Source organism: Magnolia sinica, chromosome 2 (genome assembly GCF_029962835.1).
Source record: "Magnolia sinica isolate HGM2019 chromosome 2, MsV1, whole genome shotgun sequence".
In the NCBI taxonomy this organism is placed as follows: Eukaryota; Viridiplantae; Streptophyta; class Magnoliopsida; order Magnoliales; family Magnoliaceae; genus Magnolia; species Magnolia sinica.
Genome location: NC_080574.1, coordinates 32,374,838 through 32,446,926, shown reverse-complemented (window position 1 = coordinate 32,446,926; position 72,089 = coordinate 32,374,838). Strand labels below are relative to the sequence as shown.

Below are 72,089 nucleotides of genomic sequence, written 5' to 3'. Positions count from 1 at the left end.
GGAGTAAATAGAATATCATTAAATATAAAGAATTGTGTAGAAGGGACTCTGAGGGCCTATATATACATGTAGGGGTATTCATTTGCTCAATCACATCGTTTTGCTCGGGCGTATGGCATACTGTGTTCTGCCTGATGATCCTTTCATTCTTACAATACTCATTAAACTCAGTGGAAGTAAATTATCCACCATTGTCAGTCCTTAAAACCTTTATTTTCCGCCCTGACTGTTTTCCATCATTGTCTTTCATTGTTTGAATATAGTGAAAACTTCGGATTTACGTTTCATGAAGTAAACTCAAACTTTTCCGGAGTAGTCGTTAATGAATGAAACAAACCATGACGATCCCCCAATTAAAACTTCTGGCGATGGCCCCCATACACCAGAGTGCACATAATCAAGCACTTCCTTACAAACATGTTTTCCAGATTTAAAAGACAATCTAAATCATTTACCATATATACAATGCTCGCATATATCTAAATCAGAAATTAAAAAAGCTGGAATCAAACATCGATCAGAACGTACCTTCATGCCTCGCTCGCTCATGTGGCCTAGACGAGCATGCCACATACGTAGAGACATGGAGTCTGCAACAGCTACTGCCGCTCTACCTGCTGAAGTGCTCCTAATCAATTTGTAAAGGTTTCCGTGCCTCTGCGCTCTCATAACCATGAGTGCCTCTTTTGAAACTTTAAGGACACCATTAATACCGGTAAACTTGTATCCTATAGCCTTAAGTGCACCGAGAGAAATCAAACTTTTCTTCATATCAGGAATGTGCCTGACGTCAGTCAAGGTACGCTCTATCCCATCAAGCATCTTGATGCCCACCATACCAATAGCTACAACATTGCAGGCATTGTCATTGCCCATAAAAACCTATCCACCATCGCATTCCTTGCAACTGGTAAACCAACTCCGATGAGGAGTCATGTGATAAGATGCTCTTGTGTCAAGTATCCACTCGTCTTTATGATTGTCGTGTAAATGACCAATCATGGAAATAGACAGAACATCACCACCACTTAATTCTTCATCAGATGTGACCACATTAGCCTCCTTGGAAGAAGCCGCTGAATTTTCTTTCTTAGTTTTAGGATTTCTACAATCCTTCCTCATGTGTCCAGACAACCCACAATTCCAATACTTTAATTTTCCTTGAAGATCCTGTACCTCGCTCAGAATTTTTGCACATCGTAATTAGTGCATCGGAAGATGCCCCGATGTCGCTATTTAGCTCTCTCATAACCTTCCCTTAAAGGGCTGAGATAACGGTGTTAACACTTAAGGTTTTATTTGCGGTGCACATCGTGTCCCTGAAAGACTTATATGATACAGGAAGAGAATTCAAAAATATACATGCATGTTCCTCATCTTTGACCACTTCCTCCATATTCAGCAATTTGCACATCAATTTATTAAAGTTGTTTATATGGGCTTCTAGATCTCCACCCTCTGCCATCTTAAAGGTATAACACTGTAGCTTCAAGTGTAGGCGATTTTTAGAGGACTTCTTTGCATAGATGTTCTCCAACTTCGCCCACAAAACTAGCCGCAGTTTTCTTTCTCAAAATATTATAGAGAATTTCGTCCGTGAGACATAAACGGATAAAGGCTAAAGCATTACTATCAAGGTTTTTCCATTTATCATCTTTCATGGTAGATTTCCGCTCATCAAGAGCCTTAATCTCACCTTGCTTGGTTAACAGGCTAATTATCTTAACCTTCCATAACTCAAAATTATTTTTGCCTGAGTACTTCTCAATATCAAACTTGTCGTTTCCCATTATTACTAATCCTACAGATTCAGATCTGTGCCCCAACGATTGCTTTGATACTACTTGTTGGGGATTTGTGCTACGGAATCACACAGATCTAGATCTAGGATAGCAATCCAATAACGTTAAGCAATCACAAGAGAACACAAAGATTTAATGTGGAAAACCTTTGTGGGAAAAAACCACGGCACAAAGCGACAGAAATCCACTATAAAATAGAAATTAAAAGAGAGAGGACTTACCCAATCGAACAACCTCGAATCTCACTCTTGCTACACCCTTTGATAACTCAAAAACCCTTTTAGGAACTCTTGGAAAACTTTTAGAAAGTCATAGAATAGAATAGAATAGCCCTAGGGACCCCTATTTATAGTTTAGAAAACTCCACTTACGAACTTCCTTTGGAAAAGTCCAGAAACCGTCTCAAATTTACACATTTCGCGTAGGATCTGCGTAACCTCGACTAGTCGAAGAAGGGTCTCAACTGGTCGAGCAACCCGCTCGACCAGTCGAGCCTCCCAGCAGATAGAAGACATCTTCTGACAACAGCTCCGTCATTAGATGGTGTCTTTTTCTAATGGGCTATCTTTTTTTTTTTAAAAAAAAAAGAAGAAAAAAGAATGGCTCAAGTGTCATGGATCACTTAAGTGTTGGATCTGCTTACAAAACTGATGGATAAAGTGGATGTACACGCATATTTCATATTTCATTTGGGAGGCTTACAAGGAGTTCGCATCCTGGTGGTGTATGCATGGCCGGCAGATGCAACGGTAGAGCTGGCTCAATGCGGTAGAGCCATGAGGGGGATTCCCTGGGAAGGGCTTTCACATGAACTTCCTGCGGTAGTAAGTTAGGTAGGACGTTTGTGAGAAATCCACCCCTTCCATCTGCTTTTTTCAGATGAAATTAAAAGACGGGTTCGAGTGAGCCACACAGCTATTAGATTGTACTGTTGTAAATCTCTTATTGTAGGATTTTCCCTTATTAAATTGTACAGTTGTAAATCTCCTATTATAGGTTTTTCCTTGTAAATACAGCTAGCAATAGGTCGTACTATGCCTATAAGAAAGGCATACTCCCTCCTTCTTTAAGAGAAAAAACAACGTGAGATCTGCACTCCCATTAAGTCATTTGATGATGCAACAGCACTAGTTGCTCCATACATAGGCCTCTCCCTCAACTTTGGACAATGCTCTTTTAAGGACACTCGTAGTCGGCGCGGATCTCCCCTCACTTGTGCCCATTGCGGATGGGTTAGTTATATAAAAGATAGATGTCATGCATTCTATGGTTATCTTCTAGGTCATCGTCTCCATAACACTACTCTGATAAGACCCCCCAAAACATCTGCTCCTGACAATTTAGGCTCTTCCAATCACGTCGTGTTTCCCCCCACTTTTACTCCAGATCAGTACCGCCAAATCTTGAATCTACTCGATAAAGGTACTACACAGCCTATGGCTAACTTGTAAATATTTCTTCTTCCTGTACTATTTCTTCTCCTTCTTCACGGGTCATTGACACCGGGGCAACCACTTATATGTCTCATTCATCCTCTCTGTTTCCTATCACTTCCCACTCTCCCAAAGTCTCTTCAGTCACCTTACCCACCGACCAACTTGCACCGGTTTCCCATATGGGCACCGTCCATCTCACACCATCTATCTCTCTTAAAAATGTTTTGTTTGTTCCTTTATTTCGTTTCAACCTTTTATCTGTTAGCCAATTAACTAACTCTTTAAACTGCTCTGTTACATTTTATCCTGACTTTTGCATATTTCAGGACCTACTTATGAAGACGACGATTGGACTGGGTCAAGAGCAAGATGGCCTTTATCACTTTCTGCCATAAGCCTCAACCACCTTCACTGCTTTACGTTCTTCTTCGGCCTCTTCATCCCCTTGGCATCAACATCTAAGACATCCCTCACATGCTCGTCTTCGCCATCTATTAAATACTTTTTGTAGTAATTTATGTTCTAATAAATTTCATTGTGATGTTTGTCCTTTAGCCAAACAAACTCGTTTACCATTTCCTTTAAGTTCTATTACTACGAATGATCTTTTTGATTTAATCCATGTTGACATTTGGGGACCCTATTCAGTCCCTGCTCATTCTAGTGCACGTTATTTTTTAACCATTGTCGATGATTTTTCATGTGCAACTTAGACCTATCTTATGCATCACAAATCTTCCATCAATTCCCTTCTTCACTCCTTTTTTGATATGGTTGTCACACAATTTCACAAGAAAGTTAAACAAATTTGTATGGACAATGGTATAGAATTCTTTTCATATAACTTTCAATCACTCCTTAAGGAACTTGGTATTATTCATCAACATTCGTGCATCACCACCCCACAACAGAATGTGGTCGTTGAAAGAAAACACCGACATACCCTTGAGGTTGCACATGCCTTGCGATTTCATGCACATCTTCCTCTCGAATTTTGGGGCGATTGTATTTCTACAGCTACATATCTCATTAATCGCCTTCCCACCCCCCTTCTTTCAGGCACCACCCCAATCCAAAAACTGACCTGTACACCTCCACACTACTCTCATCTTCGTGTTTTTGGTTGCTTATGCTACGCTTCCACCTTATCTCAACATCATGATAAATTCCAACCCCATTCCCGTAAGTGCATCTTTGTGGGCTACCCATATGCGCAAAAAGGTTACTGCGTTTTTTATATTTCCTCTCGTGAAACCTTCATATCAAGGGATGTTATATTTCAGGAGATATTTTTCCTTTTGCTAATCTTTCCACTCTTGACATGCTTGTTTTCCCTCTTCCTTCTGCAGAAGCAGATGAACCCAACGCCCCTGCACCTAGCCCTTCTACCGAATCCCCTACTATTCCTCCTCCGCCATCCTCCCCACCTCCGTCTCCCCCCCCCCCGAAACATTCATCCGTCGTACTACTTGTTCTCGCCATCCACCAGTTTGGCTACGTGACTTTGTGTGTTTAAATGTCGCTATGCCTTTTCCCCAACATCATCCACTTCAGGTAAGGGTTCTTCCTTTCCCAATTTTTCGATTTCTTTCATATTCTCATTTCTCACCACCTCATCAAGCTTTTCTCGCCAATATATCTTCTCTTGCCAAACCTACTAGTTACTCTTAGGCTGTGAAAGATTAATGTTGGCATAATGCAATGGCTAAAGAAATCAAGGCCCTTGAACAAAACAATACATGGACGCTCACTCCTCTACCTCCCAGTAAAACTCCGATTGGTTGTAAATGGGTCTACAAGCTTAAATTCCGTTCTGATGGCACTCTTGAACGGCACGAAGCTCGTCTTGTTGCTAAGGATACACCCAGCAAGAAGGTCTTGATTACCACAAGACATTCTCCCCTGTTGCCAAGATGGTCACAATCCGCTGCTTACTCGTGATTGTTGCCATCCACAAATGAGCGTTATATCAACTTGATATCAACAATGCCTTCTTACATGGTGATTTGGATGAAGAAGTTTACATTTCTCTTCCACCAGGCTTTTCCAGCAAGGGGGAGACTCGAGTCTGTCGTCTTCTCAAATCTCTCTACGGCCTCAAACAAGCTTCCCGCCAATGGTTTGCCAATTTTTCCACCGCCTTACTCTCTGCAGGCTATACTCAATCCGAAGCTAACTATTCTATTTTCACCAAACTTCATGGTGACTCGTTCACTGCTCTATTGGTCTACGTTGACAACATTATCATTACTGGCAATGATACCTCCGCCATTAACTCCTTAAAGAACATTCCTTCATCGTCATTTTGAAATTAAAGACATAGGCCTACTCAAATACTTCTTGAGAATTGAGGTAGCCCGTTCTAAACATGGCATTTACATCAGTCAACAAAAATATACTCTTGGCATTCTCTCTGATGTTAGCTTACTTGGCTCCCGGCTCACTAATTTACCAATGGATGTCAACACCAAGCTCTCCAATGAAAACGACGATATTCTTTTTGATCCAACTCCATACCCCCGTTTAGTTGGACGCGTTATCTATCTCACCATTACTAGGCCTGATATTGTGTACTCGGTTCAGACACTCAGCCAATTCATGAGTCAACCACGTCAGCCCCACTGGGATGTTGCCCTTCGCATCCTTCACTATATAAATGGCACACCAGGACAAGGTTTGCTCATTCTTCTTCCATCTTATTCACCTTGAAAGGGTATTGTGACTTTAATTGGGCCAGTTGTCCTATGACACGTTCTTCCTTAACAGGCTACTGTACCTTTCTTGGTGACTCTCCATTATCCTGAAAATCAAAGAAACAGTCTACTGTATCTCGTTCGTCAGCCGAAGCCGAATATCGCTCTATGGCCACTGTAACTTGTGAGCTCACTTGGCTCTTTTATCTTCTGCACGATCTTAATGTCCGTGACATCGGACCCGCTTTGCTATTTTGTGACAATCAAGCTGCCCTCCACATCGCAGCTAACCCTGTCTTCCATGAACGTACCAAGCATATTGAATTGGACTGTCACTTCGTTCGTGACAAGATTCAATCAAGGACCATTAAGACTTCATATATTCCCTCTCACCTACAAATTGTGGACTTATTCACTAAAGCTTGGGCAAAGATTCTTTCCATCATTGAGAGTTTTTATTGCTCACTCTCCAACTTGAGGGGGAGTATTAAATTGTACAGTTGTAAATCTCCTATTGTAGGATTTTTCCTTGTAAATCTCCTATTATAAGTTTTTCCTTGTAAATACAGCTAGCAATAGGTTGTATTACGTCTATAAGAGAGGCTTCTCTCCTTCGTATGAGATATATAGAAATGTTGCGCAGCATGCCAACAACGCAGTGAACCAAGATTCAATCTCCGGTCTCACCCACAAACGATAAATAAGAAGAAATATAAACTAGAAAAATAATCAAAGTATTCCAAACAAACCACAAGATAAGATATACGTGGAAAAACCCCAACAAGGGTAAAAAACTAATGATGCAAACTTTCACTATGAAGAAAAACGAAGATTATAAGGCAAAATATTAACCTCTCCCTTGGAAGTACAGAGAAAACCATTTGCCCACACCTTAGAATAACTCTCATTATCTACCTAGAAAAGCCCTAGGAACCCCTATTTATAGTTTAGGCAACTCCTCTTTCGCACCTCTGCGAAAATCGACTCCAAAATTCGAGTCCGCATCAAATCTAGAAACGAATTTGCATAAGCTCAATTGGTCGTGCGGAGTCTTCGACTGGTCGAGTGGCACCCTCGACCGATCGTGCACATCCCACGACTGGTCGAGCACCTCAAAAATTCAAAATCCTAACTTGCTGGAAAACGAGTCGAGCCAATCCACGACTGGTCGAGCAGGCTACTCGACCGGTCGAGCAGGTCACTCGACTGGTCGAGCGGCCGTCCAGATGTGGATCCACATCTCAACAATCTCCTACTTGGAGACACATCGCCATAAACCATCGTCTTCTTCATCCAAAGTGCACCACCCCCCGCCTTCAAGCCTGAAAACCAATCAAAGCTGAATAGAGCTTCAGCTTTTCCCGTATGACCACCTTGGTTAGCATATCCGTAGGATTCTCACTTATATGAATATTCTCCGGAGCAATTGATCCATCTTTCGATGACGAACGTATGAAGTGATATCTGATGACAATATACTTGGTCTTAAAATGAAAGGCTGAATTCTTAGCCAAGTGTATTGCACTCTAACTGTCACTGTACAGCTTGCAATCTGCTTGCTTCTTACCCAACTCTTCCATGAAACCTTTCATCCACACCATCTCCTTGCATGCTTCTATAGCCGCAACATATTCTGCTTTCGTCATATTGATAGATACTATCTTCTGTAATTGAGAGACCCAATTGACTGCAACACTCCCCAGAGTAAAGACATAACCTATAGTGCTTCTTCTGCTGTTGATATCTCTTGCCAAATCTGAATCCACATAGACTTGTAGCTTGATTTTCGATCCACCATAGTACAGCCCTACATCCTTAGTATCTACTAGGTACTAAGGATCCACTTCACACCTTCCTAATGTTCCTTCCTGGGGTTGTTCATGAAGCTGCTAACACCTCCCACTGCCTGAGCAATGTCTGGCCTTGTGCTCACCATAGCATACACGAGACTCTCAATAGTTGACGCGTATGGGACTTTAGCCATGTAGTCCTATTCCTCCTGCGTCTTTGTACCTTGCTCCTTAGATAGCTTGAAGTGGTTGGCTAATGGAGTACTAACCGGCTTAGCACCTCTCACATTAAATCTTTCAAGTACTTTGGCTATGTACTCTGCCTGTGACAAAATTAATTTCTTGTTTTCCCTGTCACGCTTTATCCTCATGCCTATGATTTATTTTGTAGTTCTTAAATCCTTCATGAAAAATTCTCTAGATAGTTGTCTTTTGAGATCTGAGATGTCTTTCATGCTTGAACCGGCCACAAGCATATCATCAACGTACAGAAGAAGGATGATGTACGACGTATTAAACTTCTTCAAGTAACAACAATGGTCTGTTTGCCATCTCCTAAAACCGTTTCCCGACATGAAACTGTCGAACTTCTTATACCACTGCCTCGGGGCCTGCTTCAGGCCATATAGACTCTTCTTCAGTCTGCACACTTTGCTCTCTTTTTCTGGTGCCACGTATCCTGCCGGCTGATGCATATATATATATCTCTTCTTTAAGGTCCCCATGAAGAAAGACTGTCTTAACATCTAGCTGCTTTAGATGTAAGTCTTCTGTAGCCACTATACTCAAGACCATGTGAATCGTAGACATTTTCACCACAGGTGAAAATATTTCAATAAAATCGATACCTGCCTTTTGTTGAAACCCTTTCACAACCAATCTAGCCTTGTACCGTTTTGAACCATCGTACTCCTCCTTCAGTCTGTAAACTCATTTGTTATGAAGAGCTTTCTCACCCATAGGTAGAATGATTAGTTCCCATGTACGATTAGACTCAAGAGAGTCCATCTCATCATCCATGTTCTGCTCCCACTTAACCCGTGTATCTGACTGTAATGCCTCTTCAAAACGCTCTGGTTCACCATTATCTCTTAGCAGTAGATAATGTAGGGATGGTGAGTATCGGACCATGGGTCTCCTCAGTCTCCTCTCCCGAGTAGACCTCCTCACAACCAGTGTCTGTGGCTCTATCTCATAATGCTCCTGTGCATGATCATCTTGTGGCGCTGTAATACTCATGTCCAGTAACTCCTCCAACTCTACAAATTCTTTCTCTTCGGCCTTATTTTCCTGCACATTGTCCTTATGCATCACTTTTTCATTGAAGACTACGTCTTTGCTTCTAATGATTTTCCTATTTTTTACATCCCAAAACCTGTAGCCAAAATCATACTACCTGTAGCCTATAAACGTGCACCTCCTGGACTTCGCATCCAGCTTGTTTCTGTGCTCTTCATTAATGTGAACATATGAAGTGCAACCGAACACTCTGAGATGTGCAAGGTTTACTTCTTTCCTAGTCCACGTTTCTTCTGGTAGCCCACCATCCAATGATGATGAGAGACTTCTATTAATGAGATATGCGGCAGTATTCACAGCATCTACCCAAAAGGTCTTGGGCAACCCTGCATGTAACCTCATGCTCCTGGAGCACTCAAGGATCATCTTATTAATGCGCTCAGCTGTGGTGTCCTTGGAATCGTTTTCTGATGTTTGATTCCATTTGCTGCACAATACTCCTCAAATCTCTTATCACAATACTCTCCCTCATTATCTGATCTGAGACATTTTATTGTTTTACCTGTCTCGTTTTTTACCATTACTTTCCACTTTTTAAATACATCAAATACATCAGATTTGTGTTTTAAGAAATAAACCCATAGTTTTCTACTAGCATTATCAATAAAAGAAAACAAATAAACTTACCCTCTTTAGATGATACCTATGCCCGTCCCCACACATCAGTGTGTACAAGCTCTAACAGATGTGTCTTTGGAGCGCGTCCTGTCGTCTTGAAACTTACCCTCTTCTACTTGTCATACACACAGTTCTCGCGCAATTCCAAGTTAATAGATTTCAACCCTGGTAGCTTCCCTTTTGATAATAGTACTTTCATCCCCTTTTCACTCATATGTCCCAACCTCTAATGTCATAACTGCTCATTCACTCCAGTTGATGCGACTGAGAGTGAACTATACGATCCTGAAGTCATGTATAAAGTACATTCATTCTTGCCTCGAGATATCACCAAGGCACCTTTTGTGATCTTCCAGGAATCACTGGTGAATGTCGTCACATATTCGATATCAGCTAATTACCCCACTGAGATCAAGTTCCGTCTCAAACTCAGTACATGCCTGACATCCTTCAATTTCAAAACCGTTCCATCTTTCTAATTTATATGAACGTCTCCCTTTCCAACGATACTGTATGGCTCATCATCACCTAGGTAGACTCTCACAAAGCCACCTGACACATAATCACGTAGAACTTCCTTATACGAAATAGCATGAAACAAAGCATTCGAGTTTATGACCCAAGACTCATTCCTCGCATCAAGAGACAAGATTAACGCCTTTGTGTCACTCTCCTCAGATAGATTCACCGAATTCTTCCCACCTTGAGAGCTTCCTTCTTTTTTCTTGAGCGTCATGCAATCACGTTTCATGTGCCCCTTCTTCCCGTAATGCCAACACCCGTCTTTGTCTTTCGGTCCCTTGGACTTCTTCCTCGACTTAGAACGTCCGTGTTTATTGCCTCCTTTGTTCAGCGATCTTCTTGTTCCTTCAAAGTTTAGAGCATTCCCTAAATCCCCTAAAACTCCTGATGCCTTTCTTTTATATTCTTCGCTGAGAATTAGACCGGCCACATCATCAAATTTCAGTTTTGTCGACCATGAAGAATTGCTCACAGCAATTGCTGAACCATCCCAACTGTCTAGCAGACTGGACAAGATCAATAACGCCTTGACCTCATCCTAAAAAACAATGCCAACGGATTCCAACTGGCTCGTGACTGTATTGAACTCGTTTAGATGTTCAGCCACACTCCCACCATCTGACATCTTCATGTTAAATGGCTGTTTCATAAGATGAACCTTGTTGAACGCTGAGGGTTTTTCATACATGGTGGATAGGGCTTACATTAATTCTTTTGTAGTTTTTACCTTAGATATATTGAAGGGCGACGCTCTTGGACAAAGAGAGTCGGATTGTTCGTAAAGTCTTCCGATCTAATAAAAATCATTCATCATCTGTCATCTTTTCTGGTTTCTTCTCTTTTCCTCCTAGAGGAATATAGAGGTCATTTTAATACAGATAATCCTCGATCTACATCTTCTAGAAGACAAAGTTTGAACCATCAAACTTATCAATTCTAGTCTTCCCTTCTTCTGCCATCGCTCCCAATAGAAATAAACCAATAGCTCTGATACCAGTTGTTGCGCAGTATGCCAACAGCGCAGTGAACCGAGATCCAATCTCCGGTCTCACCCAGAAACGATAAACAAGAAGAAATATAAACTAGAAAAAGAATCAAAGTATTACAAACAAACCACAAGACAAGATATACGTGGAAAAACCCCAACAAGGGTAAAAAATCACGGATGCAAACTTTCACTATAAAGAAAAATGAAGATTACATGGCAAAATACTAACCTCTCCCTTGGAAGTACAGAGAAAACCCTTTGCCCACAGCTTGGAATAACTCTCATTATCTACCTAAAAAAGCCCTAAGAACCCCTATTTATAGTTTAGGCAACTCCCCTTTTGCGCCTCTGCGAAAACCGACTCCAAAATCCGAGTCCGCATCAAATCCGGAAACGAATCTGCATAAGCTCGACTAGTCATGCGGAGTCTTCGACTGGTCGAGCGGCACTCTCGACCGGTCGTGCACATCCCACGATTGGTTAAGCACCTCAAAAATACAAAATCCCAACTCGCTGAAAAATGAGTCAAGCCAGTCCACGACCGGTCGAGCAGGTCACTCGACTGGTCGAGCGGCCGTCCAGATGTGGCTCCACATCTCAACAAGAAATACAATTGATTTCTTCTCACCTTACAACGGTAGAGGATTGAACATGCACTGTTGAAACATGCGTACGGCCACAAGAATTTTAAATCAGGCTATTTTTATGCTTTTAGTTCAGAACATCACTGCGGACTCGGGAACTTTCAACAGTAAGAATTTACCTACGTAAAGCACACTTAAGTTTTGGATTTAGGTCATTTTTGGGCCCATTACCTAAAATGATCTTAAATAATCTTGCAAAACTGATGAACTTGGTGGATTTTCCACAAACATCATGGTGGCCCACAAAGCCTTTAGCAGGGAATCCTCATCCCCAAGCGGATACGGATTGGCTACTCCCCCTGCCACCGGCCAATAGCTTCTTACTCTGTGGGACCCACCATGATGTATCTTTTTAATCCGTTCGGTTAATCCATTTTTACAGATACTTTTAGTAGTTGATCCCAAAAATGAGAGGGATATAAATCCCAGGTGGACCACACCCCATGAAAACAATAGTGATTGGATATCCGCCATTAAAATCCTCCTGAGGCCCACTGTACTGTTTATTTGACATCCTGCTGATTAGGTCATACAGACCCAGATGAAGGTAAAAAACAAATATCAGCTTATTCCAAAACTTTCATGGCACAAAAAGTTTTTAATGGTCGACGTTCATTCAACACTGTTACCTGTAATGTGGTCCATTTGAGATTTCGATATACCTCATTTTTGGTATCATGCCATAAAATGATTTAGAAAAATAGATAGATGGCATGGATGAAAAACATACATCATGGTAGGGCCCACAGAGCACCGACCATCAGCCACCGGGCTGGTGGCAGGGGGAGTAGAGCCAACCCCTAGAGCCATCTCTTCACAGCACACGAGGCAGTGTGAAATATCAATGAAGACCGTCTGTAACGTTTCCTGTAGTGCGGATGGAAAACGGTTCTAAATACACAATCCATCAGAGATCATGTCCATCTGATCCGCGCCCACAAAAGCAACGGCAGTAAACAAAAATAGCTAACCACCAAAATTCATTTTCGGAGAAATCAAGAAAATGGATAAATAGTCGAATCTAATCCTGTGATTTTTGAAAAAACACGAACCGTTCCATGATACGTATCCCTAGATGGACGGATCTGATTGATGCATCACCATACCACGTGGAGGGATGGCTGTACCATATTCCGGTTCTCCTAGCTCCACTGTATCAAAATGAAGTCCAACTGATGTAACTGCCGTCCCCCAAGTCTTTCTGGTCAAAGTAAATGGCAGAGCATTTCCAAATCCAATCTTTTACAGTAAAGCGAAGTTGAGAGGAAATTTCAGGTTTGAATTCTTCAAAAACCCAAAACTCTGAAAAACAAGGATCTATTCTTCTTCTTCTTCTTCTTCTTCTTCAATCTATTTCAAAGTCGAACATGCTTCAGAGAGATTTCTGGGCGTTCTTCGTTTTCCTATGTCTTGCTTTCCAATCCCACATCTCGAATTCTCAAAGCCCAAATTGCAATTCCAACGATTGGAGAGCGCTGCAAGGCTTCCTGACAGGTTTGGACTCTACAATTGATGGGTGGGGCAATGCTTCGTCCGATTGCTGCAGCTGGGCCGGCATCAACTGCGAGATGTCTTCTACGTTAGGGGTCGAGGATTCAACAGTCCTAGGCAAAAGGGTCATCGGGTTGGATCTTGGCGGGAGAGGATTGAAAGGTTTCATTTCTGAATCCTTGTCCGGCTTGGATCAGCTAAGAGTCCTCAACCTCTCTGATAACAAGCTCACCAGCACTGTGCCAACAGAACTATTTCATTTTCAGCATTTAGAGGCTCTTGATTTGAGTCACAATGACTTCTCTGGTTCAATCATGGCTGATTCTGATTTACCAATGATCCTGTCTTTCAATGTCTCGAACAATCAGTTCACCGGCAGGCAGCCGATCCTTGCGCGGTCCACGAATTTAGTGGCATTCATTATCAATACTAATAAGTTCGATGGTCCCATCGATGCGAGTATTTGCGGCATGTCGTCCCAGGTTCAGGTTCTTGATTTTTCATCAAATGGGTTCTCTGGCAATTTCTCAACAGGTTTTGGGAATTGTAGGTCCCTTCTAGAGCTCTCTCTTCATTCGAATGAACTGATAGGAAGTTTGCCAGACAGTTTATTTGAGTTGGTGTTGTTGAATGAGTTGAAGCTTCACAAAAACAGACTATCCGGGCTGCTGAGCGATGGAATAGGTAATCTTTCTAACCTCATGCATTTGGATCTCTCAATCAATGAGTTTTCAGGGAATCTGCCTGATGTTTTCAGTAAACTTGGAAAGTTGGAGGTTTTTTCTGCTTATTCAAACAGTTTCACAGGACCTTTACCCGCATCCTTGTTGAGCTTGTCGTCACTCTGCTTTCTTAATCTAAACAATAACTCTTTTAGTGGCGGGATAGATCTTGATTGCACAGCAATGGTCCATCTCAGCCATCTTGATCTCGGCTCGAATCAGTTTCGTGGCAACATTCCCAATAGCTTATCCTCCTGCACAGAATTGAAGACCATAAACCTTGCTAAAAACAGCCTCGATGGCCAAATCCCTGATAGCTTCAAACACCTTCAGGAACTCACTTCCCTGTCGCTGTCAAATAATAGCTTCAGAAACATTTCAGCGGCACTTGGGGTCCTACAACAATGCAAGAACCTAACTACTTTGGTACTCACCAAGAGTTTCCATGGCGAAGAATTGCCCACATATGGAATTCAAGGATTCAAGAGCCTAGAGGTTCTTATCATTCCAAACTGTGGCCTTTCTGGTTCAGTTCCTCCCTGGCTGAGAAACTGTACTCAATTACGACTGTTAGACTTATCTTGGAACCACTTGAATGGAAACATCCCTTCATGGTTAGGTAGCTTAGATTCTCTCTTTTATTTGGACTTGTCAAACAATTCACTCACAGGAGAAATCCCAGAAAGCTTGACACAATTGAAGAGTCTCATTTTCCCCAACATCTCACATGAAGAGTCTACACCTCCTGGCTTTCCGCTTTTCATGAAATCCAATCAAAATGCAAGTGGGTGGCAATACAATCATGCTAGCAGCTTCAGGCCATCATTGGTTCTGAGCAGCAACGAGCTTACAGGACTGATCCGGCCGGAATTTGGGAATTTGGAATATCTTCATGCACTGGATCTCAGCAAGAACTACCTCACTGGAGCAATTCCAGGTGGTTTATCTAACATGAAGAACTTAGAGATATTGGATCTGTCCTTCAATAAGCTCGTGGGAGCCATACCCTCTTCTCTAATCAAGCTCAACTTTCTATCAAGATTCAATATAGCAAACAACGGCTTGTCTGGAGCAATCCCTTCAGGAGGGCAGTTCTCTACCTTCCCACCTTCAAGTTTTGAGGGGAACACTGGCCTCTGTGGTCAACATCTATACCCTTGCCGTATTGCATCGAAGGAAACTGAAACTGCCCCAGTGGAGAGAAGCAGAACAGTCCCTGTCGATTTGAGATTCGGAATTGAAGTAATGTTGTATCTTCAGCTTGTAATTATCCTCTACTTGGAAAGATTATTCTAAAACATCTTAAAGGGTTTGTTTAAGGGGAAATGATAAAATACAGTCTGCTGTACTGTGTTGTGCCGTGATTGAACACATTCGATATTACAGTATAGCAGGTTGAATTTTATCATTTCCCTTGTTTAAGTTACAAAAATGCATTTTCTGCACGTGTATAATCCCCTCCTTGCAAACCCCAAAATTCAAATTCCATTAACCACGTAACTAATAAGGTAGTTATTCCCTAAAATTGTGTTTTTTATTTTTTTCGCGTGTGTTTTAAATGAAAGGGGATGCCTCTCTCAAGGATCTTCTTGAATGGAGTATGCCCAAATGAACTCTCATTTTGAACATTTCAACCCATTTGATTATACAAAGATCATGTCTAAGCAAAAGTGTCAAATTACCAAAGGGTTGAAATAATCCGATTGAGAGTATTTACTGGATGTCTTTCCACCATACAAAGTGAGATTTTTGTCATATAAACGGTTTGAATCATTGGAAGATGATCCAAATTCAAAGGCTAAAGTTGCAACATATAGTATTGTAATACGTTGGGATGTATTCAAGCAAACCTCCAAAAAGAAGTGAATAATCTGAGTGCCATTTCAAGTCTAGAGAAGCTCGAAACAGAGCTATTCAGTTAGTAGGTGTACCAAAGGCAACATAACAGGAAGGATTTTAGAGACTTAGTATGTGAGAGTGAGGAGTGGTAGCTCAGGAACATCTGAACTCTTATTGTAAATACCATTTCCATTTAATCCTTCCATTCCTCAATGAAGGCATTTGGTTAGGCAATATTAATTGCAGGACAATGAGATGTGGGTTGACAGAGCAACCAGACCACCATGCCTGATGCATTTATTTTAGGGAATTTTACACAAAAAAAAAAAATAATAATAAAAATAAAAATAAAATTATAATTAATATAAAATTTACATTCCATTACCCTTTTCAAAAAGGTTTTCAATAAGCTCTCTCACTAATCTAGGTAATTACCATTAGAGTACCTTACATTAGTGCGAGGAAAGGAATCAGCAGCTTGGGTGGGCCCCACCATGATGTTTATGTGAAAACCACTCTGACCACTAGGTGCTTCACCCCCTGTTAAGCCTAGGGTCCAAAACTCAATTCCATCTGTGATTCAGATGGACCCCATGGTTGAAAACAATGTACAAGACAACACTCACTCACCAATCTCATTCCCTTAGTGTGGCCCATTTGAATCATGAATGGGCCTATTTTTGGCTTCAGTCATGAAGTTTAGTTTGGCATCTGATGGTTGGAATGAATTTAATAAAATCATAGTGGTGCCCAGTAAAAATTAAGGGTAAAGTTGGCTCACCGGAATCACATATCTGCCTGATTTCTCGGCTTTAAACCTGACACACTTGATTTTTCATGGGGCCCACCTTATATGTGCTCCCTCTTTCGCATTTTATGGTTCCTCTACACTTGCATAAAAATAAAAAATAATAAATAATAAATTAAAAAAACCACATAACTATGTTTATACCATTTTCAAGTTATTCTTGTTATTTTAAGCAACATGAGGCAGTTATTAGATTGGCAGTTCACAATACTTTGAATAATGACCTGAGACTTCGGATTTAGCAATGATTGGAATTTGGCCATTATGTTCAAGCTGAAACAACGGATGATCAGAAGGAATATAGGAAAGGAAATCAAATATTTACTCAGTTTCAACAGTCCATGTGAAGTAAGAAACAAGCTGTAGATGTTATACCAGATACCTTAGGATTGGTTTGTTAAGCCCCGTCTATATAAGATAGCCCATCTACATGCCCAGTCATCGGTGATCATGGCTTATGGATGTAAAGTTCAAGCCATTTATCAAAAGGAGCCTGACTGGATTGCTGCCTTCACAATATTTAAGCTGGTCTACTCATCAGGAGGGCCGTAATGTTAGTAACAAGCGGACAGCTTGGAAAAAAGTGGCCAGGTTTTTTTTCAACCATCCTTTTGTTTCATGAATTGTGGTCCACCTAAATAGTGGGTCATCTTGTTTTTGGGCCGGGACATCACATGGTTAGTCCAACCTGATGGACAAATTGGATCTCGGACCCATATTTCACCCCGCCATAGGTCATGCATGGTGTGTAGATGGGTTTTCTTATATGCACATGTGGGCTTCCAAAGTTCATATGATTAGTTTTGAAGCGATAATCACTTTATTACAAAAAATGCTAAAGCCAAAGAATACAAAATGGAAAATTACAATAGAAAACCATTAACAACTTTAACCACCTAACATGAAACTGATCGATGGCTAATACTTTAGCTGGTTGCCCACCATTCCATTAATTTAATTTTGCCCTATTAAAAACTTTCGAGATGCTATTCTTTAAATTTATAAAACAATGGGTTTTTTTTTTCCAACCAGATGCCTTATAGCCTTTCTAATAAACATAGATGCCAGACTCACTTCATAACTCTACTTTTGCTCCCCCGACACCAAGAAAATTAGAAAAACTGACCAATCGAACTTGAAGCAACCCATGCAATTTCAAACAAATTAAAGAAACTAATCTAAATGGTTTTAACAAAATACAATGGATAAAAAGATGAACAATCGATTCCTTATCTTAATAGCATCATAAATATATATTGGGGATGATCACGAGACGCATGCATAAATTATCAACCGTGAGAACTTTACTCCTCCCCACTGAGCATGCAAAAGTCACCCACCTTTGAACCATGGTATTAAACATGGATTGTCTAACACTCAAATTCCTTACTATACTCCTATCAATCATCCAATAAACATATTTTACATTATATTTATGCTGGTATATTGGAAAAAATAAAATAAAAGGCCTAATCTTTGATTTGTATGTGAGATCTAACACTCTGACCATTGAATGTCTAATCGTATGTTAGGCCCAGGCCCAAGAAATCAGGCTGACCCATAATTCAGGTGAGCTGCATCAAAGAAAACAGTTGAGAGAAATGTGTCTACTCTTGATTTTTGCAGGGGCCACTATAATGGTTATATGAAATCCACTCCAACCATTAGGTGCCACAATAAAATTTAGGCCTGATCTCAAAAATCAGGCCCATTTGTGATTTCGATGGGCCATACCAATGAGCCACACCAATGGAAATACTTTGGAGGTTGCCAGTTTTCAATCCTGCGGTGATGCATCTTGTTATGATACACCTTACCGTCAGGGTGGATTTCATGTAAATAATATGGTCGAGCCCACCAGCCACTGACCCCTGTGCTCACGGAAGCGTATTAGCTGGTGTTCCACACACAGCTATATAGCTGTTGTATTGACGTCAACAAGTTCTGTGGGTCCCATCATGAGGTATGTGTTATATCCAAACTGTCCATCCATTTTATGAGATCGTATTAAGGCTTGAATCGAAAAATAAGACAGATCTAAAGATCAATTGGACCACACTGTAAAAAGTGGTGGGAGATTGAAACCCTTTTGGGAGTCATAATTTTTGGATCAATATGATATTTGTTTTTTCTCTAGGTATTTGTGACCTTATGAACAGATTTGATGGAAAATAAATGTTATGGTGGGCCCTATGAATGTTTTAACAATGAAAATCATTATCCCCGCTTTTATTCGTGGTGTGGCCCATTTGACCTTTGGATATGATTAAATTTGTCTCATGCACTAAAATGACCTCGAAAACTGGAAGAACAGTGTGAATATAACAAGTACATCATTTTGGGGCCATGCAACTTTGATCTCTTTGAACCGTTCGTACAACTCGGAGCTCGAGGGGCGGCTGCGCTCGTCTTCGCACGACACGTGTATACACCAGCTATATAGCTGGTGTGTGGTGCACCAGCCAATCGGCGTACCGTGCTCACACAGTGGACCTAGCCGCTGTTAATAAATCTAAATAGGAAGGTATTCTTGTGTAGTTTATTGAAAACACTTTTGAAAGGACTGTGTAGTGATCCCGTGATCCAAGTTATGGCCCCACCACTATGTATGTATTTTATCCACTCTGTTCGTCCATTTTATCAACTAATTTCAGGGTATAAATCTAAAAACATGAGGCATATCTAAATATCAGTTGGACCACATCACAGGAAAAAGTGGTGGTTGAACCCCCACCATTAAAAACTTCCTAGGGTCACTGTAATATTTGTTTGTTATCCAACCTGTTGATTATGTCACACAGACCTAAATGAAGTGATAACACTAAGATGAGCTTGATCCAAACCTTTCGTGGCCCCCAAGAAGTTTTCAATGGTGGTCATTCAATCAACCACCGTTTCCTGTGGCGTGGTCCATCTGAGATTTCAATATGCCTTATTTTTGTTTGAATGCACTAAAATGAAATTGAAAAATGGATGGACAGTACGGATAAAACACATACATCATGGTGGGCCCTCAGAGGTTTTCCATCACCGACCAACACCAGCCTGGTAGTGGACGCGGATTTCCTGCGAAAGCGTTTCGCAGGAAGTTCCTGCGCTGAGAACCCAGGTGGGCCTACTACGCCCCGTTCATCCGTTTTTTGTGTTAATTTTAGAATATTAGGGAAAAAATTTGAACCGGATCCATTGCTTAAGTGAGCCGATGACGTTAGAATTTAACATCCACAGTTGAAATATTCATGGGGCCACAGAAGTTTTGAATCATGTTAATATTTGTGTTTTGAGTTAATCCCAGTAGGAATGAGGTTATGAACGGTATAGATGGCATGTAAACATCACTGTCGACCTTAGGAAGATTTCAACGGTAGGAATTTTCCTAACCACCTTCTCTTTTAGTGCGGCCCACTTGAGTCTTGAATCTTGATCAATTTTGGTTTATTAACGAAAATGATGTCAGAAAACGGATGGACGGAGTGGATTCATTACAAACATCACGGTGGGCTCCATCTCAGTCTCCAGCGCAGGAACTTCCTGCGAAAGGCTTTCGCAGGAAATCCTCGTCCGCTGGTAGTGGAGGGTCATCACTACTGAATCTGAATCCCTTCTCAAAGGGTACCAGATCTAAATTCTAGATTAAATAGGTAGTTTCTAATAAAATTTTCTTTATTTTAGTGAGGTTTATCGGGCCTTATTTCGACAAGCACTGAAAATCTTTAGGGAAAACTCAATAACATTGATGCAAGACAGTGCATTTTCTGCCTGAGACATGAAGGATTTATGGTGTGTTACCCATGTCTGCAACGATCTTCTCCTTTGGGTCGTGCTACTCTTTGGCAATTCATAATTCCTCGACACTTCCAATCACTGAAAAAAAAAAAAAAACGGTTATTCGTTCCAAATTATTATTGTAATTTCAAACAACATCAGACAGTTATTAGACCAGACCAGCAGTTCACACTTCTTTGAATAATGAATTGAAGCTACAGATGCCGCACTGGATCTGAAATTGGCCATAATATTTATTTATTTATTTTAATTTGTTTGTAAGTACACCCTACTATCAGTTCACACTTCAGTGTTACCCACCCCCACTAGGGAATTGATACCACGACCTCAGTGTTGAAACGAGGTATCTTCCGCTTAGTCTACCACTTGAGCTATGGATCAGGGTGTAATTGGCCATAATATGAAATAATGGATTATCATCATACATAATCTAAGAAAAAAAATCAAATATTTACTCGTTTCAATGGTCCACACAAAGTAAGCCAAAAAAATTGTAGATGTTCTAACTGACGGGGATTTCTCCTCATGGCTCGACCGGTCGAGAGCTTCACTCGACCGATCGAGGGTGCTGGTCGACCGGTCGAGGACTACCTCGACTCGAATTCCAGCGAGTTTGGTTTGAAATTTTCCGTGGTGCTCGACCAATTGAGGTTACGCAGATTCATTTCGGATTTTGTGTGGACTGCATAAATTTGAAGCGGTTTTGTAAGAGGTGCGAAAGGGAGTTGCCTAAACTATAAATAGGGGTACCTAGGGCTGTTCTAGGTAATGCAAGAGAGTTTCCTAAAGCTTTGTAAGGGTTTAAGGCCATCAAAGATGTGAGAGAGAGAGAGAGAGAAAGAAAGAGAGGAAGCTTGTGGAAGGGAGGTTCTACTCGTAGAGGTGATAGACTGTGCATTCGATATTTCAGCACTTCTATGTCCTTGTAATCGATGAGATCTCTCCGTTTTTCTATATTCTCTTATTGTTTATCCGCTCCTGCGTGAGTGAAGAAGGTTTGATCCAAGCGGTATGTACTTGTGATCGGTTGTAACGTTTTACTTCATAGTGGATTGTTGCTCTGGACGAGGTCTCGTGGTTTTTATCTCTTTGAGAGTTTTCCACGTAAAAATCTCGTGTCGTGTGGTCTGTGCTTTGATTTATTCCATTGCTTTATTATCCCATAATTCTAGTGTACTTGGGAGGCTAGGTCCTAAGGTTTTGTGCAACGCCCTCCAACAAAGTGGTGTCAAAGCTGTTGGTTTATTGAATGGAGTGGGATTGGTTTTTGAATTATGGAAGGTCGATGATTAGTCTCAATGGTTCTAACTGAACCATATGGAAGGCTAAGATGGAGGACTTGCTTTATTGCAAGGACTTGTATGATCCAATCCTTGACATATCAGCGAAGATAAAAGATATGACAGATTTTGATTGGAAGAAATTGGACCGGAAGGCGGTGGGGTTTATTAGACAATGGTTGGACGATTCCATATTCTACCATGTGTCTACAGAGACCTCAACCGCTAGCTTATGACTGAAACTGCAAGGGCTGTATGAGAGGAAGACAGCCGGCAATAAGATATTTCTGATAAGATAACTTGTGAATTTTAAGTTCAAAGATGGTGGTTCTGTGGCTGAACACACAAATGAACTCAGCAATATATTGAACCAACTCTCCGCCATGAAGATGGTTCTGGACGATAAATTACAGGCTTTTCTATTGCTTAGCTCATTGCCTGATAATTGAGAGACATTGGCGGTGTCTCTGAGTAACTCTACGCCAGACGGAAAGGTGTCCATGGAATAAGTAACTAGCTGTCTTTTCAATGAGGAGACAAGGAGGAAGTCTCAGGGGTCTACTCAGCAAGAGGTGTCTGCACGCTCCGAACTCGGAAATCGGGCTTATAAAATTCTCGATCGCTGAATCCGGCGCCGACAACCTCCGTAGAACCCCATTCTCGGCTCCCGGTACCCATTTACCAGGTTCCGATCCTGGGATCCTACAAGGAGGATTTCTAATATCATTTGATTTATAATGAGCATAACAAAAGTATAACCCACGAATAATAACCACAAGAACACCATTACAAAATCCACTATGATCAAAACTTTGAGTACAAGGCGTATGAAGGGAAATACAATATATTGAAAGTAACAAAAACTCCAGAAGCTCGACTGCACACTCCAAAGGCGGCGAAGTTACGGCTGCGTCCTGGTGTCACCTGTACGCATCAATCATGCATAAGCTTATAGAAAGCTCAGAGGGTGGTGTAAGTGTGTGCGCAATATGAGCGTGCTCAGGATGCAAGGTCAGAGAAATGTGGAATCATACTGATGAACACATGTATGCAATCAGCCGTACCAAGGTCATATGGGGTAAAACATGAATGCGATCGGCTACATCAAGGCCATGCGATGCAGAATGTAAGTCAAGCATGTCAATCCTCATCCACATATCAATGCAGCTCCTCACTAGAGCATCAAATCAATGCGGTTCTCAGTCTGGATAATCACCGGTATCAAGTACACTCTACGCCAGCTTGCCGCCCCTATCTGGACGCACAACTGGGAGGGTGGAAGATACCTCACTATCCGCCTGCCAATATCGGGCCCGACTCGTCGATAGTGGACCGATTCCTCAAGCTGGTCAAACTCAACCTATAAATTGCCCCCTCACTCAGGCGGGTAAGGTCACACCCCTTTCCAACCGACCATGACACAGTGGGAGACGCGGCCTACTGGTATACGGCCCTCGCGCGCTTGTGTATCCACTCGGGCTCGACGTTGGAGTCATCCTCTGGTACCATCTGATTTAGGAATTTTCACCCAGGGCCATCTATGGCGCCAGTATGATAGAACCAAATATTTTCGGTATCTAATCCTGCCATCCATGATGTGTCTATGGAGGCTATGGCCTTGATGGTGCTAGGGCATATAGTAACTACAATCACACAAATGCAAGTGCATGAGTTACACTACCAGTCATGCAACAGTCCTGCGTGTACCATGCACTTATATGGGGCAACTCCGCCTATCAGGGAGCCCATAAACAGTCTGCCCGAAGGCATATGCTATGATCGGTCACTCCTCATATCAGGCATACATATGATGCGTATGATCATGAATCATGGATCTATACTAAACATGTATAAAGAGATGGGCTCTGTGTATAACGGAGATGGGCCTAGACGGCCTACTTACAACAAGTATGGGCCTATCAATGGGCCTTAGGGAGAGTTATAATGCGGACATGTAACCAACATTATCCATTCAATGTGGACGTCAAACCATCATTGATCCCAAGGCGTAGCCCACTACAATAGTCAACACATGAACCATGGTAGAATCACGTTGTAATGGACCTCATGTACAACCCATTGGGCCTCGACTCATGGGCCTTCAATACATCAAATGGGCCTCAAACCATGGTCTCATATATATCAAAGTAGGCCTTAGTGGGCGACCATGAATACATTAAGATGGGCCTCAACTAATGGCCTTATACAAATCAAAGTGGGCCTCAATGGACGGCTCATAAATACATCAAAATAGGCCTAGTCACATGGATCATATGGTAGCCCATGATTGGCAAAATTAGAAGGGCAGAGGGTCCGACACACTCATCACGATGGACTTGCCTAGGGAGGCTCATATTTGGGGCACATAAATAAGGTGGACCCCACAAAATAAATGAACAATGTGGATACAAAACATACATTAGTGGGTCCCGTGTGGGCCCACCATAAACGTTTATTTTCCATCCAATATGTGGATAAGGTCACATAGACCCTGGGGCCACTGTACTATTTATTTGCCATCCAACGGTTCATAAGGTCACGTGGACAAGGGGGGTAGGGCCCACTGTAATATTTATTTGCCTCCAATCTGTTCATGAAGTCAAGTGGACCAGGGCCCACCATAATGTTTATTTGCATCCAGACCGTTGATAGGGTCACGTGGACCAAGGGGTCCACTGGAATGTTTATTTGCCACCTAAACCGTTCATAGGGTCATGGTCAGGGGCCCACTGCAGTGTGGTTCGCAAATCCAGCCCACCCATTATGTGTGTCCCACTTGGCTAAGCGTTCAAACCAAGTTTCAACCGCATCCAAATTTCAGGTAGGCCCCACCAAGTGTTTTTATTTGTTTAGGCATGTCTTCATATGATTTTAAATGGTGGGGCCCACCTGAGTTCCAGATACAACTGATTTTTGGGGACACCCCATGGACAAAGGGGACCCATCAAATGCAAGGTGTTGATGATCGAAACGCATCAGGGTAGGGCCCACAACTGGGGCCGTGAGGCCCTGCCAGACCATCCTCCCTCCAGCTGCAGGCGCTGCCTGCACGTTTTGTAGCAGCAGCGTCAGCGCTGACTCCTCTCTCTCTCTCTCTTTTAATTTGGCGTTTTCTTAGGGTTTTGCATAGGTGGGGCCCGCATCTAGGAAATCGGGCCCCGCCATTGATTTCCATCTCCCCATACACACTTATTAAGCCCAATATTGGGTAGGTTTTGGCATACCCAATTATCCGGCGGTATTTCAATGGTAGAAACACAATTTGCTATACAATGGTCCACCTGATGATCAGATTGGTCTCAAATTTTGGCTCAACGCCTAAAATGATTCGAGGAAGAGGATGGAAGGCTTGGATTATAAACATTCATCAACGTGGGGCTTGGATGAGCAGCCCACCTCAATCTTTAAAAAGCTAGATTTTTTTTTTTTTTTTTTTTTTTTTTTTTTTTTTTTTTGTGATTGCTGTCAGTACACGCCCACGTCAATACACGCCTCCATGTTAGCCACGCTCGACCAGTCCAGGGACGCTGGACGGTCTTGGATAAATACCACATCATAGTGGGTCCCACATACACGTGGCCCACCTATTCAAATCAACATAATATTTGTGCTTTTCCATCATCCAGGTCAGACCCACTGGATGGGATGGATGAAGCAGATGGACGATATTGATAGAATACTTCCATCATGGTGGGTCCACGATCGGTGTTGATCAAGTGGACCACACCCATAGCAAGAGAGAGAGAGAGAGAGAGAGAGAGAGAGAGGATGAGATAGAGGGACCCCGCCACTATGGGCCCCTCTTGATACATCACATACATCATAACGGGTCCCACCAACATGTGGACTAAAAAAAAAGATTTAACGGTGGATCGCCCACTTGTAAGCCTCCTCCTTGCTCCTTTGGCCTCAAATGTTCCTTGCCTTTGCCTTGGACGGTGGATGATGGGGTTTGGATGGTTGAGATGGAAGATGAAAAGGTGTAGATGGAAGATGAGAAGGTGAACCACACTTGGGAGGGAGAGGGAAGCTTGGACGTATGGAGTGTCTTGGGTTGCTTGGGAGAGTGCTTAAGAAAATGGAATAAATGAATAAAATAAGAAAAAGAATGGATGGTATGGGGTGGTTTGAAAAATGAGTAAAAGAGGGATGGTTTAGTTTGAAATTTTTTAAAGAAGGAATGGTGAGGGAGAGAGAGGTTTGACTTATGGGAAAAGGAGGAGTGGGGTGGTTGTACTTGGATAAGGGATGCATTTATAGTTGATTGATGAGACTTGTTGTAGAGATTCCCTCGAGATTTGCAATGCGCGGTGTTTCTTTGGAATAAACGCAGATTGACATCTTTTAGCCTGGGTATTGGGTCGGTGCGTGAGTCGTGGCGTTGGAACTGCAGCGACGACGCGATCGCCAAGATATAAGTTTCGGTTCGAACCGACTTCGGTATGCGGGACCTGGTTTAAGATCGCGCACAATCGTCGGATACGGTGCGAAGGTTGCCGGAATTTGACCGGAAGGACTGCGGAAGCTAACGGAACAGTACAGACTAGGATACGGGTCTTACAAGAGGCCCTTGTGACACAAGAACGGGGAGAGGAAAGAACAGAAAGGGCGAGAAGGCCTGACATAAATTAAGAGGCAAGTCAAGTACCAGGAAGGATGTTGAATGTTGGAATTGTAGCAAGAAGGGTCATTACAAGCATAAATATCGTAAGAAGAACGACAAGAAAGGAAAAAGGAAAGGAGAAGGAAGATGAATCAGATTCCACTGCAGTTAGATGGCGACATTGTAGTTATTCTTTCAGCAGATTATGAAGTATGTCTCACGTCTACGAGTCAGGACACCGACTGGGTGATAAACTCGGGAGCCTCGTTTCTTACGACTCCATGCAAGGACTTCTTCAAGGCTACAACTCAGGTGACTGTGGGACCGTGAAGATGGAAAATTCTGGCGTATCGAAGATCGTCGGGGTCGGTGATATTTGTGTGAAGACTGATGTGGGCTGCACATTGGTTCTCAGGGATGTGAGGCATATCCGAAACCTTTTCCTCAACTTGATGTCGACGGGAAGGCTGGATGATGATGGCTATAAAAACCCATTTACTGGTGGGCGCTGGAAGCTCAGGAATAGTTCGTTAATCACAGCCAGAGAAAAGAAGTGTTGCACCCTTTACAAGGTAAGTGTCAGTATGTGTGAGGGTGGGTTGAAAGCAACGGAAGATTCAGCTATTGACATGTGGCACAAGCGTTTAGGCCACATGAGTGAAAAAGAGCTTTAGCTACTAGCGAGAAAGCGGCTCCTTCCAAACATGATAGGTATACATCTTAAAACCTATATTGATTGTTTATCAGGAAAACAACATAGAGTTTCATTTATTAAATCTGCTTCTCATGTTAATAAAGTGCATGCATTAGATTTGATTTATTCTGATGTTTATGGTCCTATGGGGATAAAAACCTTAGGTGGGCCATTATATTTTGTCACTTTTATAGATGATGCATCTAGGAGGGTTTGAGTTTATGCTTTAAAATCTAAGGACGAGGTCTTTGGTGTGTTTAAATTGTTTCATGATATGGTCGAGAGAGAGACTGGTAGATCATTGAAGTGCATCTGCGCTGACAATGGTGGTGAATACATTGGTGACTTCCGTGAGTATTGTAAGTCCCTAGGTATACGGCATGAACAGACGGTTCCTAAGACCCCCAACAAAATGGTGAGGCTGAGCGAATGAATTGTACCATTGTAGAGAGAATCAGATGCATGTTATCCCATGTGAAGTTGCCCAAGACGTTCTGGGGAGAAGCAATGCACACGGCAATGTATTTTGATAAGTAGGTCTCCATCAGCCCTGTTGAATGGAGAAGTACCTGAGAAGGTGTGGACTGGACAAGATCCATCGTGCGGGTGTTTAAATGCAGGGCATCTGTTCATGTACCAAAGGACAAGAGGTCCAAGCTCGATATGAAGATCAGGTAGTGTGTGTTCTTAGGGTATGGTGATGAAAAGTTTGGTTACGGATTGTAGGATCCGACCGAGAAGAAGCTTGTCAGGAGCAGAGATGTGGTATTCTTTGAAGATCAGTGTATAGAAGACATTGGTAATCTAGAGAAGAACCAACCTAATTCAGGTGAGCTAGAGGACATGGATCCAGTTATTCATCCTGTGATGCCTGATGACGGGGGAGTACAGTAAGGTGTAGAGGATGAGTGAGTTTCTACAGAAGATAGACTGGGGGAGCAGCCCCCACCTAATCCGCCTGTTGGCCACAAGTGAGGAGGTCATCTAGGGACAGACAGTCGTCCAAGAAGCACTCGCCGCATGAGTACATTATATTCACTGATGGGGGAAAGATAGAAGATTATTTTGAGGCCCTAGCCGACGAGCATAAGGGGGAGTGGTTGAAAGCTATGCAAGAGGAGATGGAATCCTTGCATAAGAACCACACCTATGATATGGTGAAATTGCCTAAGGGCAAGAAAGCTCTAAGTAACAAGTGGGTGTTCAGAAAGAAAATTAAGCAGAAGAATCACAAACATGGTTCAAGGTCAGACTTGTGGTGAAAGGGTTTGGTTAGAGGAAATGTATAGACTTCGAGGAGATATTCTCACCAGTGGTAAAGATGACATCCATACGGGTGTTGCTTGGGTTGGTGACTAATATGAATCTGGTGATAGAGCAGTTAGATGTTAAAAGTGCCTTTCCCCATGGTGACTTGAAAGAAGAGATCTATATGCACCAACCAGAGGGGTTCGAAGTCAAGGGCAAAGAGCATATGGTGTGTAGACTGAGGAAGAGTTTGTATGGGCTGAAACAAGCTCCACGGCAATGGTACAAGAAGTTTGACTTGTTCATGTTAAAGCATGGGTATGACAGAACGGAGTCGGACCACTGTGTGTTCACCCGCAAGTTCTCAAATGGTGATTTCTTAGTTTTGCTGTTATGAGTTGATGACATGCTCATCATGAAAAAAGATATTAAGAAGATTGGCAGGTTGAAAGAGGAGTTAGGCAAGTTGTTCGCAATGAAAGACTTGGGCTTGGCTAAGTAGATCATAGGAATGGAGATAACCCGTGACAGAAGCAGCAAGTAACTTTGGTTGTCATAAGAGCGGTATATTGAGAAAGTCCTAGAGCGGTTCAATATGAATGCAGCGAAGCTGGCCAGTACTCCACTGGATGATCACTTCAGATTGAGTGACAGGCAGTGTCCGAAGATAAAGGCGAGGTGAAAGAGATGCAGAAGATATCCTACGCCTCAGCGGTAGGAAGTTTGATGTATACTATGGTATGTACACGCCCAGACATAGCATATGCGGTTAGTGTTGTCAGCTAGTGTCTTGCCAATCCTGGTAAAGAGCATTGAGCAGCAGTGAAATGGATACTGCGGTATCTAAAAAACTTATCTAGGTTGAGCCTATGCTATGGTAACGGAAAACATGTGTTAGAGGGCTACACAGATGTAGATATGGTAAGCGACATAGACTCTAGGAAGTTTACATCGGGGTTCATGTTCATGTTTACAGAGAGAGCGGTCTCTTGGAAGACCAAGCTACAGAAGGTCGTAGCACTATCGACGACAGAGGCCGAGTACATTGCAGTCACAGAGGCATATAAAGAAATACTTTGGATGAAGAGGTTCCTACAGGAACTTAGCCTGAAGCAGGAGCAGCACGTGGTCTATTGCAATGGTCAAAATGCTATACACTTGAGCAAGAATCCAAGTCAGTACTCCAAGTCAAAGCACATAGAGATTTTGTATCATTGGATTAGAGATACTTTGGAACAGAAGGTGTTATAGTTTGAGAAGGTTCACACGGACGATAATGGGTCAAACATGATGACGAAGGCATTTCTCAAGGGCAAGTTTGAGGTTTGTAGAAACCTGGCTAGCTTGAAGAAGACGAATTCCTCTTGAGTCGAAAATGGAGAGATTTGATGGGAATTTCTCCTCATGGCTCGACCGGTCGAGAGTTTCACTCGACCGGTCGATGGTGTCGGTCGAGAGCTTCACTCAACTGGTCGATGGTGCCGGTCGACCAGTTGAGGACTGGCTCGACTCGAACTCCAACGAGTTTGGATTGAAATTTTTCGTGGTGCTTAACTAGTCGAGGGAGGTGCTCGACCGGTCGAGGACCCTGCTCGACCAGTCAAGGTTACGCAGATTGATTCCGGATTTTGTGCGGACTGCTTAAATTTGAGGCGGTTTCGTAAGAAATGCGAAAAAGAGTTGTCTAAATTATAAATAGGGGTACCTAGGGCTGTTCTAGGTAATGCAAGAGAGTTTCATAAAGCTTTATAAGAGTTTGCTAAAGGGTTTAGGGCTATCAAAGATGTGAAAGAGAGAGAGAGAGGAAACTTGTGGAAGAGAGGTTCTGATCGTAGAGGTGATCTACTGTACACTAGATATCTCAGCACTTCTACGTCCTCGTAATCGGTGAAATCTTTCTGTTTTTCTTTATTCTCTTATTGTTTATCTACTCCTATGTGAGTGAAGAAGGTTTGATCCAAGCGGTGTGTGCTTGTGATCGATTGTAACGTTTTACTTCACAGTATATTATTGCTCTAAATGAGGTCCCGTGGTTTTTAACTCTTTAAAGATTTTCTACGTAAAAATCTCGTGCGGTGTATATTATAAAAAAATGCATATTAGGAACGGTTATCAGGTTTTTGTTTACGAACGGTTTTAGACTGGAGCACGCAAATTAACTGCTTACGTACGGCATGAATATAGAACACATTGCGGTGGGCTCCTTGTACTCACCCGTGGAGTGAGTGCACGCGAGTTATAGCGCGTGCACTCGAGTTACACTCAACGGAATAAACTGTAGCATTTCTCCTTTATTAGTGGAAATTACCATAACTTTCGCCTCTCTCTCTCTCTCTCTCTCTCTCAGGTTCACCCAACCCAACCCAACCCAACCCAGCCCAGCCCAGCCCAGCCCTCAATCCATCCTCCTTTCTTCTCCGTTTTTCGCCAGCGAGAGAGAACGAGAGGCTCTGATCGTCGGATCGCTTCCCTCCATCTCCTTTTTCTCTCTCTCGACCGTCCGATCGATTCCAACTATCTCCTCCTCCCGCCTTTCTCAGGTACGATTCCACCGTCCCATCCATCATCAATTTTGTTGTGGTACAAATGGCTGATATTTTCGGATTCGTGTCTTTCCATCTGAAAATTTAGGAACTTGGGACGGATCTTTTTATTTATTTATTTATTTATTATTGGAAATTCTATGGAGAGATGAAAGGGAATGCTGCGGAATTACTTGCTTTTTGTGTTGTCTTTTTGGAATCTCTGTTGTTGGATTTTGGTGATTTTTTGGGGGATTGAGTTCTAGGTCAACCCTCATTGGCGGTGGATTTTTCAGATTTTCGTTCTTTCTGATTCGTTTTTTGTTTGCCAATCTATTTGGATTTTTAATTTTCTTTCTTTCATGCATGTACCGATGGTTTAATCTTGCGGTAGAATTTTCTCGGATCGTGTTTTTTATGGCAAAATTTCCGCCTTTTTCCCATCTTTGCTGTTGTAAATCCAGATTAGATTGAGTCGATGATAGTTGATAGGTGGTATAGGAATTATGTCGTCCTCAATCTTGGGCCTTGAATATATGTAAGTGGGCCCTGTGGTTTGGTGGGACGGTTGACTCCCTTGATTAATGATTTTATAGCCCTTGGATTGGTGGCCTGGTAGTAGATGGTGAAGGGAATAATTCCGTAATGGGAATGCCAGGGAGTTTGTAATCGGGGAATTTTTGGGGCATGAGTTCTCCATGGTGAAGTCCATCTGATCAATGGTCTGGAATGATAAACCATGAGGTCCACCTCTATGCGCCTAAGATCTGGGATGCTATTCATATCCTGGTGCTGAGAATCATATAATTTCTCTAGGTGGGGTGGGGTGCTTTCCAGGATTTAAGGCAGTGGCAATGTGGTTGAATCTCTTTGGCGCACCGACTGTTCGATGAAATACCCAAAAGGAACATCGGTTCTTGGAGTGCATTGACGGTGGGTTAATTTCCACTATGGTCTTGCTACAGAAGTTCTCTCCTTGTTCGTATCAATGAATGACGTGGGATTCCTGCATCCCAATGAGTATATATTAGCAACCATTATATCTACATTTTCTGACAACCATCATCATTTCTTACTCTATGTAGGTGCCTGGCGAGTTGGAGTCCTTTTGTTTTATCTTCACCTCCAAAAATTCCCTTGAGTCTTACTTTTCTTCACCAGTTTAAGTGTTCAAATCTCTTAACATCTGGATAGCTACATGCTGTATTAATTTGACTTTTTTTTTTTTTTTTTTTTTAAATTTTTTTAATGAATGACAATTTATTTGAAAGGAGAAACAAACAGATACATAAAGAAAAAAGCTTCAAAATTGTTGACTATCAATATTATTCAAAAAGATATTACTATTGCCGAGTACAGACCACCAACAAAGTAGAGTTACAAATTCCAGACTAATCATTTCACTTATGAATATTCTCTCATATCTGGCATTTGCTCTCGGACCAACTCAATAGCATGACTACAAGTCTAATGGTAGTTAGTAGTCTTGATTGCTTCCTAAATACTGAATATAAGTTATGTTACCTGCATTTTATTTTATGAGTATTGTTTCGGTCTCAAGATATGGCAAACTGTTGGGGTAAAGGCCTAGATGATGATGATATGGCACACTGCCTTTTCAAGTCTTAAACATGTGTTTTTGTTTGGAAATTCAGCGATGCATGGAACAAAAGGTAGCAGATTGGTTCCATGGCCACAAAGGCTAACCACACCCCCACCTCGTCTAGAGGAACTTGGCATCAATGTTGAGATATATCGCGAAGACACCGTATTTGACTCTTTGTCACATCATTTTGTTGCTTGTTGCCTCTTCCTTGTTGATGATCTGTCCCTTTTGTTGGTGTAAAATGTAAATGACTATTTTCATTATAGATGATGTTTAGTTATCTGGAAGTCACTGGTTTGAGATCCAGAGGGGAGAAAACAGTCACGTATAAACTACACTGATGTGGGAAAATTCAGTTTGGACTGAAACCCATGGTGCTTGTAATGTTTTATACGCAAAATCCCAGACCATAGAATGCCTATTCAATGGTTTTGACAGTAGGAGTTAACCAATTTATTCCCTGAAACGTGGCAATGATGAGAGAACTGGCCTCCGACCAGCAAAATGATTTTTGATCAGGTGGCGACAGCACATGCAGTGGTCCTTGTGGATTTATTGGCTGGTCCATGGCTAGTAGTATTGGGTCGAGTGCACATTAGCTGAGAGGGAGGGAGGGAGGGTGGGTTGGTTCAGTGTTCTAGACAATTAATATCATGGGACCTACAGTGGATGGCCCATGGTCCAAAAGTTTCCCAGATAGGAAGGTTATACTCTTCCAATCTTTAGGCCCTTTATTTAGTTTAATGTGGACCATTGCTCTACTTTTTCTAAACCCCAATCTGCAGGCCACTGATGGATTAGGATTGTTCCATGTGAAGAGTTTGGGGACAGGTCTACCATGGTATCAGTTATGAAACGCGGGTCATATTTGATTCACTCAAGGCCCGATGATAGTAATAGTATACATACAAAGCCTCCAGAATTCAAGTGTCCTCTTCATTTTTTTTTTTCTTTTTACTTGCTGATGTTCTTGTTCCAGTATTTTAACTAAGGTTCCTATTGTTGCATAAAATACAGGTGTGAATCATTTTCTACCTATCCACACACCTATGATTTACTTCATGCTTGGACTGTATTTTCTGAGATAGAGAAGCGTGGGTGTAGCATCAAAGATCTGCTCATTGAGACTGATCGGATGCTTCGGCCCAATGGGTTTGTGATTTTAAGAGATAAATGTTATGTTATAAACTACATTCAGAAGTTTATGATGGCATTGCAGTGGGATGGCTGATCAAAACTTTGATTAGCCAGCAAGGCATCATATTTCTCCCACCTGCTACTCATTTTCCTATCAAAAAATCACTAGCAACGCATCATAATTTATTCTGATTTATTTTCTGTTGAAGTTTCTATCATTAGATGTAACCATGGTCTAAAAAAGTGATAAAATCCTGATTATCAACCACATTCCGGTGGTTTTCTAATAGTGACTTCTGTACATGTTTGATAAACATACAGTCCATCTGTTGCATTTGATAAAATGTGCTTTAACCACATTTTAACTAACAGAGCCACAAACTTACACATTCCTAACTACCCAAGTCTCCCATCTCAGTTGATGTGCCAGGTTCACAATGTTACACTACATGCATGTTTTAACTCAATACTCAATCTTCCTTTAGTCTTTATGTTTCCCTTAGTAGATGCTCTCTAATACCTGTCTGGTTGCATATATTGCTTGGAACTACAGGCAGAGAGAGATGCTGATGAGATTTACACCCAAACGACTCTTCAGCCGGTGAACTCTGTAAGCAGAATTTGTTGTTAATGTTGACTGAATTATGTCTCCCCTTACGATCTTTGATCTTTGAAGCTCACAGCAATTTTCATTTGTGTAATGCTTGTGCCCTTGTTGGAAAACAATTCTCTGCACATTCCTCTGCACAGGGGTCATGAAATTCACCTTGGATGGGAAGCAGATTTTACTTGTTTGTGATTCTTTTCCATGTGCTGGCTTCTTTACACGCCCAGCCAAGACTCGATGAGTTTGCTTTCCCTGATTCAGTGGTTTGTACAAGATTTCATATAGGTATTTAGCAAATTTGAGTTGACTCAGCATGTTTTCAATTGTGCAGGAAGCTATTAGATTCTTTATGAATTTCTTATGGTTTTCTAACTAGGGATTGGGTGCAGGACTGGCTATTGGCTTGTATTCCGGCATCACATATGGCCTACAAGAAGCTCGGGGAGCTTATGATTGGGTAACTTTCATATGCTTTTATTTGTCCACTTTTTATCTTAAAGATTCAATTAGGTGCATGTGTGGACCCATGCATGCATGTGGGAAGCATGATCTTCAGGTGGGGCCCATTTAGAAGTTAGGCAAGACCATCCATCAGCTGGGCCAGAGTACAAAAACCAATGAACAGGCCCAAGTCTTGTTAGCAGACCACCCTTTGTTTATTACACTGGTGTTGGCTTCTTACAGTGGCCCACAAATCACAGCAATTTCAAGTTACATGCAATGACTAAAGGAGTGAATTTCCTGTAGAAAAACAGTGTGGTGGCAGGGGCGTTGACAGGAGCAGCATTGGTGCTCACTTGCGAGGATGCCTCTCATGAGCAGGTTATTCATTACGCCATCACTGGAGCAGCGCTCTCAACAGCTGTGAATCTTCTCGCCGGGGTATTCTAGATCTTACTCATCTTTGTTTAGTCGCCTTTGAAATCTCTCTCTCTCTCTCTCTCTCTCTCTCTCTCTCTCTCTCTCTCTCTATGGGTTTTGGGTCCTTGGAGAGAGGAAGTTCTTCCTTCATATGAGGCATGTGATGTTTGGAACTTTGAACAATCTATCTTTTAAGAACTTGCATTTCCTTCATTTTGACCAGGTTTTGACTAACTGGGCATCTGAGTTTCTTTGGGAGAGGAGATGATCTTCTAGCAAGATTCAAACAGTAGCATATTGTTTTAAATAAGCATCGTATAGTACATGTGAGAAAATACTGTTTGCTTAGATTGCAGATGGAATCTGATGCATGTTCTATATTTTCTTTAAAATTCGTAGTATACTTACATTATCACTTTCCTTGCTAGTGAAATGTACCTTTTCTGTTCTTAATGAATAGCTACCAATTCGTAATTTGTGCAAGCTTGCTGATTTCCTTGTTTGGAAGTTCTTTGCTCAACTAGATATGAGTTCTAGGCCAGTTCTTCGCATTTTCACTGACGGCCACAACAAAACCGGTGAATTATAGTTTTCCTAGTTGCATCATGTAATTTGTACAGTTCAACAGAATGATTTAAACTATTCATTGAGTTTAGAACACATTTCAAGGGGTACCATGTAAAAATAAGACTGATTGGATGATACTAATCCACCTAGATTCAAATTTTTTTCAGCTTATGAAGGCCTCTCTAAACCAGCCCTTTGCATTGCAGATATTGTATATTTGTTTCAAAATATCTTTTTAAACAGTAGCTTCTCTTATTCTCTTCTCCATTTCCTTCTGCTCTTGATTTGCAGCCATGTCTTTCTGAATGGTAAGATTCTTCCTATCCTTAATTTGCTAGATATTTCCTTGTTGAGAAATTGTGATTCTTTTAGTATCTGTATTAGTTTTTTTTTTTTTTTTTTTTTTTTTTTTTTTTTTTATGTTTCTGCAGTTGAAATATATTTGTGTTTATTTTCTTGATGTCCTTTATTTTTTTACTGTTCTTGTGTGACTTTTCCTTGTATACTTGTGTTGTCCAAGAAACAAGTAGATTTTGTATCATTTATGGTTTGCTCTAACCTGAACTGAATTTTTATTTTTATTTTTTTCCACATGAAATTGAAAGTCCTGGATAGGGATCCTGCAGAATTAGGATTAAGCTCTAATCTCGATTTTGATGATTTTGATGACTCAATTTGTTGGACCAAGCCCTATTCTTTCTCCCATGCATTTATACCTTATTTGTTTGGACAACTCATGCGTCCTTTCACAGAAAAATTGTGCAATATTATAAGGAGTTTCCTTTTCTCAGGGGCTGTGGGTACATCTCACTTGAGAATCTATTATTTTTTGGCCGGACTTATCTGGTAAGCCAGACCAGATTTGTTCCTTCGTCTTTGTAATTGATTTCTCACTAGCATGTTACTTTTGTCATCATATTATTTTATTTTAAGCTGACTTTGCTGTCAGATTTTTGCATTGTTGATTTATTACTAATTTTATGCAAACTCAAAATGAAGGCTTCTTTTCAAAGGTTATTCTTCAGACTTGAAGGGAAGCGAGCCATGTGGGAATACCCATTTGCTGTTGCAGGCATCAATGTTTCATTTATGCTTATTCAAAGGAGAGTTGCATCAAGTAAGAGAGAATCACGATCTCCAACTAGCACAGGTGCAGACCTTAAAGGCTGAAATAGATAGATACACCGAATATACTGAAAAATCCTCTATAGAGTTGGAAAAGTTTGACTGCAAAAACAAATTTACTTTGAGGTATGTTGCTATCTTTTCCTAAATTTTTATCTTGTTCAAGATCCAACAAATATGGCATGTGATTTTGATCCTTTTACAAGATAGATGCTCCTCTTAGAAAGAAGAAATAAGAAAACTACAACATCAACTGGCAGTTACAAACCAGAAATTGCAGTTTTCTTTATTATGCTCTGTAGCTTTTTTCTAGATTGTACAAATCCTTCATGACTTTAAAATTAGCCAAGTATCAAAAGATTTTTTATTTTTTATTTTTTATTATTATTATTATTATTTTAATACTTTCTAGAGAAGCCATTTTTCTACAAGGAATAAGGAATGATCACCTACAACCAGTTGCATGTGAATGGAAAACTCTTATCTACAAATACTTTGGGGTTTTCATTTTCCAATTACTTTTGGTCATCCTTCAATGATTTTGGTTTCCAAAGTGTTCTTTTTGTTCTTGAATTTAAAAGATTATAGAGGCTTTGATTGCAAGTAAGGATGTCATCAAAGCCCTGGCCCAATCATTCTGGAGAAAGTATTAGGTCATAAGATAACGGATAAAGTGAGGAAGACATTTTATACAAATGTTCCTGATGAATACATGCAAGCTGTTGAAGATCTGGTTGTCCCAAGGACTGAATTTGATAATGCATCAAAGAAAGAGCATTACCATGTGAAGGTATTATTTTAGCCTTTGTGGTTACTTTGTTACCAGTTTCCATTGAATAGAGGAAGTCGTAATGCTCGAAAGTTTTTATTTTTATTTTTTATTTTGTTAGTTAATGTAGGTGCTTGACAAACATGGAGTGGCTCTTGGGTCCTTACTCTTGCTCGAGTGGTAGACTGTCAAGAGTTTCAACTCTCGGTCAAGGGTTCGAGTACCCATAGGTGGTGAAATTCCACTAGCATGAGTGTGGGGTGTGTGCGCGTGTGAAAAAAAAAAAGAAAAAAAGAAAAAAAAAAACATGGAGTGACTCTTTCATGCAAATGTTCTACAACAAATGATGGTGGAAAACTTGAGCTTCATAAGGAAAGTATTACGCCTTCCTCTAATTAATATTCGTAACTAAATACTATTAGTAAAATGCAAGTGCATTGCATTTAGAAAATAATTCAAAGTTTGCAAAAGAACAATAAAATGCATGTGCTCCTTTTTGTACTGGTTTTCAGGCTATCTTTTCAAGAGGTGGATGTATGGCACACAGCCAATTTGGCACATGCGAGTGAGATTTAGAGCCCTTCATCAGGTGGGAGACACCACAAACATGACCTGGGCTAAAAATAAGGTAGTCCATCAAATGGGTTGTACTTCTACAAGAAAAGTGGTCTGTTGAAGGAAAGATATAATCTAAATTTAATGCATGCATATTGCCAACCGAATGGATAGACCATATTTATTTTAGGATAGGGCATTTTTACAGTGGTCCCAACCAAATGAGTTGCTTAAATCTTTTTTCGAGCATGCCATGCTGGCATGTTTGCCTTGGATTGCCTCTTCACGTGATTCGGCTAGACATTGCTTTATTTTGTTTGTTTTTTGTATTATAGGCTCAACAATTGGGTTTGGTTTTCGCAATAAACATGGCAAACTATCTTAACCTCAGAATCTCTCTAGATTGAGCTGATTATGTCTCCCTTACCATTCGTAGCCCCGCTTGGTCTAGAACGAGCTCCCCTTGGGTCAGGAGTGCATCGAGCATATCCAAAATCCAGGTGAGTCAACTAACAATAGTCCCCCATATGTATGTTCAATTGTCACAATTTTTTTCACACTTTTGATATTTGATTGTTGTTCTTTCAATCTATTCACCTGTTTTTGTTCTTATTTTTAACTTGTTGCTTATTAGTTAGGTACATAAAAGGCCATCACATTGTGGAGCTCTTAATCTGCTTGACGAACTTTCATTGAATGTCTTTTTATTTTGGAATCTTCCATTGCAGATTTTAGTTTTTACTGCCAGGTTTGCAAGTCAGATAAATAATGTTTCAAAGTACATCATGGTTGTTTTTACTCTTTTGATTCTTAAATGAATATGGCTTAAATATATTTGTTTCTTTTTATTTCTTTTTTTTTAAATTTTAATTTATTTTTTACAGCAGGTTTTTTGGTGTTAGATCGTTTCGAAGTAAGAAAAAAAAAACCATTACCAAATATGACCACTGGCACTAGAACGGTTCAAAACTGTTCCTAAAATTCTCTCTCAAATTTAAAATGGCACCCAAAACGGTTTTGCACCGTTCTTATTTTTTGCAGCCTTATTTAGGAACGGTTTTAAACCGTTCCTGAAGCATTTAGGAACGGTTTAAAACCGTTCCTAAATGACAATTTTGGTGTAGTATAGTTTGTGCTTTGATTTATTTCATTGCTTTATTATCCTATAATTCTAGTGTACTTGGGAGGCTAGATCCTAAGGTTTTGTGCGACGACCTCCAACACTACCATATACACATTAAGATTAGATGAGAAATGTACTTTTTTTTTTTTTTTTTTTCTTTTTCTTTAAATTTTATTTCGCTAACCCCACCCCTCTATAAGACAGCTCATCAACAAGCCTAGTTATGTATGTGCCAGTGTGGGAATGGATGTAAAGTTCAAGCAATTTATCAAAAGGGGTCTAACTGGTCGATAGCTGCTTTCAACAATATTAAGATGGTCCATTCGTCAGGAGGGCCATAATGGTAGAGACAAGTGGACAGCAATTAGAAAGATGTGGCCAGGTTTTTTTGCTGTCCTTTTTCTTCATGAATTGTGATCCACCTGAATAGTGGACACCCATTTGTTTTCAGGCTGAGGCATCAAATGGTTGGTCCAACTTGATGGACGAATTGGATCTTGGACCCATATTATTCTACGGTGCAATAGGTCATGGTGTGTAAATGGGTTTCTTTATACTTTCAAAGCTCATATGATAATGGTGTCGAGTAAGAATGCCGAATTCAGAGATGGGTATTTTGAGGGAGGGAGGGAGGGAGGGTGATGCTTATGAAATCTGTTTCTACAGACAACCATAACACAAAGAAATACATATATACATATTACAAGATACATATACTTCATACCTGGGAAAAAAAAAAAAAAAAACACCACCACCACAAGTTATAAACATGTTTATGTTACAGTTGAGAGAAGTGCCTTACTACCCTATAACTGACGGAAGTATCCTTTGCCATCCTTTCATCAATTCGACCTTTTTCGCTTCTTCTGAAATGCCCTTGTCCACTTTGCACTGGCTGCAACTGTTACGAGAAAACCCAGCACTGCTCCAATTTGAAATGGGAGTCCTGCATCAATAATTCTACTTTCCTCTTGTTCATCACTCAATCCAGGTTGTGTAGGGCTTTGTGGCAGACCGCAAGGAGAAAAGAACTCACCATAAAGACCCAAGTTCCCTTCGAAGCTTGATGGTGGGAAGGTCGAAAATTGGCCTCCTGAAGGGACCGACCTAGACAATCGATTGTTTGCTACATTGAAGCATGATAGAAAGCTAAGCGTGATCAGACTAGCAGGTATAGTCCCTGAGAGATCATTGAACCACAGATCAAGTATCTCCAAGCTCCTCATGCCCGATAACTCATCAGGAATGCTTCCCAAGAGATTGTTCTTCATCAGATTCAACATGTGCAGATTCTTCAGTTTCCCAAACTTGGGTGAGATTGGCCCTGTGAGATTGTTATTGCTTAAATCCAACGTAGGTGGGAAGCTTGTGAATTGATTGTACTGCAACCCGCTCGGGCCCTGACTGTGTCTGCTAAAGAATGGGAAGTTGGAGGACTCTTCCTGCCAGGCATTGCGGGAAATGAGGCCCTTCAACTACGTCAAGCTGTCAGGGATTTGCCCAGTGAGTGAATTGTTCGAAAGATCCAAGTAAAAGAGGGAGTCTAGAAACCCAAACCATGAAGGGATGCTTCCCCCCAGCTGGTTCCACGATACATCCAACAGCTGCAACTTACTACAGTTCCTTAACCATGGCGGGACAGAACCTAAAAGACCGCAGTTTGGAATGACGAGAACTTTTAAGCTTGCAAACCCAGTAATCCCATCGACGGGCATTTCTTCGCCATGGAAATTCGTGTCGAGTACCAAAGTCGTTAGGTTCCGACACTCTTATGGAATCCCCAATGCAGAAGAGAGGTTACGGATCGTGTTATTCGATAGCGTTATGTAAGTGAGAGACTGAAGATTTTTAAAGCTGTTGGGAATTTGACCATTGAGTTGGTTTCTAGCGAGGTGTATGGCTTTCAATCCTTTGCATGACGAAAGAACATGGAGAATGTTTCCTTGAATATGATTTGAACCGAGATTGATAGAACTGAGGTGGGTCATTGAAGTATAGTACAATTTAGATTGACCTCACCTTCAATTGAATTGTTTCTCAAATTAAGAAATCGGAGGGTCAGCAAATTCAACAAGGAAGCAGGCAAATTGCCACTGAAACGATTCGAATCAGTAGAAAAAACTCCAGATTTTTTAGTTTACTGAAAGCATCTAGAATACTCCCGAAGAACAGATTTTTGGAGAGATCCAAATCAACAAGGTTAGAAAGATTACCGATTCTGTTGCTCAGCTGCCCAGAAAGACCATTCTCTTGAAGGAATAATTGCCTCAACGTCGACAATCTGAACAAATCATCTGGCAAATTTCCTGTTAGATTATTTGAATCGAGGGAGACTTCCTGTAGGGAGCTGCAATTTCCAAAACCTGCTGGGAAAATTCCACTGAACGAATTCATTGAGAATTGAAGAACTTGAATTTGGGTTGATGAGTTGCAAATATCTGGATTGGTATTACCGGAAAACTGATTGTCACTAATGATAAAATGCAGTAAATTTGAAGACCCAACAAGGAGGGGATGGTGGCCAGTGAATAAATTGCCGGAAACGTTGAAAACCAGGATCGATGGTAAATGGGTGTCTGTCGGAATCAGGCTGGAGAAGTCATTGTAACTCAAATCGAGGACTTGCAATTGTTTCAAACGGAATAAATTTGACGATACATTACCTTTGAGAGAATTGGAAGAGAGATTAAGGAATTTCAGCTGATCCAAACCGGCCAATGATTTCAAAACATTTCCTTTCAATCCTTTGTTTCCAAGATCCAATCCAATTACTCTTCTGCCTAAAACCCCAAAAGATCCATTGCAATAAACACCAACCCAACTGCAGCAAACAGAAGAAGAATTGGGCGCCCACCCATCAATCCTTGAATCCAGACCATTCAAGAAACCTTCCAATGCTATTAAGTCCTTTGAATTACAATTAACATTCTGAGACTTCAAGACCTGACATTGGAAGCAAAACCACATGAAGATGAAGAACAGGAAAGAATCTCCGAAACCCATCTCCAAAAGACTGAGAAAATTAAAAGAAAATCACAAGAAGGCAACGATTGACATTTCAACCATATGATTACGCATTATTAGCAGCCTATGAGAAGCAGCTGCGAAATTCTCTCTCTCTCTCTCTCTCTCTCTCTCTCTCTCTCTCTCACACACACACACACACACACACACACACACACACACAACTGGTAGACCGAGTGGAGATACCTCGTTTCAACACTTGAGGTCTTAGTATCGATCCCTAGGTGGGGGTGGCTAACATGGAGTGTGTGTACTAACAAGCTAAAAAATAAATAAATAAATAAATAAATAAATAATATGAAATTCTCTTAAATGCTGGTTTGGGTTTTTCAACCCGCGTTTGGATAAGTTGAAGTCATAGCTTGCAAGTAATCTTCGCGGGGCCTACTCGGTCAGGCATCCCGTATCCTCGTGTCCAAGTACCAGTCCCCGTCAATCCAACTACTCCTAGTTAATCTGACTAGTAGGGGACGCGAATTGCCTAGTGAACCGGTCACGAGGGACCCTGTGGGGGCCCAACGTGAAGTATGTGTTTTATCCAGGCCGTCAATCTATTTTTCCAATTCATTTCGCATGACTAAAAAAATTGTTGGCTTTATAAGCCAGATCTTTTCTTTGCTTCAAGATAACATAATTTTTTGGGCTTTACAAAGCCTTAGCCCAACTCAGAAATCTGACGCAGAAGGAAGAAAGAGAGAAGAAAAATAAAAATTTTATTTTCTTAAACTGTTTTGCTATTGCAAACTTCTCACACTTGCTGTTTTTCTTGCTTGCTATTCACTGTTGCTTCTTCACTTGCTTGCTACAACCGGATACAAGGTGCCTATTTATGGGCTTTTGAATGTAAGGTGAAAAGACAAAACTACCCCTACTAGGAGCTTCTAACACTTAATGTTCCTAGAAAATACACAGAGCATTTCATCTTTTAAAACAGCTCCATGAGAAGTGTTGCTGTGCTTTGGAAGATGAACAGTCATAGCAATTATTGGGCTTTGGTTTGCAATTTCAACACTCCCCTACAAACCAAAACAGGCTTCATTCCAAGCATCGATCTAAGTTTCTTGAATGTATCAGTTGGCAATACTTTGGTGAAGATGTTAGCCACTTGTTTAGTGTTATGACAGTACTCTAGCTTCACTAATTTCTACTTCACTTGATCTCTCAGGAAATGATACCTTGTATCAATGTGCTTGCTCCTTCCATGTTGCACTGAATTTTTGGCAAGCTCAATTGCCAACTTGTTGTCCACGTATATGACAGTACATTCTTCCTGCCGGTGCTTCAGCTCCTTTAGTATATTCTTTAGCCATATCGCCTTACATACAGTGGACGAAGCAGCTACATACTCAGCTTCACAAGTGGACAGTGCTACCATACTCTGCTTCTTTGAGTTCTATGTGAAAGTTGTCAATCCAAGATAGAAAGTATAGCCTGTGGTACTCTTTCTTTTATCTTGGTCACCACCCCAATCACTATCAGAGTATCCATACAGAATCGCCTCGTCATCGTATGGATAAAAGAGACCAAATTCAATAGTCCCTTTGATATACCTCAGAATTCTTTTCACAGCTAGCAAGTGTGACTCTTTTGGTGCTTCCATGTACCGGCTTAGAAGCCCAACACTATAGACTATATCTGGCTTAGTGATTGTGAGGTACCTTAGGCTTCCGATTAAGCTCTTGAATAAAGTTGAGTCAACATTTCTTCCTTCGCCATCTTTTGTGAGCTTCAGGTCTGTTGCAATAGGTGTATTCACGGCTTTACAGTCGATCATCCGAAACTTCTTAAGAAATTCTTTTGCGTACTTCTTCTGTGATATATATATGCCGTCGACTTGTTGTTTCACTTCGATGCCCAAGAAGAAGGACATCAATCCACCATTAGTCATCTCAAACTCTTTGAACATAGCCTGCTTGAATTCTTCAAACATCGCCTGACTATTTCCAGTGAATAGCAGATCATCAACATATAAACAAACTATAAGCATATCACCACGGGCATTCTTCTTTATGTAAACGGCATGCTCGTACGGACATTTGGCGAAACCATTCTCTTGAAGATAACTGTCGATCCATGCATTCCAAGCACGAGGAGCTTGCTTTAACCTATACAGGGCTTTCTTCAGCCAATACACCTTGTGTTCCTCCCCTTGCATGACAAAGCCTTTAAGCTGGTTAACATAGACTTCTTCTTCGAGTACTCCATTTAAGAATGCGGATTTCACATCCAGTTGGTATATCATCAAACTGTGATGAGTTGCAAGGGAGATAATCATCCTCACAATGTCAAGATGAGCAACTGGGGTGAAAACTTCTTCATAGTCTACCCCATATTTCTGTTTGTAGCCTTTTGTTACGAGCCTTGCCTTATATCGTTCGATCTTACCATTGGTATTCTGCTTGATTTTATACACCCATTTGAGACCAATGGTCCTCTGGCCTTTAGGGAGTGAGGTCAGCTCCCATGTTTAATTCTTATCGATGGCATGAATCTCTTCTTCTATAACCTTTCTCCAATATTCTTCATTCATGGCCTCCTCAAATGTGAGAGGCTCATGGTCTGCATACAGGCAAAACAAATTCACTTCTTCAGTTTCTGCATAGATGTCGTTGAGGCTTCTCATTTTGATAGGAGCCAAGGGTGAAGGAGAATTAGATGAAGATGTGCTGGCTGAATTCTGATTTTGATGAAGTACTTCCAGGGGAGATGGAACGTACTCCTGGACTTCTGCTATCCAAAGGGGGTGATGTGAGTGTCTGCTCCTGATTCACACGCCTTCTTCTTCGCAGAACACTACATCTCTACTTACCACCACCTTATTAGTTAGTGGGTTATAGAGCTTGTACGCCTTTGATTCTTCACTGTACCCTATGAAGATGCACTTCTCGCCACAATCATCAAGTTTTTTCCTTCTCGCTTCTAGAACTTGAGCGTAGGCGACACACCGAAAGATCTTAAGGCGCGCCACGCTTGGCTTATATACACTCCATGCTTCCTGTGGTGTCATGAACGTGACACTCTTGGTCGGACACTTATTGAGTAGATAGGTAGTACATGCAATTGCCTCTACCTACAAATTCTTTAACAGACTTTTCTCCTTCAGCATGGTCCTCGTCATGTCAAGGATGGCCTAGTTCTTCCTTTCCGCAATTCCTTTTTGTTGTGGCGTGTAAGCTGTAATGTGCTGTTGCTTAAGGCCATGTTCTTTGCAATATTCTCGTAAAACATTTGAGGTGTACTCCTCACCTTTGTCAGATCTAAGGGTTTTGATTTTAAGACCACTTTCTTTTTCAACAAGGGCCTTAAAATTTTTAAAAATAGTAAAAGCAGCAAACTTCTCTTTGATTACATACACCAACAATTTTCTACTGAAATCGTCAATGAAGGTAATAAAGTATTTATTACCTCCAAGAGAGATTGGATCCAATGGTCCATAGATGTCAGTGTGAACCAACTGCAATGGTTCTCTTGCTCTTCGGGATACTCCACTTGGAAAGGAGTTCCTTTGCTATTTTTTAAGTGTGCACGCCTCATACACATGTTCTGTAGCTTCAATAGTAGGCAAGTCATGCACCATGCTTGATGAGGACAAAAGTTTCAGGCCACTGAAATTTAGATGGCCAAAGCGAAGATGCCAAATCCAAGAATCATTCTATGCTTTTTCATAAAAACACTACTCAAGCATTGTGTTTATATAGAGAGGAAACATACGATTCTTCGCCATCTGGACTTTCGCAATTAAATGTCCATGCATATCTCTTATGGAAAGAGAAGAGTTTTCCATGTGTATGACATACCCTTTTTCAAGGAGTTGTCTGAGACTCAGTATATTACTTTTCATGTTGGGCACATAGTATACATTGGAGATGTAGTTTGGAACACCATTCTTCTGAAAAATTTTGATTTTGTCTTTACCTTTCACCGGCATTTTTGACGAGTCACCGAATTTCACATCACCATGAACTCCTTCTGTGAGTTCTTCAAATAGGCTTCTGTTCCTACACATGTGATTGCATGCACCTGTGTCGAGATACCATACATTTGGTCGATCGTAGCCTTTCTCTTGTGCAAGGAGCACTGTGGAGTCTTCCTAGTCATGACTCGACGCTTCAGCATAGTTGGATCGTTCATCGTGATCCACCGGCTTGCTCCAACAATCCAAGGCATAATGGCCAAATTTGTTACAATTTTAGCATTGAATATTTCTCATATTTTCATGACCACGTGCGGATTGGCCTCTACCATTTCCTCTACCACAGAAATTGGTAAATTTTTGGTGATTTTGTGGATTGCTTGGATTGTATACATGCCCTCTTTCTCTTGCATGATTGTTAGTGCCACGGCTGCCACGATGTGTATGTCCACCTCTTTGTTCATTTAGAGTCAGCTTAGACTCTAAGGCATGTTCAAGCATCGTTCCTACATTCTTTTGCATTTGCTGCTCATGCACTTGCAATGATCCTATCAAATCTTCAATGGACAGTTTTTTCAAGTCCTTTGATACTTCGATCGCCACAACCATATGCTCAAACTTTATTGTGAGAGATCACAGTGCCTTTTCCATGACATGTATGTCTTCAACTTTTTCACCATTTCTTTTTAAATTGTTAATAATAACAATTAGACGTTAGAAGTAGTTAGAGATGCTTTCACATTCTTTCATGTGTGCCGCTTCGAACTCAGCTCTTAGTGTTTGAAGGCTGCTTCACTCGACACCCTTGAAGATGGTGCCAAGGGTATCCCAAACTTGCTTACTTGATGTTGCTTCGGCAATCTTTTTAAAGGTTAATTCGTCCAACCCTTGATAGAGGAGGAATAAAGCCTTATTGTTTCTCTCCCTTTGATTTTTGAGAGCGATCTTTTCTTCGTTGGTGAAGGCAGCTTCTTCCTCCATAGTGGGTTCTACATACCCATCGGTGACGATCTCTCATAGTTCTTGCGACCCAAACAACGCCTTCATTTAGATGCACCACTTTTCATAGTTGTCCTTTGACAAGTTAGGAACCTGTGGCTGGATTGTGCTGGCCATCTTTACACGAATAAGCTTTATGGGTTAGATGACTTGGCTTTACTAAGCCTCAAGATGACCCAAACAATCTGATTTTTTGAAGAATGGCTGAATTTTTGAAAATGAAGGGAGAGAGGGATGGAATAGAAAATCTGAATTTTTTAGCTGAAAAAACTGCTGAAATCTAACTTTTTTAAACAGATTTTTTCTTTAGAAAAATATGTACTTGGCTGGAAAAAAAAAACTGTTGGAAACTTTTTCAAGTCTTTGATACCAGTTTGTTAGCTTTATAAGCCAGATCTTTTCTTTGCTTCAAGATAACAGAATTGTAACACCCTGTACCTTTGGTACACGGGTGTTACCCTTTTAAAACCTGCATCAGTGAAAATCAGGGTGGATTAATTATATAGTTTACACTCAACGCATACAGGATGAGAGTTCCAGTTAACAGTAGAGCCATCCACAAAGGGCCCTAGGAGCTGAGACGAACTCCATGACGGCCAGGAAGGTAAGATCAACCAAAAACCTCAACTTATAGAAGCCTTGTATCATTTAATTGAATCATATTAGGGACAACGCTCATACAAGTAACTCTTGAGAGTTAGTTAGTGACAAATCAAGTGCTCATCATGACCAGGACCCTATATTAACCGTTGAAAACCCGATTTCAAGATGATCCAACCTGGGGAGCTAAGTATGTGGGCCAACAGAGGGTGTAGATGTATGATATAGCCCACCTGGGCCTCGGCCCAGCCCCAAACTGGGCCAGGACCCTTGTGTAAGGATCCCAGGAAGAATGGACGGCCTGGATCTGTCACCGATATTGTGATGGACCCCACGTGGGATGCATGTACACCCCGTGCATGCGTGCACGAGTGCGTTTTCATTGGTCAACGTCATTATAAATGCCACGTCATTAGATTTTTTAAATATATTTAAAAAAAGTACATTTAATAAGAAGTATAATGGAGACGTTAAACAGAAGTGGTTTGCGTGCTGAGTAAATCAGTATGGTAAGCGTACTTAGTAAAGTCTGTGGAGCCCACCGTCATTTGTGCATTGTATCAACTCTATCCATCTCTTTTATCATCTAATTTTAGGGTTTTATAACAAAAATTAATCATATCCAAAGATCAAGTGGACCACACGACCTGAAACAATGTGAATTGAATTCTACCATTGAAAAGTTGTTGGGGCCCCAAAGAAGTTTTATATCAAGATGATATTTATTTTTTCCATTCATCCATGTCTTTGTGGTCTTATGAACAGTTTGGATGAAAAATAAACATCATTGGGGGCTTAGAAACATTTCAATGGTGAAAATCAATACTTCCATTGTTTCCTTTGGTATGGTCTACTTGAGCTTTTGATATACTTCAGTTTTGGGCTCAACCCCTAAAATGATCTGAAAAAACGGATGGACGGTGTGGATAAACCACATGAATTCACAGTAGGACCAACAAAGTTTACTTCGTACGATAAGACTGGGTGCGCAATCCGATTTCACGCGTCTAATGGGACGCGGATTTCCTACCAAAGCCTTTTACAGTAAGATCCTGGGCAAGGATTTCGAATGGGCCCACTGCGATGTTTGTGATAAATCCAACCCGTTCATCCATTTTTAGATATCATTTTAGGACATAATACCAAAACTAAGGTGTATACAAAACTCAAATGGGCCACACGAGAGGAAACAGTGGGGATTCAGTGTCCACCGTTGAAATATTTATATGGCCACAAAAGTTTTGCATCGGTCTAATATTTTGGTGTTTTCACTTCATCCTAGTAAAAATGACCTTATAAACAGTTTGGATGGCATATAAACATCAAGACGCCTAGGAAGGTTTCAACGGTAAGAATTTCTTTCTCCACTGTTTTATCTCGTATGGCCTAGTTGAGTTTTTGATCATCCTAATTTTTGGTTACATGTCTTAAAATGAGCTCTAAAAATGGATGAATGGATTGAAATTCTTATAAACATCATGGTGGACCCCACCATACATCCCAGCGCTGGAACTTCATGCAAAAGGCTTTTCCCGATGAATCCGCGTCCACGATTTCCATTGGAAACCGACTGGCTACTCCCCTGCCACTCGGTGCTATGTGGGCTCACCATGATGTATGTGCTTTGTCCATGCCGTCCATTTATTTTTCTAGATCATTTTATGGTCTGAGACCAAAAATGAGGTATAACCCAATCTCAAGTGGACCAAAATACATGAAATAGTGTTGAATGAACATTGACCATTAAAAACTTTTTGGGGGCCATAGCAGTTTTGGATCAAGTTGATCTTTGTTTTTTCCCTTCATCTGGGTCTTTATGACCAAACCAACAGATTGGATGTCAAATAAACAGTACAGTGGGCCTTAGGAGGACTTTAATGATGGATATCCAATCACCATTGTTTTCCTGTGGTGTGGTTCATATGAGATTTATATCCCTCTCATTTTTGGGATCAACCCCTAAAATTATATGTAAAAATAGATTAACGGAATGGATGAAACACATACATCATGGTGGGGCCCACAGAGTACCGACCACCACCACCACCGGGCTGGTGGTGGGGGGAGTAGCCAATCTGCTTTCATTTCCATTTGGGATTCAGTGCCACATTGAGCAGTGATACTCGCTACTGAGGTGATGTCACCTATTTATATGGGTCCCACTATAATGTATGTTTTGTATCCACACCGTCCATCCATTTAGAGAGATCATTTTAGGGCATGAGCCAAAGAATGAATCAGATCCAAAACTCGAGTGGACCCCACCACAGAAAATAGTGGAGAGAGTCACGCCCACCATTTATTACGACTGAATCCAATCCAAACCTCGTCACTTTGTCTACTGAACCCCGTCACTTTGTACTGCAACCCCGTCACTTTATCTACTGAACCCTGTCACTTTGTGTTGCAACCTCGTCACTTTGTCTAGTGAACCCCGTCACTTTGTACTGCAACCCCGTCATTTTGTCTACTGAACCCCGTCACTTTATACTGCAACCACGTTTCTTTGTCTACTAAACTCCGTCACTTTGTACTGCAACATCATCACTTTGTCTACTGTACCCCGTCACTTTGTGCTACAACCTTGTCACTTTGTCTACTGTACCCCGTCACTTTGTGCTGCAACCTTGTCACTTTGTCTAGTGAACCCCGTCACTTTGTACTGCAACCCCGTCACTTTGTCTACTGAACCCCGTCACTTTGTACTGCAACCCCGTCACTTTGTCTACTGAACCCCGTCACTTTGTACTGCAACCCCGTCACTTTGTCTACTGAACCCTGTCACTTTGTACTACAACATCATCACTTTGTCTACTGTACCTCGTCACTTTGTCTATTGTACCCCATTACTTTGTGCTGCAACCTTGTCACTTTGTTTACTGTACCCCGTCACTTTGTACTACAACCCCGTCACTTTGTCTACTGAACCCCGTCACTTTGTACTGAACCCCATCTACTTTGTCCAATAATCAAGTCACTTTGTTTAGTAGAACCTTGTCACTTTGTCTAGCTCCTCTTTCACTTTATTTAGTGAAATCCCGTCACTTTGTCTAGCAACCTCGTCACTCTTTGTCTAGTAGAACTTTATCACTTGATATAGTAGACCTTTGTCACTTTGTCTTACTACATAGTCTTTTTGTTTAGTAAAACTCCATCACTTTGTCCAGTAACCCAATCACTTTGTCTATTGAACCTCGTCACTTCGTCCAACAGCTTCGTCACTTTGTCCAGTAACCTCACAACTTTGTATAGTAAAACTCAATCACTTTGTCTTCCTGTCTCGTCACTTCGTTTAGTGGAATTGGGTAACTTTATCTGGCAACGTCCATCACTTTTTTCAAGAATCTGTAACTTTATCTAATGGAACCCTATTTTCTTTGTCTTGTTTAACCTTATTACTTTGTTTAGTGGAATCATGTTGCTTTGTCGAGCAACCTCATCACTTTGTTTAATATAACTCTGTCACTTCGTCTAATAACCTTGTCACTTTGTCCAGTGAATCCCGTCAGAGGTTGCTAGTCAAAGTGATGGGATTTCACTAAATAAAGTGAAAGATGTGATAGACAAAGTGATAAGGTTCTACTAGACAAAGTGACGTGATTATTGGACAAAGTAGACGACGTTCAGTACAAAGTGACAGGGTTTAGTAGACAAAGTGATGAGGTTGCAATTCAAAGTGATGGGGTTTAGTAGACAAAGTGACGAGGTTGCAGTACAAAGTGACGGGGCTCATTAGACAAAGTGACGAGGTTGCAATACAAAGTGACGGAGTACAATAAACAAAGTGACGAAGTTGCAGTACAAAGTGACAGGGTACAGTAGACAAAGTAATGGGGTTTGTTCACTCCCCAAGTATAGGGTTGTGATGTAGTAATAAACTCGGTAAGACCGAGGTCGAATCCACAGGGACTGAAACCTGTACGTTATCTGAAACCAAGTAGAACTAGAACTAGACTAAGATGTGATCTAAACCAAATAGAACTTAAGAAATAATTGTGGAATAATTATCTAAAACTCTTAAGGAATTTAGAGGAAGGAAACTAGGGATTCAGAGGATCCACTTGTAGAGATCAGGGAGATCTTATGCCTGCATCAAGGATTATGGAATTCGAACTGAACTTACTTGATCTGATTTTTAAGAGACGAAAAGTATATGAATTAGAATGGATTCCATCATCTAACCATGCCCAGGAGACAAAGCAAACAACATGATTAAACTAATTACCAACTAATCAACAATGTATGAAGATCAGGAAGGGTACTGTCATCCTACTATGCCCATGGAACAATGATGAACAACAGGGCTTTCTGACTTCATAAACATAAAAAGGGAAAAGAAATATTCAAAGCCATTGCAAACCCATTGTAATTTCAGTCACAATAGACTATTAAAGACTAAGAAAAATATTCCTTGAATAATCAACTAGAATCACATTCAGTTTATGAATTAAAGGCACACAATAAAATCTCCCATCTCGCTACAGGCTTCACCTCTTAGCCCTAGCTAAGAGGATTAGCCACACATGAATGGGCTGATCCTAAAAAAATAAAGGAAATATAAAGGAGAAGAAAAACGAAAAAAAAAAGAAAAGGAAAGAAAAAACACTTAAGGCTTTTTCTCCCACTCACATTCCAGCCTTCTCACGTTCCAGCAGCCCTCTCTCCAAACCGAGCACACCCTCTGTTTCTCTTTTTCTTCCGTTTCTCTTCCCTCAATCCTCCCTTGAATCCTCTCCTTTCTCTTTTATAGGCAGCCGGGAGGGTGACTAGGTCGGTCACCGACCTTATTTACGCTGCCAAAACGTTCGCAGCTAGAGATGTTTTCCGTAACCACCGTTCTGCGTAACCGAGAAAAACAACAAGATTGTTGTTTTGTTTGCACATGCAAACGTGATCATCCACGTGCAGGGTCGACTCATCTCTCGTAGGTTTTGGATTTTTGAGAAGATGAATGGTTTGGATCTTCCCGTCAGCCAGCCGTGATGGCCCACTTGGAGCGTCAGTTGCATTCGCAAAACAGAGTCTGCGTAACTTTGGCCTGCGCTGATTGATTGGTTGGATCCCTGATCAAAGTCGGACAGGAAATCCACTCTGTCCATTGCACTCACCTCAAAAAACTGGTCGAATATGGATAGTTTTGGATTTCCATTGACGCGTCCCACCTGTTTGATCTTGTGGCAAAGATTCTGCCGTTCGGTGTATTTACAACCTCTGTCTGACATGTTTCAGATCAAAATCAACCATATATTGGTCAGGATGCTCGTCTGATTCGAATGGACGGATCGGATTGCTCTTCCGGATCGAAATGGTGGCCCACTGGAGTCTGTCCGTGGGTCCCTGTTTTTGATTTCGCAACAACGGAAGTTTTGAATCCGATCAGAGTCGGGTCAGCGCATGCTGACCGACTCTGTTGGTTCGGTGCTCAGCGGTAATGCGTGTGCTATATGTACACACGACTTCTAGGAGGGGTCCACAGCGATGTAGTGTAGGATCTACACAGTCCATTCAGTTTCTCATCTACTTTAAGGTGTTGAGATTGAAGATGAGGTATATCCAGAAATCAGGTGGGCCTCAGATCAGTAAATTGTGGGCTGATCTGCCCGTTGGGTCACTTCCACATCGATCCAATGGATGATTTTTGATGCGTACGGTTAATTCATGATCATCAGGCCTCATATAAAGTTTGGAGCCAATCAGATGGTGGGAACCCCATGATCCTGCATTCTGGATGTCTTTTAGGCCTGTTTGAAGTGAGTGACTGGAATTTCTCTGATCTCTGACATGTAAATCCTCGTTCATGGTCCCATGGGGCCCCGTCCAATGCCTTGGTGATGCCTGAGCTTTAAATCCATGCTTTTAACATCTTTTCCAGCCCATGCTCGTAAATATACTCTGCATCACAAATACGATTAAATCAGGTCATTAACCGGCATCATGCTTGTAAATCCAGGAAATAATTGGGGTCTAATATGCAGTATTTGACCCTCAACAGGGTTGCAGCACAAAGTGACGAGGTACAGTAGACAAAGTGATGATGTTGCAGTACAAAGTGACGGGATTCAGTAGACAAAGTGACAGGGTTGCAGTACAAAGTGACGGGGTTCAGTAGACAAAGTGACAGGGTTCAGTAGATAAAGTGACGGGGTTGCAGTACAAAGTGACGGGGCTCTACTAGACAAAGTGACGAGGTTTGGATTGGATTTAGTCGTAATAAATGGTGGGCGCGACTCTCTCCACTATTTTCTGTGGTGGGGTCCACTTGAATTTTGGATCTGATTTATTCTTTGGCTCATGCCCTAAAATGATCTCTCCAAATGGATGGACAGTGTGGATACAAAACATACATTATAGTGGGACCCATATAAATAGGTGACATTACTTCAGTAGCGAGTCTCACTACTCAATGTGGCACTGAATCCCAAATGGAAATGAAAGCGGATTGGCTACTCCCCCCACCACCAGCCCGATGGTGGTAGTGGTTGGTACTCTGTGGGCCCCATCATGATGTATATGTTTCATCCATTCCATTAATCTATTTTTACATATAATTTTAGGGGTTGATCCCAAAAATGAGAGGGATATAAATCTCATATGGACCACACCACAGGAAAACAATGGTGATTGGATATCCATCATTAAAGTCCTCCTAAGGCCCACCGTACTGTTTATTTGACATCCAATCTATTGGTTTGGTCAGAAAGACCCAAATGAAGGGAAAAAACAAAGATCAGCTTGATCCAAAACTTTTATGGCCCCTAAAAAGTTTTTAATGGTCAACATTCATTTAACACTGTTTCATGTAATGTGGTCCACTTGAGATTGGGTTATACCTCATTTTTGGTCTCAGACCATAAAATGATCTAGAAAAATAAATGGACGGCATGGATGAAACATATACATCATGGTGAGCCCACATAGCACCGAGTGGCAGGGGAGTAGCCAGTCCGTTTCCAATGGAAACCTTGGACGCGGATTCACCAGGGAAAGCCTTTTGCATGAAGTTCCAGCACTGGGATGTATGGTGGGGTCCACCATGACGTTTATAAGAATTCCAATCCATTCATCCATTTTTAGAGCTCATTTTCAGACATGTAACCAAAAATTAGGATGATCAAAAACTCAACTGGGCCATATAAGATAAAACAGTGGAGAAAGAAATTTCTACCGTTGAAACCTTCCCAGGTGTCTTGATGTTTATATGCCATCCAAACTGTTTATAAGGTCATTTTTACTAGGATGAAGTGAAAACACCAAAATATTAGACCGATGGAAAACTTTTGTGGCCATATAAATATTTCAACAGTGGACACTAAATCCCCATTGTTTCCTCTCGTGTGGCCCATTTGAGTTTTGTATACACCTTAGTTTTGGTATTATGTCCTAAAATGATATCTAAAAATGGATGAACAGGTTGGATTTATCACAAACGTTGCAGTGGGCCCATCCGGAATCCTTGCGTAGGATCTTACTGCAAAAGGCTTTGGCAGGAAATTGGCAGGAAATCCGCGTCCCTGTTAGACATGTGAAATCGGATTGCGTACCGAGTCTTATCGTACTGAGTAAACTCTGTCGGGCACACTGTGAATTCATGAGGTTTATCCACGCTGTCCATCCATTTTTCAGATGATTTTAGGGATTGAGCCCAAAACTGAAGTATATCAAAAGCTCAAGTAGACCATACCAAAGGAAACAATGGAAGTATTGATTTTCACCATTGAAATGTTTCTAAACCCGCAATGATGTTTACTTTTCATCCAAACTGTTCATAAGATCACAAAGACTTGGATGATTGGAAAAAACAAATATCATCTTGATATAAAACTTCTGTGGGGCCCCAACAACTTTTCAACAGTAGAATTCAATTCACACTGTTTCAGGTGGTGTGGTCCACTTGGTCTTTGGATATGATTAATTTTTGTTGTAAAACCCTAAAATTAGATGATAAAAGAGATGGATGGAGTTGATACAATGCACGCATGACGGTGGGCTCCACAGACTTTACTCAGTACGCTTACCATACTGATTTACTCGGCACGCAAACCGCTTCCATTTAACATCTCCGTTATACTTCTTATTAAAATGTACTTTTTTAAATATATTTAAAAAATCTAATGACGTGGCGCTTATACTGACATTGACCAATGAAAACGCTGGAGGTAGGGACTTCCTGCCTCCAGTTTGTTAGCTTTATAAGACAGATCTTTTCTTTGCTTCAAGATAACAGAATTGTAACACCCCGTACCTTTGGTATACATGTGTTACCCTTTTTAAACCTGCATCAACGAATATCAGGGTGGATTAATTATATAGTTTGCACTCAACGCATGCAGGATGGGAGTTCCAGTTATCAGTAGAGCCATCTACTATGGGCCCTAGGCTCTGAGACAAACTCCATGATGGCTTGGAAGGTAAGATCAACCCAAAACCCCAACTTATAGAAGCCCTGTATCATTTAATTAAATCATATTAGGGACAACGCTCATACAACCAACTCTTGAGAGTTAGTTAGTGACAAATCAAGCCCTCATCATGACCAGGACCCTATATTAACCATTGAAAACCTGATTTCAAGACGATCCAACCTGGGGAGCTAAGTATGTGGGCCAACAGAGGGTGTAGATGTATGATATGGCCCACCTGGGCCTTGGCCCCGCCCCAAACTAGGCCGGGACCCTTGTGTAAGGATCCCAGGAAGAATGGACGGCCTGGATCTGTCACGGATATTGTGATGGACCCCACATGGGATGCATGTACACCCCGTGCATGCGTGCATGACGTGCACTGGAAAGGTGAGCTCGGTCAAATGGCCTTTGACCGAGCTAGATCCGAAAAAGAGAAAAACGGGTTCTCCCGCCCGTTTGGGATTCAAACTGTTAACCTTTAAACCCCAAAGTGGCCCACCCTGGCCACTTTTTGGGCAATCTGAACCGTCCAATTGTCTTGTGGGGTCCGACCCAACAAAACCGTATAGGCTCTTAAGCACATGCAAAGGAATAAAGATTTTGGGATGGGACCGTTCAGAGAATTGCACGTGGCTAAGATAGGGCATGTGAGACCAATCTGGGACCGCATGGACGACCAAGGATTGGCCTGGCTGTATAATCCCGGCCATCCGTTCGCCTTTGGGAACCGTTTTCTCCTACTGCCAAAAAATGGCCAGGCAAAGGAAAAAGGCGAAAAGCAGATCTCCCCCTTCGGGAAAGGATTTCTGGCATGCTCCTGGCCGTCCCTAGAGCCACGTGGAATCATCTCAGCCCCCCACCTCAGTATAGCACGAGATGAGGGTGGGAAACATCTCATCTCGTGAGATAGTGGTGAGAATCGGACGATCTCACGAGATGAATCGAAAATAACTTTTGGAGCCCAAAAAGTGGACCCCAAATTGATCAAAGATCTCATATGGTCCGTCCAAACGGACCGGATCTCAGGAATATACTACATCCGGGGAGTTGCCATTAATGGCTCCCTCATCTTCTCTGTTAAACCATCCAAACCCAACCACGAGATGAGCCCCACCAGATCAGAAAAGTCACTTTTCTGGAGGGCTTGGGTGTCAGCTATCCATCCTAGTGTGTGGATGGGCCCCATGTAAGGCCACTTTTTGATCATCACCGTTGCAAGGGTGACCGTTCTTTCCCAACCGTCGGAGCCTTCTCTCCCACTGCTATTAATAGGGTCCTGTAGCCCTTGGGATTCGTGCCAAGGAGAGCAAGAGGAAAAGAGAGAGAGAAAGGAAGAGAGAGCTGGGAGCTAGCCAGGTACGAGCTATCCCTTCCTTTTTTTTTTTCTTTCCGTTGATACGCCAACCTGAGAAGCTGGGCCGGCCTCCTTCAAGCCATGAAGACACGCCGTACCAAGCTCTACTGGGCCAGTGAGTCAAGTCCGGGACCAAGCCAATTAATGGCTGTGGTTCAGACTGAAAACCCGGTCAAGACAGAAGCTCTGTTTTGAGCTGGAACTAGGCCAAACAATGGCCATAGTTCGGGTCAAAACCAAGCCAACCCATGGCTGCGTTTCGGGCCAAAACAAGGCCAGAAACCAACTCAAGTTTTTGACCAAGACCAGGCCAGGCCATGGCTGCGTTTTGAGCTGGAACAAGGCTAAAGACATGGCTCTGTTTCTGATGTAGAGCGGGTTGCTGACAGTTTCATGGCCAAGATGGATCAGAAAAGGCCCGGTCAACGACAGAAGTGATCCGGACCATCGGACCTTAGATCGGGCGTATTTCGCAATCTGGAATGAGTTATCTGACGTAAAATATATGATTTTGGGGTAGAACGAGCTACTTTAGCGAACCAACCCGGCTATGCCGGGTTGCGCAACCCGAAATTGCGAAAAACCCCTTGATCGATGGTCATTTCCCTGTTTTAATTCCGTTTTTACTATAAATAATAAGTTTTAGTTTGATTATAACTCTTCATCCGTCGGGCTTTAGAAGTTGCGCCCAATGTGAAAAGAGCTTATAATAATTAGGAGAACGGTTTGATGAAGCCAAATAGGACACTTACTATTTTTGGCCGAAAACCTTGCGCACTAGTAGACATCACGACTGTCTATAAATAGTAAGTTTACTATTTATAGTAAGTCGCGGATTCTAGGAGTTTGAGTTGTAGTTTGATTCTGATTTCTTTTATATTGCTTGATACCCTTATTTAAAGGGTTGTGAACTCGTTTTTAATTATTCATCAATCAATTTCGAATTTATTAGAATTTATTTCTATTTTTTGCTTTCTTTCCTCATGGATTCGAGAGGTCTCTGTGAGGAGTCTAGAGAAGTTCCGTGGATTCGGAATAGTTATCCTCTTGAGGAAGACGGTGCTCGACCTCACGTCCTCCCCTGCGTCAGTTTCGGGCCAGGATCAGGCCAAATGATGGCTGAATTTTGGGCCACAATTGTGGCCGAAAGCAGGCTCCTAAACGAGCTCTATATCAAGCCAAAAATGGCCAGCAAGTGGGCCATGATCTTAACCAAAATCAGGTCGGACAAAGACCCTGGTTCGAGCCCAAACACAAGCTTTGCAGCTGGGCCAAAGGCTGAGTAATACCAGGGCCTTAAGTCTAGTTGCAACCGGCCTTTCTGCTGGGCCATAAGTCACATCCTGATAAGCTGCGCCTAGGCTGAGGTTAGACCCAGTTTCAGCAAAGAGGAAGGGCCAAGATCGGCCTTTGATCAGGGCCGTGATTGAGGTCCTCAACTGGACCACGGTTTGAAACAAAACCAGCCTCCAGCTGGGCTCAAAACGTCTTCCAAATGGGCCACACCATCTGAAGCAGTGGGTCCCGCCTGGGATTTAAATCTCGGTGGGCTAGCTGTACCACATACATCAGTAGGCCTCACTTGCAGTGGACTACACCACACACTGCAGTGGGCTGCACGTTGCAGTGGGCCACACCTGAGTTTCAAATCTCAGTGGGCCACACCCTGCAAAGCCGTGGGCCGCACCATGTGTGAAACACAGGTGGGCCACACCAGGTATGAAGCTCAAGTGGGCCGCGCCACCCTTAACAGTGGGCCTCGCCCTCGAGCCAAAACAGATGTGGGCCGCACCCTATTTGAAACAGGTGGGCCACACTGCATATGATAGAGGGCCACACTACATATTTCAGCAGGCCTCACCTGCAGTGGGCTGCACCTCACATAACTGCAGGCCTCACCCTCTAACCAAAATGGCTGTGGGCCGCACCACCTATGATAGTGGGCCACACTATATACATCTAGTGGGTTGCCCTGTACATCCAATGGGCCGTAACACATCTGTTGGGCCTCACTATTGATGAAGGTGGGCCGCACACTATGATGTAGTGAACACGCTGCAACACGGATCTCAGTGGGCCACACCATGGATTTTCCCTGGGTCAAATTGCAGTGGGCCGCATGGGCTTGGGATCAGCCTAGTCGCTTGCCACCCTTGGAAAATGGTGGGTGGGCCGAACCAGGCCCAGTTCGAGTTTATTGTGAAGGGGAAACAGGCCCAGTCAGGCCACCTTGTTTGGACGAGTAAATGGTGGGCCTGGTCACTTTGATTCAGGCCCAATCTCCCTCCATAATGAGCCCTAAAAGCCCTATACACTTTCAATGAAGTAGGTACCTTGAAACACTTATCTAATGTGGATCGTTGAATTGGGAATGACAACCAGGAAATCACTTGCTTGATATTGGGTCGCAAGACGCTCACGAAAGCTTGGATCGAGGGACACGCTACAACTTATCTGGTGATGATTTTCTTCCCCTTGGGCTTTCCATCTCCAAGTTAGGCTAAGGATAGCTTTATAGTAAAATTGAATGACAGTGAATCATTCAGGCAGTTGTTGAAATCTATGCTTTATAAGTAGATTGATACTTGGTCGTTTTGCTTGGAAGTATGATTTAGAACTTATTTGGATACTTGAATAATCTAACTCATGCCTTAGACTTGATTAGAATTGGTTAAGAATAATTGTGTAGTTAGTTCATTACATGTCGTAGAAATAAACTATCTGTTTAGTTCACTTAACACTTAGTAGGATGTTTGATTAGCTTACTTAACTAAATGTCCTAGAACACCTAGATCCATAGCTCGACTGGCAGACTAAGTGGAGATACCTCGTTTCAACACCTGAGGTCTTGGTATCAATCCCTAGTGGGGTTGGCTAACATGGAGCGTGTGTACTAACACGGGTGTGCACTAACAAACTAACCCCAAAAAAAAAAAAAAAAAAACTAAATGTCCTGGAGTTAGTCAGAGTACTTGATTAGCTTGACTTAAAAGCATGATTTGGATTATTTAGAACATCGACTAGTTTACTTGAGCACACGTTCTAAGAATTGTCTTACTAATTACTCGAGTATAGGAGTCACTTGAATTGTTTTCTTTGAGATATATGCCTTAGAAATTGGCAAGTTACGAACACATGACTCTTGAACTATTTGTATATTTGAGCTTTACTTTGAATGTTGAAGCGTGCTTGAATCTCCATATGGTTGCATTGGCTGTAAGTCACATATCAACTAAAATCTCTCTATGAAAACCTCTATTTAAAGAGAGTCCGTACTTAGGGTGTAACGGGACAGATTGTAGTAAGATTAGGCCCTCAACATGGTGGTTATGGATAATGGTAGTTAATCCATGAGATTTACCACTTATGGAGTGATCCCATCTAACCGACTATGAAATGACCTTTTCCACATTTGTCATTACCGTTGTTTACTCGCTATTGAATCATACATACTGTCTCACTTTAGTCGCTCTATTTAATGTTTTCAATGTTCATTCCTAGTCGGCTTACGATGATAGTTTCCTATATATGAAGAATTGATTGACCACGTGCTAATGGGTCCTATACACACCCTAAGGCGGTAGACTCATGGGCCGGGGATGGTGGTCATGGGACACTTTGCTCGAGCCATCGGCCTACACTGGGCTATGAGCTCCCCGTAGTGACCTTGAGCTCGATTAAACTTGCTGGTTATAAACAGATTAATAATGGTTGGGCTAATCATGCATACATAACACTTGGTCACATTGGTGGGTTTTGCACTACGTGCGTACTATGTACTTTCGCTGGTGATCAGCTACATTGGCAAGTTTGGCACTATGCATGCACTATGTGCTTTCACTGGTGACTGGCCATAATGATGAACAAGCACTACGCTCATACTGTATACTTTCACTGGTGACCAGCTGCATTGCATAGGATCTGCCCAAAAAGTCAACAGGATAAGCATCTCTAGTTGATATGCACTCATACATCTACGCATCTAATAAGACTGCATCATGTATTGTTTTGTATACCTTGTCGCTTTTATGTTATTTCTTACCTAGGGCGGCGATGTGTAATCTTGAGGGAAAATCACACTGAGCTAGCCACTCATTCATTAATGTTCAACCATACAGAAGATGAAGATACAAGATTAGATAGATACGCAGCGGACCCGGAGGCGGCTGCGGTCGAGGAAGAGTTCTATGATGAGGAGCCGCAACAGGAGGCAGCTGCTTATTTTGGATTAAATCAGTAGATTATTTACTTATGTTCATTTCAGTACATTTTGAGATTTGAGGTTTTGTATATGGGCCCCAGCTGAGTGGTCCAGGATATTGCTTTGGGTTGGGTTACATTTATACTATGCTTAGTTCTCCATTAATCGAACTTTGGTTGGTTTAATTATCTTTTTGAGTATCAGTTAACATCTAGGTTTTCGGAAACGAGTTGTATACTCGGGTCCTGAAAATCGGGGTGTTACAAGAATTTTCTGGGCTTTACAAAGCCTTAGCACAACTCAGAAATCTGATGCAGAAGGAAGAAAGAGTGAAGAAAAACAGAAATTTTATTTTCTTAAACTGTTTTGCTGCTGCAAACTTCTCACACTTGCTATTTTTCTTGCTTGCTATTCACTGTTGCTTCTTCACTTGCTTCCTACAACCGGATACAAGGTGCCTATTTATAGGCTTTTGAATGTAAGGTGAAAAGACAAAACTGCCCCTACTAGGAGCTTCTAACACTTAATGTTCCTAGAAAATACACAAAGCATTTCATCTTCCAAAATAACTCCATGGGAAGTGTTGCTGTGCTTTGGAAGGTGAACAGTCACAGCAATTTCTGGGCTTTGGTTTGCAATTCCAACAAAAATGAGGCAGATCCAAAGCTTAACTGGACCACACCATAGGAAACATTGAAGATAAAATGCCTACCATTGAAAACCTCTCGAGGGCCACGTATGTTTTGCATCAAGCTGATATTCTTGTAGTTTATGAATAGTATTGATGCTGAAATATGGTCGATGCTGCATCACCTCTTATTAGCCGGAGTACCTACTGTTGATGTAGAAATATGATGGATCATACCTCATCTCTTTTTAGTGAAAGTAACTACGATTTATTAGATATTGGGGGCGCCGATTAAGGCCGAGAACCATCTGATGATTAAGTCATGATATGGACTCATAGTAGTCATAATAGAACCAGGATAGTTGTGTATACCTTTACCCATGTCAGGGGTGTATTTATAGACTTTCTAGGAGGTCTCGTATCCGAGTTGATTTGCTAGCTAGAGGTGTCATATTGGAGTCGAACTCTAACTTCAAGAATATCTCCGACTTTACCTCAATCGGCATGATCTTCGGTGAAGATCTCGGAGGATAATCCTATCTTTATATATTGTAATGATATTTCTATTCCAAGTTAGAGGTTGACCTCCGAGGTCGAGGTCAGTATTCGAGGTCGACTTTTGATGTCGAGGTTGGTACCTGATGCCGAGGTCGGTATTCGAGGCACCGACCCTCAAGCAATCCATAGTCATGGAGTCTGGTTGCTCAGCTCATCTGTCTCACACATTTGTTTAGCCTCATTGTATGCATAACAGTAGCTCCCCTACTTCCGAGCTCTATATTTTATGAATTCGAGAAGTAACTTTTGAACTAATGTTTCAGAAGGTCGTCTCGTTTCATGTATGTTCCTCGATGTTGTTGCCTTTATGTATGGGTAGTCATGTATGATGACTTAATAGAAACGATAGTCAAGCATTCAATTTTCTAGTCATGAAGTCGAGCATGTAGATTTTTAATCGATCATGTAGTAGGTTGTGTATTGTAGTATTAATAGGTCGTCCTTGAGATAATAGACGTGGTGGTAGGTCGAGCAATAAGGACTTTCTTCCCTTATATTGAGGGAAGTCCTTTTGGTCGATCGTATAACTTGGATAGTAGGATTTTGAAAAAAATTCTCCTCTCCTAAACTGGGGAGGTTCTTTCATAGTAGAATTCACACTGGATGACTTTCTCCCTTGCACTAAGCGAAGCCCTCGTAGTCGATCGTGTATGCTAGATAGTTGAATTTAAAAAAAAATTCTCCTCCCTTAACCCAAGGAGGTTCTTTCATTATTGAACTCAGTGGATGACTTTCTTCCCTTTCATTGAGGGAAGTCCTCGTAGTCGGTCGTGTAGTTCGGATAGTTGATAAATCATTTAAAAGAATTCTCTTCCCCTAACTTAGGGAAGCTCTTTTATTATAGAATGCATGAGCATAGTAGATAATAAAATAACAGTAGTGTCCCGAGCACATTTTTCCCTTTGAGAAGGGAGGTCGCCCTTGTCGAGTAGGTCGGTCAGTCGATGCGCTCTTGGTCGAAGGACTTCTTGAGTCCTAAGGAGCTGTAGATCTTCAAGTGTTCAGCATTCCATGGGTAAGGTAAGAGCTTACCCTCCATACCTTTTAGTTAATACATCCCCCGTACCTGATGTCGAGGTCAGGGTTGGCTGATGAGCCTTATTTCCGAGCTTGGTTTATTGGTTTAGCTCGGTCATCAGGTTTTCTTGCTCTGCCTAGCTTCCTTAAGTACCTGTTCTGACTTGGTGTTTAAGGGAGTGTATCGATGGAAGTGACTTTTTGGATGTCGATTGGTATACTAGTCTCGGTTTTGGTCGTCCTCTTTCTTTCTTTTAGCGTTAGTAGTGGAGGGCTCCCCATCTTCCATCTGATTCATGTCCTTAGTCGAGTTGTTTCCTTCCTGAGTAGCTATTCGTGAACTAAAGAACTCATCAGATTGGAATATTTTTGAGCTCGGTTAAGTAGGTCGGCGAGAGTAGTCGGGGGGTTCTCACCAATAGAGAAGAGGAACTTTCCTCGTCTAAGGCCGGCTACCATGGCGGTCAGTGTTATCTAGTTGGAGTAATCATTGACCTGCACTGCTTCCGCGTTGAATCGGATGATATAGTCTCTTAGCAGCGCATCCTCCCTCTGAGTGATTATGAGAAGATGAGTTGATGGTTTTCTTTTGTCTTTTCCACCGATGAATTATGTGATGAAAGCCTTACTAAGTTGAGTGAATGAGCTGATGGACTTCGACTTTAATTGCCTATACCATTTTTGTGTAGTCCCAGATAAAGTCAAGGAAAATGCTCTACACATCACGGACTCACAGGCGTCATGAAGTTCTATCCAAGCTTTGAAGGATTATAGATGTTCGGCTGGGTCCCCCTGAGCCAGAGTAAGGGTTGATCTGTGGCATTTGAAACTTGGACGGGAGTTGAGCCCCCATGATGTCGTTAGTGAATGGTGGTTCGGCTTCCTCAAGCATGGCTTCGATGAAGGTCGGGACTTGTGCACGATAGGCCCGGTGGATTTTCACCAATCTGACCTCGAAGCTTCTTCAGTTCTGCTTCCCATGGAGCCTCGTTTTTTCTGTTTCGGGAGCTATTTCGGGAGCTGTTCTGCGCCTTCAGTTTTCCAGTGTATGGTGCAAGTCAAAATCGTCGAGTTCGGCAGTCCTCGCAGTTCGAGCAGGCGCTTGGGCATACTGCTCTGACTATCTCTGGCTACGTGCGGGTTCTGGGGAACTTGTGGAGGTTTGGACTGCTCAGTGGCAGTGCCGGCCTCTGCCTCATAGCTGGGAGGTGGATTTTGCCTCTTTAGGAATTGCATCAGTTAGTTCATGTTGCCATTAAGGCCTTGACCTGATTTTATAGGGAGACAAGTCGACCACCATGGCTACTGGATTTGGACGCGGGTACCGCAGGTGAAGAACTTGCATGAGGCTAAAAGGGAGGATTTCGAATGTTGACAGACAGATCGACTGAGGCTGGAGTGGTTGATGCAATGGCAGGTAAGGCTTTCTTTTTTCTTTTTTCCTTTCGCTATTACAGATGAATTGGAGATGGGAATGACTTTGTTATCATTTCCCACAAATGGCGCCAACTGTTAATGCATAAATCTGGTCGATCCTGCCTCATCTCCTGTTAGCCAAAGTACCTGCGATTTATTGGAAAACAAGAGAAGACATTGGGGGCGCCAATTGAGGCCGGGAACTTTCCGATGCCTAAGTCATGATATGGACTCATAGTAATCGTAATAGAATTATGATAGTTGTGTACTATACCTTTATCCACTGCAGGGGTGTATTTATAGGCTTTCTAGGCAGTCTTGTATTCGAGTTGATTTACTGGCTTGTCTGACTTTGGCATCGGAGGGTCCCCTGCTGCAGCCAGGGTCTCCATCTTTGTCTTCTCTTATAAGTATCAAGTGGTCAAAGGAGGACGTTCAGATTTGTACATCAACAGGTCCAGTGTGATGTTTGTGAGAAATTCACCTCATCTATTTTAGCAGCATATGTTAAGACATGAGACAAAAAAAAAAAAAAAAAAACAAAAAAACAAAAACGAAAACAAAAAACAAAAAGACGTATCTATGAAACTCAAGTGAATCACATGACTAGAAATAATGAACAAGGGCTTTCTACTGTTCAAACCTTTCACACGATGTTTATATGCAATCTAAAGCATTCATAAAGTAGCCCAATCCTTCATAAGGTCATTCTCACTTAAATGAACCAAAAGAATAAAAATATTAGCATGATCCAAAGCTTGTGTGGCCCCACAAATATTTCAATGGTCGACGTACAATCTCAACTACTTTCCCATGTGCCCCACTTGACCTTTGGATCCGCCTCATTTTTTTTAAAAAAAGTCATGCCATAAAATGAGCCAGTGAAATATACGGACCAGGTGGATTTCTCGCAGACACCGTGTTGGCCCCACCCAGCTTCAGGCCAGTGGACCCAAAAAGCAAGAGGTAGGCTGATGACATTGAATATTTTGAAAGATGAGTGTTTTCAAAACTAGACTAAAAGTCGGAGAATTTATTTTTTAATTATCTCCGAGAAAAAAGAGATTTCTTTATGAATTCCTATTCTTTAATTCATTGATAATGAAAAAATAATAATTAAAAAAGGCCAGCCTACTTTGGAAGTTAGTCAAATAGATCCACTATACATGATCTTAAAAAAAACGACTTGGACTTTAACCGACGAAAAGTAAACCAAAAGGATCGCTGGGATCTAAAAAGATGACTTTGCTGAATTCCACGAAACAATTTCGATTGAGATGGAGAGCCCAATGTGATGTTTCTATGATATCTATACCATCCATTCATTTTGGGCTCCACGTGTTAGGAGATGAGCTTTAAAAAGAAGGATCGATTCAAAACTTTATTAGACCACACTAGAAGATATAAGTGGGGATTGGACGCCAACTGATAAACATTCTCGGAGCTGATAGAGGTCTTGGATCAGGATGATTTTTGTCTGCCATTCATCCTATGCGCGAACAAGCCAATGAATGGTTGGATCTCATGGTAAATAGGTAGTTAGGTTAGGTAATTTGTTAAGTATGGGATTTCAACGGCATGAGTTGTGTTGATTAAAGGCTTCAAAGTTGGGTGTTTATGAAAACGTGTAAAATATTAAGTTTCGGAGAAATACACTAAAAATAGGCTTTTATATGGAAAAATATAAAGAAGAAAAAGACAAAAGGGATAGACTTCTATCCTAGGGTGATTTAGACCGGGCCGCAGATAATTTCATGGTCAAGATGGACTGAAAAGGCCCGATCGGAGATGGAGGTGATCCGGACCATCAGAACTTAAAACGGAGGTATCTTGCAAGCTAGAATGAGTTATCGGAGGTACCATATATGATTTTGGGGTAGGACGAGCTACTTTAGCTAACTAACCTGCTACACTGGGTTGTTCATGCTGGATTTGCGAAATACCACCAGATCAACGGCGATGTTTCCAGTAAGCTTGGAAAGTTGGAGGTTTTTTCTGCTCATTCGAACAGTTTCACAGGACCTTTACCATCATCCTTGTTGAGCTTGTCATCACTCCGCTTTCTTAATCTAAACATTAATTATTTTAGTGGTGGGATAGATCTTGATTGCACGACAATGGTCCATCTCAGCCAGCTTGATCTCGGCTTGAATCAGTTTCGTGGCAAAATTCCTCATAGTTTATCCTCCTGCAGAGAATTGAAGACCATAAACCTCGTTAAAAACAGCCTCAATGGCCAAATCCCCGAGAGCTTTGAACACCATCAGGAACTCACTTCCCTGTCACTGTCGAAGAATAGCTTCGGAAACATTTTAGCAGCACTTGGGGTTCTACAACAATGCAATAATCTAACTACTTTGGTACTCACCAACAGTTTCCATGGCGAAGAAATGCCCACATACGGAATTCAAGGATTTGAGAGCCTAGAGGTTTTTATCATTCCGAACTGTGGCCTTTCTGGTTCAGTTGGCCTTTCTGGTTCAGTTCCTCTCTGGTTGAGGAACTGTACTCAGTTACAACTGTTAGACTTATCTTGGAACCACTTGAATGGAAGCATCCCTTCATGGTTAGGTAGCTTAGACTCCCTCTTTTATTTGGACTTTCGAACAATTCACTCACAGGGGAAATCCCCGAAAGCTTGACACAATTGAAGAGCCTCATTTTCCTCGACGTCTTGCACGAAGATTCCACACCTCCTGAATTTCCGTTTTTCATGAAATCGAATCAAAATGCAAGTGGTTTGCAATACAATCATGTTAGGGGCTTCAAGCCATCATTGATTCTGAGTATAGCAACGAGCTTGCAGGACTGAACCGGCCGGAATTTGGGAATTTGAAATATCTGCATGTACTGGATCTCAGCAAGGACTACCTCACTGGAGCAATTCCAGATGGTTTATCTAACATGAAGAACTTAGAGATACTGGATTTGTCCTTCAATAAGCTCTTGGGAGCCGTACCCTCTTCTCTAATCGAGCTCAGCTTTCTGTCAAGATTCAATATAGCAAACAACGGCTTGTCTGGGGCGATCCCTTCAGGAGGGCAGTTCTCCACCTTCCCACCTTCAAGTTTTGAGGGGAACACTGGCCTCTGTGGTCAACATCTATACTCTTGCTGTATTGCATCAAAGGAAACTGAAACTGCCCCAATGGAGAGAAGCAGAACAGTCCCTGTCGATTTGAGATTCGGAATTGAAGTAATGCCGTAGCTTCAGCTTGTAATTGTCCTTTACTTGGAAAGATTATTCTAAAACATCTTAAAGGGTTTGTTTAAGGGGAAATGATAAAATACAGTCTGCTGTACTGTGTTGTGCCGTGATTGAACACATACCATATTACAGTATAGCAGGTTGAATTTTATCATTTCCCTTGTTTAACTTACAAAAATGCATTTTCTGCACGTGTATAATCCCCTCCTTGCCAACCCCAAAATTCAAATTCCATTAACCACGTAACTAATAAGGTAGTCATTCATTAAAAATGTATTTTTTTGTGTGTGTTTTAAATGAAAGGGGATGCCTCTCTCAAGGATCTTCTTGGATAGAGTATGCCCAAGTGAACTCTCATTTTGAACATTTCAACCCATTTGATTATACAAAGATTATTGTGGTCGTCCATGTCTAAGCAAAGGTGTCAAATTACCAAAAGGTTGAAATAATCCAATTGAGAGTATTTACTGGTTGTCTTTCCACCATACAAAGTGAGATTTTTGTCATATAAACGGTTTGAATCGTTGGAAGATGATTTAAATTCAAAGGCTAAAGTTGCAACATATAGTACTGTAATACGTTGGGATGTATTCAAGAAAACCTCCAAAAAGAAGTGAATAATCTAATTGCCATTTCTAGTCTAGAGAAGCTCGAAACAGAGCTATTCAGTTAGTGGGTGTACCAAAGGCAACATAACAGCAAGGATTTTAGTATGTGAGAGTGAGGAGTGGTAGTTTAGGAACATCTGATCTCTTATTGTAAATACCATTTCCATTTAATCCTTCCATTCCTCATTGAAGGCATTTGGTTAGGCAATATTAATTGCCGGACAATGAGATGTGGGCTGACAGAGCAACCAGACCACTATGCCTGATGCATTTATTTTAGGGAATTTTACAAAGAAATAAAAATAAAATTATAATTAATATAAAATTTACATTCCATTACCCTTTTCAAAAAGGTTTTCAATAAGGTCTCTCACTAATCTAGGTAATTACCATTAGAGTACCTTCCATTAGTGCGAGGAAAGGAATCAATGGCTTGGGTGGGCCCCGCCATGATGTTTATGTGAAAACCACCCTGACCACTAGGTGCATCAACCCCACGGTTGAAAACAATGTACAAGACAACTCTCACTCACCAATCTAATTCCCTTAGTGTGGCCCATTTGAATCTTGAATGGGCCTATTTTTGGCTTCAGTCACGAAGTTTAGTTTGGCATCTAATGGTTGGAGTGAATTTTATATAATCATCATGGTGCCCAGTGAAAATCAAGGGTAAAGTTGACTCGCCGGAATCACAGGTCAGCTTGATTTCTTGGCCAGAACCTGATGTGGGATTACACATCTAATGATGAGAGTGGATTTCACATTCACATAATGGTGGGCCCTGTTAAAAACAAGGGCGGCGTCCCTTTCCTAATTGTTCAGGAAAAAAAAAAACAATATTTGAGCTGCTATATTAAAAAAGACACATCCACACTTGATTTTTCATGGGGCCCACCTTATATGTGCTCCCTCTTTTGCATTTCATGGTTCGTCTACACTTGCATCATAAAAAAGAAAAACTATGGTTATACCATTTTCAAGTTATTCTTGTTATTTTGAGCAACATGAGGCAGTTAATAGATCAGCAGTTCACGATACTTTGAATAATACCTTGAAACTTCGGTTTTAGCAATAGATTGAAAATTGGCTATTATGTTCAAGCTGAAACAACGGATAATCAGAAGGAATATAAGAAAGGAAAGCAAATATTTACTCAGTTTCAGCAGTCCATGTGAAGTAAAAAAACAAGCTGTAGATGTTATACCAGATACATTAGGATTAGTTTGTTAAGCCCATGCTTCTATATAAGATAGCCCGTCTACATGCCCAGCCATGGGCGAGCATGGCTTATGGGTGCGAAGTTCAAGCCATTTATCAAAAGGAGCCTGACTGGATTGCTGCCTTCAACAATATTTAAGCTGGTCTACTCATCAGGAGGGTCGTAATGTTAGGAACAAGTGGACAGCTTGGATAAAAGTGGCCGGGTTTTTTCTACCATCCTTTGTTTCATGAATTGTAGTCCACCTAAATAGTGGGTCATCTTGTTTTTAGGCCAGGACATCACATGGTTGGTCCAACCTGATGGACAGATTGGATCTTGAACCCATATTTCACCTCGCCACAGGTCATGGTGTGTAGATGGGTTTCCTTATACGCACATATAGGCTTTCAAAGCTCATATGATTATTACAAAAGGGCCAAAGCCAAAGAATACAAAAAGGAAAATTACAATAGAAAACCATCAACAACTTTGACCACATACACGAAACTGATCGATAGCTAATACTTTATCTGATTACCCACCATTCCATTACATTTAATTTTGCACTATTGAAAACTTTCAAGATGCTACCCTTAAATTTATGAAACAACGATTGTTTCTTTTCAATCATATGCCCTATAGCTTTTCTAATAAGCATAGATGCCAGACTCACTTCCCAACTCTACTCTTTTGTATTTTATTCCCTCCATACCAAGATAAGGGTATCATATCTAAATTCTAAATTAAGTAGGTAGTTTCTAATAAAACTTCTTAATTTTAGTGAGGTCTATTGGGGCTTATTTCGACAAGCAATGAAAATCTTTAAGGTGGAAAACTCAATAACATTGCATACATGCAATGCATTTTCTGCTTGACACATGAAGGATTATTTATGGTGTGTTACCCATATCTGCATAGATCTTCTACTTTTGGTCGTGCTACTCTTTTGCAATTCATAATTCCTTGACACTTCTAATCATGAAAAAATGGTTACCCGTTTCAAATTATTCTTGTAATTTGGAGCAACATCAGACAGTTATTAGACCCAAACCGGCAGTTGACACTTCTCTGAATAATGAATTGAAGCTACAGATGCAGCACTGGATCTGAAACTGGCCATAATATGAAACAATGGATGATCATCAGACAGAATCTAAGAAAGGAAATCAAATATTTACTCGTTTCAACAGTCTACACCAAGTAAGCAAAAAGAATTGTAGATATTCTACCAGATACACATTAGGATTGGATGAGAAATGGAGTTCCTTTTTTTTTCTTTTTCTTTTGCTAAGCCCACACCTCTATGTAAGACTGATCATTTTAACAAGCCCAGTTGTGTGCCAGCATGGCGAATGGATGTGAAGTTCAAGCCATTTATCAAAAGGGGTCTGACTGGATAGTTGCTGGTCCATTCTTCAGGAGGGCCATAATGGTAGAAACAAGTGAACAGCAGTTAGAAAGAAGCGGCCAGGTTTTTCTGCTGTCCGTTCTCTTCGTGAATTGTGATCCACCTGAATAGTGGGCACCTACTTGTTTTCAGGCTGGGGCATCAAATGGTTGGTCCAACTTGATGGACGGATTAGATCTCGGACCCATATTATTCCACGCTGCAACTGGTCATGGTGTGTAAATGGGTTTCTTTATACTTTCAAAGCTCATATGATAATGGTGTCAAATAAGAATAATGCCGAATTCAGAGACCATGTTTGGGTATTTTGGAGAGATCCAAATCGACAAGGTTAGAAAGATTACCGATTCTGTTGCTCAGCTGCCCAGAAAGAGCATTCTCTTGAAGGAATAACCCGCTCAACGTGGACAGTCTGAAC

At 41.5% G+C, this 72,089-nt stretch overlaps 4 protein-coding genes across 7 annotated transcripts; 3 read left to right on the top strand and 1 right to left on the bottom strand.

Moving 5' to 3' along the window:
* The first annotated feature begins 13,069 nt into the window (after positions 1–13,069).
* Positions 13,070–15,312, top strand: LOC131228287 (phytosulfokine receptor 1-like). Its single transcript, XM_058224164.1, has one exon. It carries the CDS (start codon positions 13,160–13,162, stop codon positions 15,299–15,301), a length of 2,142 nt encoding a protein of 713 aa, XP_058080147.1. The 5' UTR covers positions 13,070–13,159; the 3' UTR covers positions 15,302–15,312.
* Positions 15,313–33,887: 18,575 nt separating this feature from the next.
* On the top strand, positions 33,888–38,480 carry LOC131236909 (outer envelope pore protein 16-2, chloroplastic-like). 4 transcript variants are annotated; one of them, XM_058234439.1, is made up of 6 exons: positions 33,888–33,983; positions 34,086–34,138; positions 34,279–34,420; positions 34,525–34,592; positions 34,883–35,017; positions 38,348–38,480. In XM_058234439.1, the coding sequence occupies exons 3-6, from the start codon at positions 34,300–34,302 to the stop codon at positions 38,417–38,419; spliced, it is 396 nt and encodes a 131-aa protein (XP_058090422.1). In that variant the 5' UTR covers positions 33,888–33,983; positions 34,086–34,138; positions 34,279–34,299; the 3' UTR covers positions 38,420–38,480. The 4 variants fall into 4 exon arrangements, 2 of the variants coding, with proteins under 2 accessions (XP_058090422.1, XP_058090423.1); XM_058234440.1 differs by lacking the exons at positions 33,888–33,983; positions 38,348–38,480 and adding an exon at positions 35,220–35,950 and having other exon boundaries at positions 34,009–34,138; XR_009166942.1 differs by lacking the exons at positions 33,888–33,983; positions 34,279–34,420; positions 38,348–38,480 and adding an exon at positions 35,220–35,951 and having other exon boundaries at positions 34,009–34,138; positions 34,692–35,017.
* A 2,722-nt stretch (positions 38,481–41,202) lies between these two features.
* Positions 41,203–43,534, bottom strand: LOC131224833 (phytosulfokine receptor 1-like). The gene is made up of 2 exons (XM_058220246.1): positions 43,335–43,534; positions 41,203–42,148 (listed from the first exon to the last, which is right to left on the bottom strand). Exons 1-2 carry the CDS (start codon positions 43,532–43,534, stop codon positions 41,203–41,205), a joined length of 1,146 nt encoding a protein of 381 aa, XP_058076229.1.
* Positions 43,535–67,364: 23,830 nt separating this feature from the next.
* LOC131224824 (phytosulfokine receptor 1-like) lies at positions 67,365–68,454 on the top strand. Its single transcript, XM_058220234.1, has 3 exons — positions 67,365–67,752; positions 67,869–67,985; positions 68,054–68,454. The coding sequence occupies exons 1-3, from the start codon at positions 67,365–67,367 to the stop codon at positions 68,452–68,454; spliced, it is 906 nt and encodes a 301-aa protein (XP_058076217.1).
* The last annotated feature ends 3,635 nt before the right edge of the window (positions 68,455–72,089 follow it).

What these genes read in the sequence shown, in the direction of transcription:
- LOC131224824 (XM_058220234.1), top strand. Translation starts at nt 67,365, where the DNA reads ATGGTCCATCTCAGCCAGCTTGATCTCGGCTTGAATCAGTTTCGTGGC. An exon ending in TCCTCTCTGGTTGAGGAACT is followed by an intron (nt 67,753 to 67,868) that starts GTACTCAGTTAC and finishes ATTCACTCACAG; the next exon opens with GGGAAATCCCCGAAAGCTTG. An exon ending in ATCGAATCAAAATGCAAGTG is followed by an intron (nt 67,986 to 68,053) that starts GTTTGCAATACA and finishes ACGAGCTTGCAG; the next exon opens with GACTGAACCGGCCGGAATTT.
- LOC131224833 (XM_058220246.1), bottom strand. Translation starts at nt 43,534, where the DNA reads ATGGTAGCACTGTCCACTTGTGAAGCTGAGTATGTAGCTGCTTCGTCC. An exon ending in AGCAAGCACATTGATACAAG is followed by an intron (nt 42,149 to 43,334) that starts GTATCATTTCCT and finishes TAATTTTCTCAG; the next exon opens with TCTTTTGGAGATGGGTTTCG.
- LOC131228287 (XM_058224164.1), top strand. Translation starts at nt 13,160, where the DNA reads ATGCTTCAGAGAGATTTCTGGGCGTTCTTCGTTTTCCTATGTCTTGCT.
- LOC131236909 (XM_058234439.1), top strand. Translation starts at nt 34,300, where the DNA reads ATGGGAAGCAGATTTTACTTGTTTGTGATTCTTTTCCATGTGCTGGCT. An exon ending in TTGTACAAGATTTCATATAG is followed by an intron (nt 34,421 to 34,524) that starts GTATTTAGCAAA and finishes GATTGGGTGCAG; the next exon opens with GACTGGCTATTGGCTTGTAT. An exon ending in CTGTGAATCTTCTCGCCGGG is followed by an intron (nt 35,018 to 38,347) that starts GTATTCTAGATC and finishes TTTGTATTATAG; the next exon opens with GCTCAACAATTGGGTTTGGT.